Raw genomic sequence first — 71,747 nt, 5'->3', positions numbered from 1 at the left:
AAACATTCCCCCCTCAGTCGATACACGATGTCAGTAGCTTATGATTAATCACAGGATTTTCAACAAGAGGAAGAAACTGACAGAAATATGAGAAGGCATCGGCCTTGACTTTCAGACCATACACCACCCAGTAGAAGCGTATGTAGTCATTAATAAAAGTCATGAAGTTGAGATGTTCACCGAAAGAGGGAGCTCGCATAGGACCACAAATATCACTGTGCACTAGCTACAATGGGCGAGTAGCACGGACAATGCCATCTTTTGGAAAGGACTGATGATGCATCTTTCCTAATATACATCCCTTGCATACATGCTTGTGGACGAGCTACATAGGTGGCAGCTCATGAACTATAACTTGACAATGTAACCACATAAGAGATTGAAATTTTAAGTGACCAAATCGGGCATCCCAAAGGTCAGTGTCACTGAATCTGTGGCGTGGAAACAGTCAAGGCATCAAGGCATCTACATGAGGATCAATACTTCTTTCATACATGTCAAGCCTATATAGGCCATTGCGCAATGTACCAGACAAGAGAAGTACTTCTAAATCAGTTTTTTCATGAATGGAACAATAATTATTACAAAATTTAAATCTTCAAGCCAGCTTTGGCAAGTGTTGAGATAGAAATGAGATTCTTGGTGGATTTCAAGAACATACAAGGTGTCAACAGCAAGAGTATAAGGATCCCTAGAGCACGAAGTCAGTTCTACATTGCTAATGCCTTTCATGACATATGATGCATTATTAGCACAAAAACTGTTCCACCTGACATAACATCTCGCAAGGTAGAAAATAGCTACATGAAGTAATGCTTAGTGGCACCGGAATCAAAGTGCCAGTCAACATCTGACAAGGACAGACAAGAGGCAGGCACATCATTGCATGTTACGGTTAGTGCATAGTCATCATGTGCAAAATTTGCTTCCTTTGCATTGTCACTTGTAGTTGTAGCAAGTCCTTGCTACTTCTTCTTCTTCTCTCTCTCCTTCCGCTAAAACATGATCAGGTTTCCAATGATACTTGCATGTCTTCTTCTTAGTTGGCTCCTCTTTGGACTTAGGGTTATCTGACTGGGCTGCTGCTTTGCCTTTAGGCTTAGCACAAGGTGGAGCCCTAGATTTGCCTTTGCCGTGTTGGGAGGCAGTAAATGCCTGATCAAAAGCAAGCATATTGTTCCGATTGGAACAAGACTTCCCTTCCTAAAATAGGAGAGCCACCAACTCATCAAAGGTATACAACTCTGAATTACTCTTTATTAGGAGGCGAAGTGTGGTAGCTAATCCCTTATATGATTTAGGCAGGCCATTGAGAACAGTAGAGACAAGAGAACTATCCGGAAATAACCTCCTCAATATTGATCAGTTATTCCCACAGATCCTTGACATCCATAGATTCACCCTCTGTCAAATGTTCCAAGTTAATAATTTTTTGAAGATAGGCAGCTGGGGCTTCATTGTAGATCTAATATAGAGAGGCAAGGATATCCCATGTACTCTTAGCAGAGGAACATGATCGGATGTGAGGAATAACTTGTCGTTTATAGGAGGGAGTAATAAGTGCATGCACCTGTTCGTCTTTGGCATCCCCTATAAGTTGTTCCAGTGTAGGAGAATAGGTGCAGGTTGTACACTGCCATTAGAACTAGATTCAGTGGTTCCAATAGCAGATTTAGAGGATGTGTTGATAGTAGATGGGGGCCCATCAGGCTGGATGTTACCACTAGATACATATACCCACAAGTTCTTTGCCACTAGCACATGATGCATCATATATAGCCAGATGGGATAGTTGGCTCCATCCAACTTGTCCTCAGATAGCATGCACATGATGCATCATATATAGCCAGATGGGATAGTTGGTTCCATCCAACTTTTCCTCAGTGGTGGATAGCATGCCGAACAATTCATTGCTGTTTTTGGACATGTTGCACACAACAAAGGAATATACAAGCTGAAGTGTATCTAATAGAATCTACTAGGGAGTTAAAGTACTTCGAATGTCTGTAGAGGAATGTGGAAACTTACCAAAAGCAGGTTGTGGAATCGGCGCATGTGGAGTCGGATGGGGAAGTAGTAGGTTAGAATCAGCTGACTAGAAGCTGACGTGGAATTAGCAAGACAGAAGTAGACGTGGAAGCAACAGGTCTAATGTTGACGTGGAGACAATAGGCCCGACGTTGCCATAGAGATAGATCCAAAGTTGACATGTATATTCCTATGCAAACTCAAGGTTGTGGAATCGGCACATGCGGAGTCGGATGGGAAAGCAATAGGTTAGAATCAACTGACCGGAAGTTGACATGGAATTAGCAAGATAGAAGTAGACATGGAAGCAGCAGGTATGATGTTGACATGGAGACAGTAGACCCAATGCTACCATAGAGATAGATCTGAGGTATCAGCAAGACGGAAGCTGACATAGAATCAGCAGGTTTAATGATGCTAACGTGGAGTTAGTAGTTCCAAAGGTGATGTGGCATCAGCAGATCCGAAGCTGATGTGGGTCAGCAGGTCTAATACTGACGTGGAGTTAGTAGTTTCGAAGGTGATGTGGCATCTAGCAGATTCAAAGCTGACGTGGAGTCAGCAGGTCTGATGTGCTAATGTTGTGCCAGCAGTTCCGAATGCTGATGTGGTGATAGCAGATTGAAGTCAATATACATGTAATTTGACTCTCCTAAAAGTAAACCCGGCCAGAAAAGTAAACCTAGCAAATTGCTAAATTCAGAATGCGAAGCGTTGATTGCTAAATATAGGAAATCATAGACAGAAAAACAGACTTCTGAATGTAGAGCAAAGTGTTGAATATGCTGAAAGCTGAAAGCTGAAAGCCATGCACTAAAAGCGGAGAGCGAAGCATTGAATGCTGAAAACTAAAAGCTAGACATTAAATGTAGAAAATCGAAGGATTAAGCTATAGATAAGGCAACACTACTTGACATAGTTAAATGAGCTAACAAAGCAAAATCAACTCATGCAAAAGTCAGCATTTCCTGCATATCTTGCAAGAAATCCCTTGATGCATCAAGCTCACTATCCTTAAGATCGGCATCAATAGGTGCCCTGGGTTGATACCCATACATAAGTATACACGGACTAAAACCAATAGCCGTATATTTAAAATAGGCAAATTCCATCATTGGAAGATATTTTTTCCAATATGATGATTTTCTAGAGACATATGCACGAAGCATATACTCTAAAATCTGATTCATACGTTCTGTTTTTCCCATCAAACTGCGAATGATCAGAGCAATTCACATTCAAAGTAACTTCCTCGTTGTAAACTATTCGAAATAAAGTAGGAAAACATGGCATTATAACAGGAGAAACCAGGGATTCATCGATGCCCCGACATACTTACATCTGCACATGGAATAATCGACGTCCTGAGTTACCCATATCAACATAAAGAGTCATCAGTGTCTCGATGAATCACATATGTCCATCCATAAACCATCAGGTTGACTGTACAAATCACCTAAAGTACGGAACTAGAGAAAGAAATGCCAACAAAGGAAAAATCCAAATTTCCTTAATCCGAACACAACAAGATAAACTCAAACTCTAAAGAAAGAGATTTCAACAAATGAAAATACCGACGAGATTACACTCATCAATACATGCAGGCTATAGATAAAAGAAGTTTATCTAGAGAATGCCCACAGTATAACTTCTAGTGAATTTAAAAAATGAGATTGTCTTTGAATATTGAGGTCAACATGCTAAGTGATGTAAGCAAAGCAACAATCTTGAGCCCAAATTATCCCATAAGATAATATATGTGAGGGATCACTAGCGTCCCATACCACCCATATATACCTTGATAATATATGTGAGGGATCACTAGCGTCCCATACCACCCATACATACCTTAACAATTTGAAAACTCCCTAGTATGTTTTATAGGAAATATGAATAAAATCCTGTATAAAAGGAAGAAAATGGCCTTATCCCAGACTTTCACATACTAAAACCTGTCTCTATATTCCTGAGACTACATCAAGGAATAACTCCTTCCGAGTGTATCATTAGAAAAGAAATTGAATTATTGATAACTACCCAAAACACAATAAAGCTAGGGTAGAAAAATAACTAACCTAGATATATAAGCAACTAGGTATCCAAGTTGAAATATGTATAAGAGTACAAGCAATATACTCCAAAATTATGTGCAAAAAACGAAGGCAAATGCTACCTTCAAAGCACATGATATTATCCAAAAGATCAAAAGATCCTTATAAAACCATGGATAAAAGCATAGAAGCTCCTCAAATCCATAAAAACCATAGTTAATCATAAAAATCAATGCATACCATCTAATGGACATTAATCATGCCAAAAGAAGCATTAAAATTGGTGACGAACTCATCAATCCAAAGTATATGAACGTGGTATCGTTCAAACAGAACACCAAAGTAAGCAAGTGAAACACATGTGTGTAGCACTCAATAAAAAAACCCTAAACACAAGTGATCTAGGCAGAACCTGATGAGTCCAAATAAAACTTGGAAAACATCTAATAAAATCCACCAAAACAAACCGATCAACTAACCCATGATAGAATTTGTCTTAGGCTTAAGAAATTAAGCACAAACCACACTTAAACAAGTGCAAAATAAATTATCATGGAAAAGTGTCAAAGGTGAAACACACTTTGAACACAAATTATAGCCATCAAAAGAAATTAAGGAACATGTCCAAAAAGAATAACTAGACAATGGTAAAAAATCATGAAAACATCATTTAGAATTAATCCAAACAGAAATAACTACTAATACGAGGTATAATCGAATAAATAATATATGAATAACCCGCATCTATCTAATGTTAGTACGAGAAAACGTACTTCAATATTAAATAACCCTAAAAAATATTAAATTCTCGAGAAAAAAGAATTATCATGAATTTTTCCTAATTTTTTCTAATTTTATAGGGCCTTAAAATATGATAATTTTGAATTCCACCAAACCTATATTTTTAAAGAAAATTTTTAGCAATTTAATTTGCCAAAATACCATTTATAATTTTAAAATATCAATTTTTAGGATTTTTAAAAATAATTTCTAGAAAATTCCTAATTTTTCCTGAGAATCCCATCGTTCACGAAATTTCCAATTCTGGCAAGGGATGGTTTTTCGTCACCATAGTAGCAGGATGTACAAATGTAGATGCTTTTAGCTTGACAATTCTCAAATCCAATGAAAATTTATAATTTTTATGGATTTTTTAAATTTTTGGGTCAAAAAATATATTTTAAAAGAATTTGAATGGTCACGGGCGCCCGAATGGACACACCACATGCCAAACACCAACCCCACATTTTCTAAAAATTTAAAATAATCTTTGTCTAGTTTTCCACTAATTTTCATGAATTTTTTGAAATATTTAATTTACCCCGAACGTATTTAGAATACGAACGGGGGCTTTTTACAAGCTTTTTTTTAAAAACAATTTCAAAAGCTCTTTTTTTTGTAATAAACAACTCATAAAAAAACAATATTAATAAGCTTAATCAAAAAGCTTATGTAAAATTTTTAGGGGGGGGGACGTTTTTCCGCCAGCGGGCTACTGCGCACCCCTCCCCCCCCAAGCGTGTGCGCTAGAAGTCAAGAGAGGGAGAGATGGAGTTCTCTCCCTTCTCCCCTCTCTCCTCTCCTTCTATTTCATTCTCTCTCCTCCCCCTCCTTCTCTGTCAGAGAGGAGGATTAAAACTTGATTAAATTTTTGATTTAACTAAACCACTCCTAATCATAATTATCAATTAATTATGATTAAAGCTTAATCAAAATTTTTTAAATCCCTTTTAAAAAAAATTCACACGACGGGAGGAAAATAGCCAAGAAAAATCAAAATTGAGAGGTGGAGAGGGTCCCACGCACACGGCAGAGCATTTCATGCATCAACATGCTGTCCCCTACTGCATTTTAGCAAAAAATCGACAGAAATTTGATCGCATACCCGCGGAAAAACCTGCAAAAAATGTATAGAAAATAGATTTTTAACCATAAAAATGGTCGAAAAATTCCTTAAAAATTAGGAAATTTTTTTCTAAAATTTCTAGAAATTTAGGGAATCCATTCTACCAAAATTATCCATAATAAAATATGTGGTATTTTTTTAAAATCGTTAATGCTTATTTTAAACCACAAAAAATTAAGGAAAAATAACATTAAACTCACGGAATTCCCCCGCAACGTTGATTCATCCATTAAATTGTAGTAACACATGTTCCAATCGCCATATTGACAATCCACGTGCAAATCATCAACACAAATCAATAAAATAATATTTTTATTAGTAAATATTAAAATTTACTTCAAAAAAAAGTACTAAAATTTACAAAGAAAAATCAACAACAATTAACTAGAGATTGCTCTGATACCACTGTTAAAACCCTAAGATCTCTCTAGATAATTGTTATGCATAATCATGCATAAATCATTCATAAACTCATCCACCCGACCACCCCCGAGCCCAAGGGATGCACACATGAATTATAAATGAAATACATCATACCTTTACCTTGATGTCCCATACCATCAAGAGGTATAACTCCAATCCAATAGCATGTAGCTATAGTGTGAAATGGTAGGTGAGTAGATATGGACCTCTACACAAGAGACCATAGCATAAGCCTCCAAGCCCCCAAGCCCCATGTCCCTATTATAAAGGAGGGCCCTCAAGTGACTCTTGACTCTCCATTTTCCATGTGTGACCCTTGGATTCCTGACCCTAACCTTAACCCTTAAGGTTAGTCCTAACCCATGCTCCACTAGAGCTTGTTCCCATGCTCCCATGCTCACAAGCCTAGTGTGGGTTAGCCTCCTAGTATATGCACACATAATGTGCATATAACAGTTGGGACGGATGAGGGGGTGGAGGTTGGTGGGGAGGGGATGAGGGTGCAGGTGGATTGATGGGGGGATGCCATGGATCAGCTCCTCCGTTCGTTTGCCATCATCATTGTCGTCATTGTCATCAAAGTTGTTCTTGGGCACTTTAAGTAGAAGAAGGCGCGTGCATCTTTAGCTTCCTCAGGGGAGAAGTTGAGGGGGGAAGGCCACGTGGGAATCATCAAAATGGATGATCCCAGTGGCATGGATGACTTGGAGTTGAGGTGGCAGCAGTGGTAGAGGATGAGGAGGCCCTGGGTGGGGGAGGGTGGGAGCTCATATTGACATAAAGACTTGTAAGTCCAGTATATGGTCTCCCACCCTTGGTGCTCTAGGAAATGGAGGGCTTGGGTGGTTTTGGTCGAAGGGTAAGGGTAGGGGCAGAGACCCTCGAGAACTGCAAGGTCGAGTATGTCGTTTGTTGGTGGTGGCGTGCCCACACGTGATAAGGTTTGCCTGGTTAATAAGGTTGATGGAAAGAGGGTGGATGAGGAGGTCAAAGAGGGTGGTGGGTTGGGAGAAGGAGATCTGGGATTGGAAGAAGAGGGTGACAAGGAAAGAGATGGAGTCGGATGGGATTTTGGTGATGATGTAGGAAAGGGTGGCGGGTGAGATGGGGTCGTCGATAAAGGTGTTGTGTTGAACGAGGTTAAATCGGAGGGCGCAATGGTGGAGATCGAGAATTTGGGTGGGGTTTTGTGGAGGGGTAGCAAGGTAGGGGAGATCCCTGGTGGAGTCCATCAATTTGTCGACTTTGCATTTGACCACGAAGGGTACTAGCCCAGAGTGAGAGTGGCATGAGCCTTTGCGACTTGCAAACAGCTAAAGGTCCTTCTGACGAAGGCAGTCCTCGTCCACGTCTCTGTATTGGCTAAAGGAGAGGCACATGCAGTTGCCTTCATCCTCAGCATGGGCAACATGTTTCTTGAGTTGGTCGGCTTCAATTTGGGCGAGGGTGAGGGCTTGGTTGGTGCGCTGCTCAACCGCTTGGGCGGCTTGTAGTTGGTGTTGTATGGTGGTGAGGGTGGTGGCGAGGGTTGCCTCTTTGTCCTCTAAAGCCACATGGAGTTGCTGGTTAGTGAGTGTAGATTCATGGAGCGTTTCCTATGTCTACCTGCTTGTTGATTGGCCTTGGCAATAAGCATTTGTTGTAATCTGTCATCATCGATGTCAGCAACTCCCGAGCGAGGTTGGAAAAACCCTATGCAAAATCTAGGACTGCACCATGAGTCGAGCGGATGCCCTCGGAGTAGGCCACTTGGGAACGGACGTGTCCTGCATGTGCCCAGCACAATGTGTCCACTGTATTCCGTTGGGAGGAGGTGGGAGAGAGGATGGACCTGCTTCAAAAAAGGGAGCGGGTGGAGATGAGACATTAGGGGGGTTTCATAAAGGTTTGCCTGAAAGAACTGGTTAGTGCCTCGCAGATCCTGATCTTCATGTTCTCTTTAGCGGGCTTTGGCGTCTTGGTTCTCCTTGAGTTGGGTCTCGAGCCTAGCAATAGCTTGTTAGTAGGCAAGCTCCTATTCTTGGGTGTCGGGGTTATAGCATTTGGGGGGTGGAGAGGTTAGAGAGGGTCGGGGTGCTGGCAAAGGTGTGGGAATGGGGGCAGCACCCTGGAGTCGAATAGGCTGGGGGAGTTCTAGCCAACCCGCAACATGGTATAGCACTTTGGTGAGGAGGGAGGTGGCAGCAGTGAGTTTGCCTTGGTGGTTGGCACAAACTATGTGGAGCTCTTTGTGGATGTATTCTGCCTAGTTAACCTACACACCTTGATGTACGCGAGCGAGGGTGGACAGTTGGCATTTGTTGAAGCGATCAGTCTAGCGGGGCAGGTGGCTGGTGAGGAGGAATGAAGGCATAATAAGCTCTTGGGGTAGGAAATGTTATGCTATTCTACCCCATCCTTGTTGGTGGGCCCCGGTATGTACCTCGGACATGGCGCATCACATTGACCAGCCGGACATAGGGCTGCTCCATGTGCGGGAGATGTAGCACCTCCTGAACGAGGTCAAGACTAAGGTGGATGGTCTGTGGGTGGCCCTCGTTGTCGAGTACTTGCCCTGTAGCCTGGTTTGCATCATAGGCTTCAATGAAGTACATGCAGTTTAGTAGGTCCAGGGCCCTAGGGTTGAAGAGAAGGCAAACCGTTGAGCCTTATTTGCTCTAGGCGGGCCACTATGTTGGATCGGTGATTGCGCTGCATCAAGGTGGTGTGTAATACAACAGTTTGTGCTCGACCTTGTGGTTATTTTTCATGAGGTTGTGAACTATGTGGCCGTTGGGGTGCTTCTTGTACTCCTTGAAACAGCCACCGGCGGGGCATGTCGCTTCTTCATTTGGGGTGAATGAGGGAGAACTTCGTAGGAGGAATCAGAGTGGGTGGGGGCTACCATGGCGCTGAGGATAAAAAGTTGGTAGGGAAGTGTGAAAGCTCGGGATAAAAAATTGCAATAGTTTGGCTGGGGGAGAGAGAGAAAAGTGAGTGAAAAGAAGGTGTTGGGCCCTTTTTATAGATTTCTAGGAAAGGAATGGCCGTGGCTTCAGGAAGTTATGAGCATGGCTAAGGAGTGTACGGCCGTGGCTTCATGAGGGAACGACCGTGTCCTCAAGAGGGAACAGTCGTGTCATAAGAGGGTATGGCCGTGGCTAAACAGGTGACAAAGCAATGACCTTGGCTTAGCATTTTACAAGGGAACAAGTGTGGCTTCGTGAGGGAACAACCGTGTCTTAGGAGTGTACGACCATTGCTAAACCAAGTGAACGATTGTCTTCATGAAGGAATGGCCGTGTCTGCAGAGAGAGACTTTTTTTTAGCACCTTGTAAATAGGTTTTGTACCCTAGGGCTATATGGTCGTCACCTAGTGCGGGTTTTGTATTGACTCCTTGCCCAGTTGGCAAGAGTGAGGAGGCAGCTCCAATGAGGTTTTGGCGAGGTTGGTAGCTCCATCGGGAGCTTGGAGACTTCATTGGAGGGAGCTGCTGGGTAAAGGGGGATCGTAGAAGCAAGGGATTAAGTGGGGGTGCACTAAGGGAGTCGGATGATAAGGGGTGGTGGAGTAGCCGAAGTTGAAGGCACATCACTGTCGAGGATAGTGTGATGGATGGTGGTTGTATAGGCATGGCATCCTCCTGAATTTTTATTTTCCCTTTGTCCCGCGTGGTAGTAGTGGAGGCTATCTTGGGCCACCATTGGCGGGATCCAGATTTGCTGGCTGCCCTCATAGAAGTGTTGAGCTTGTAGGAGAGGCTTAGGGATCCACCTATAGTAATAGGTGGATAGGGTGTGAGGGCGAGATTGGTGGTGGTGATGGTTGGGCCTTGTGGAAGGTCTGGGCCTAAGGTTCTCCTGTATCTTATGGGCTTGTGGCTGTAGAATTTGAGGTTGACAAGAGGTACAAGGAGTTGTCTTTGTTGGGGCGGGAGTTGGGGGAAGTGAATCTTTGGGGAATCCACAAAGTTGTAGCACTTGCATAATAGCCTTGGGCTGCAAGGAGCTTCTTGGCACCCAGGTGTAAGAGCTCTTGGGTTTTATGTATCGAGGCTGAAGTTGTACCTAGGGTTGGTTAGTCTTGTTAGTGGGGTTCGCAGTGGTAATGGCTCCTTTGATATGGGCTTGAGCTACAACAGAGCTTGGTGTAGATGAGGTTCGGTGAGGCAGTTAGGTATTCACTATGGGGAAAGGCCTCTTTTTGGGTGGCATGGTTTTATGTTGGTCGAGAGCAAAGTGATGGTGGAAAGTAGAATGGAGTGGTTTACTTAGGGTGGGTTATGGGGTGACAAGGGTTCTTCATCTGTCACATCAAGATGGTAACTTGGCCTGAGGCCAATTGTTGCAGGGTTGTCGTCCTTGCATCCCAATCAATTGACACCGATTGTGGCCGATCCATCCACACCCTAGAAGGATCTCTTCGCTCATTGTTCCTGCACGCGTCACATAAAACTTCACTTCCAAGGGGTTATTTCTAATGTGAAACAGAGTTGTAATTGTGCCTAAACATTGGACTGATTGTAAAGCAACATTAGTGACCGTGGCTAGGGTGTTCACCAATAGTGGCCTCCCAAGAGAGTGCCATGTGTCATAGGACATCAGATTCTGATTAGCCCCTATATCAACAAGAGCCAATTTTGGTGTGAAAATTGTCATGGTGTTCATTCCCAACCACAACCGCGCTAGTTTCACTTCCTAGTCGTCTTCTTCGAGATCCACTACTTGGGCCATGTTCACCACGATGTTTTTGCCCCTAAGTTTTACCCGCCACTCTTTTGATTCGCGTTGGGTCATTTCTTCCATTTCCTTGTGCTATTTCTTTTGTTGTTTTTTGGCATGAATAACCCATAATGTAGTTTTAGTGAGTGGGCCATAGTAGCGTTTTAGTTTGCTATCGTTGAAATATACCACCATCTCGATGCCGTCAAGTGCTTCTATGCACACTGCACATTGCAGGGTTATTTTAGTGACTAGAAAAGGTCCTAAGCCTTTGAATTTAAGTTTCTTTTTGTGGTTTTTCGTGTTGTAGAGGAGGACATCACTCATTTCCTTGTCCTTGAGTTGGTTGTCAAACCACTATTTACACCTTAGCTTTTCCACAATCATACTGTACACAGCTAGAAGGCGTGTTTCATCCAACCTTTCCAGTTCGAAAAGGCAACAGCTTAGGAGATTGTCCGTGAGTTTCTCTTGTACCGCAACTCTTAAGCTAGGTACTAAGAACTCAATAGGTATGACCAATTCTATGACATAGAACAAACTGAAGGGTGTTGTGTTTGTGGCTATCCTGTATGCTGTGCGATATGCCTAAAGTGCAGTCGAGGCAACTTTTGTTCCCAATCATTTCGGCTAGCCTCAACTGTTTTGGTGAGGATGGCACAAAGGACTTTATTTGTGCTTTTGGCTTGGCCATTGGCTTGGGGATAGTAGGGGGAGGATTTCTTGTGGGTGACTATGAAATTTTGTAACAAGAATTATATTACTTCATTGATGAACTGTGTGTCATTGTCACTCACCAGCTCAAGAGGGCACCCAAAGCGAGTGATCATTGATTCATGAAGGAATTTTGTTGTGGATCTCACGTCAGGCGCGCGTAGCCCTATCAAAGATACTTGGGGATGTACTTAACTAAGATATAGAATCATCAAGAGACACTGATGCTTGGGTGATGTACAGACATCAAGAAACATTGATGCTTGGGGGATGTACTTAACTAAAGATATACAGACATCAAGAGACATTGATGCTCGGGTGTTGTACTTAACTAAAGATATATAGAGATGCCTGGGGGATGTACTTAACTAAACATATACAGACATCAAGAGATACTGATGCTCGGGTGATGCACTACAGTGACATCGAGAGACATTACTATGACCATACACACAGAGAAGGGGTCAACATGACCTCACGTAGGCCTATACCACACATTTCTTCAACCCCCAACAACAACAGATAGAGCTGTGAGTACTTACCTAGGCCTACCCATGCGCTAACTAGCTATACAGCATATGTGACACACTCAGTAGAATAATGCTAGTGATTGATCCCAGGAAGTCTCAACACCTCTCATACCGCCCCGCGACGTCATTAGAGGTCATGCAGCCTCCCTCCATAGAGCTAGATGCCCTCACCGTCAGAGATCCATACCTTCCACCCATCAACCTTAGATGTCAGCTCCAGATTCGGAACATCCTCCAAGGCCATAGGGAGGCACTGCCCCCACGAGAGGTGGACATCTTAATACTCTATCGCCATCAACATTTGAGCTCTCGGTGTCTATTATTACATCGGACACATATAGACCTACGTAGTATGTAGGCATTTTCTTGTGTTAAAACATCGAGTTTCTATACACATCGATCACATGTTACATCTTTTTGGCCTCATAGACCCATTGGGTCTTTAGTAGCTGTGGAGAGCTCAATGAACTCTTTTCTTTCTCTCTCACTTGTGCCATAGGCAAGGATGACATAGACGTAAGAGTCTTTTGAGTCTAGTGTCTCTCCACTTGCATGTACATCTGCGTCCCTCTCTCTCTCTCTCTCTCTCTCTCTCTCTCTCTCTGCAATGAGAGACATGTGTACATAGGTCTATGTGGGAGGCTTGCACTCTATGGTCTATATGTGGGAGGTGTGCACGATGAAGGGTGGCTCCGAGTAGGTGTGCTTAAGGAGGGGGGGGGAGAGAGAGAGCTCATGAGAGAGAGACATAGCAATGTTTGAGTAGCACTAGATGTCCCAAGGTGTTTCCTAAACCTTAGGTAGTGTAAGGCCATTACGTAATGCCCGAGCATTAATTGGGAACATGCTTGTTTAGCTAAATTAATAAGCAAAGGTGCGTGTCCGGACAACCTTTGCCTCTGTCCACCTATGTATCGCAGAATTTGAACCGAAAGTTTTTCTACTTCTTTTCTTCTCCTGCTCCTCTCTCTCTCTCTCTCTCTCTCTCTCTCTCTCTCTCTGTGTGTGTGTGTGTGTGTGTGTGTGTGTGTTTGCGCGCGGCGCAAACACAAGGTGATCAGCGAACGGCAGCTGCCAAAATATCTCTCTATGATTCTCAGGCTTCTTGTGGCAGCAACCCTAGGCGGCCACTGCATTTGTGCAATTATCATTGATTTTTTCTGGGTTTCTTTTTTGGTGTAGGTGGGTGGAGCTATGGGTTCATCTGCACCTGGCGGCCGAGACGGAGACTGGAGATGCGATGGGTGTGGGAACAGGAACTATGCATTCAGGTCCTTCTGTAACCGCTGCAAGCAGCCAAGGCTTCTTGTGGACTCGAAGACCCCCTCCGACTCCAAGTGGCTGTCCCGCATTGGCGACTGGATCTGCGCTGGTTTTCCTTTGCCCTTCCTTTTAGTTTTAGAATTTCGGCATGCCCTTCTTTTTTGTTACAATGTACTTTTGTTATTTTCTATCCTTAATTTAAATTTAAAATTTGAGGTTAAATTTAATCACGAATTTTAAAAGTGGGGTTTCACTGCTTTGGAGAACATGAAGCATATGACTCCTCTTTTTTTTGTTGAGTCATGTATTACATTGGTGTGTGTGTCTGAACTCACATCCCCTTGGTGGCACGACAGCCACCTGAGCTAGAGCCCGTCGACACTTGCATGACCCCTCTAAAACCACATGTGTTTATTCATCATAAGTAGAATAAGTGGAGCCACCCATGTATGTGCATGTGCAGAACTACATGGTTTGGAAAAGAAAGTATAATTCAGAGTACATGGGCTCAAAAATTTTATCATTAAAAAACAATGCTCTTTCCTTTCAATATTGACCTTTGGACTCTATGTAGGGTGTGGATTGAATCCATGGTCTCACTTTTACTCTTTTGTTATACTTAGTAAGATGCTCACTCCAACTTATGTACTTCTATCTTGTATGAAATGCTCATGCCATGTCACCTTGATTTTGGGCATGCTCCGTCTAATAGCACTGCAAAGTCCTATGCCTTGCCTCAAGCACAATGAGAGATGATATTAGTCTATAGAATTATATCAAGTTTTGAACTACTTAAAATATGACCTATATGTACACCAACTAAGGCTATGTACTGCCATCTTGTGTAGCAACAAATACGCTTATGTGCAGGAGGCTTTATGCCATGCTTATATGCTATGCAGCGATACTCCTTGATGCAGGCTCTATATGTTCAAGCTTTGTTAAGGACCAACTGTATTGTGTTTTTAGACATGTTTTGTACTCTGGTATTTCTTTTGTGCTCCTTTTGGGTCGTGTGTGTGATGTGTGTGTGGGTTTGGGTGTGTGGATATGGTTATTGGCAATCGGGTGTGTGGATGTGCGTATCGGGTGCGTGGATGTGCATATCGGGTGCGTTTGATGGGACACAAAAGGCTGCAGCAACAACAACTATGCTTCAAGGGATAAATGCAACAAATGTGGTACAGCCAAAGAGGTTTCAGCCCTGCCAGCAATGGCACTGCCTGGGGCAGCCATGGCAGCGCCGACATTTGCTCCTAATGCACTAGGACCTGCTGGAGGGTTAGGTTTAGGTATGAATGCAGGATCAACAATGCTTTTGCATCACGCCCAACCAAATTGGCCTTTCAGTGGCACTATGCTGGGTGGCAGCTTGGCCAATAATGGAAGCTGGCGCCCTGGGGACTGGCTTTGCATATGCGGCTATCATAACTATTCGTCCCGTTCTACGGTATTGGCACGGATCCCTTAATTGCTTAATTCTTTTTAAGTATGTATGGAAGTTAGTACACGATCACCTGACCTTTTGGTCGAATTGACTTTCACTTTTTCGTACCTTGTTTTGGCAGTGCAAGCAGTGCCAGGCACCAATGCCACCTGGAGGCTCGATTTCTGCCATGTCACCAATGCCACCTGGGGTCTCAATTTCTCCAAGTACTCTTCCGTTACTGCAGGCTGTTTCTGCCCTCCCAGGTATTTTTTTTGTTCAGGCAGAAGTGGGTTATTTCAGTCTCTTATTTTGAAAAGCATGGCACTATATTATGGCATTTTGCTGGTTCTAGGTGCAGGCATGAAACGTCCAGCGCCTGATGAGATGGGAAATGATTTCAAACGCCTTCACACCGGTGGGGAATATGCTGCTGCTCCTTTCCAGGTAAGAGGAAGACCCAACTGCTTATAGAGATCAGGATGTAGATTGAAGTGGTGCATGGGGCTAATATTGAAGTTCTATTTTCACAGAACCAACCCCCCAATTTTGGCACCTTGCCGGGTCCTGGATCTTCTTTAGGATTTGCGGGAGCTGGAAATGCGCCCCCCCCTAGTTGGCCATTGCAGCCACCTCCTCACACGCCAGGATTTACACTTGTTCCTGCAATCGTAGGAAAAGGGTAATTTTATGTGCTTTTCAAGAGTTCACCTTGCTTGTTTCTCATCTTTCAAACAAATGCTTATGGATTAGTTGTTTGGGGTGATGTTCCATCCTAGACATACATTTGATCACAACAGAGTGGTACTTAACAGGCCTTGTTATGTCATAGGAAAAGGGTAATTTTATGTGCTTTTCAAAGAGTTCACCTTGCTTTGTTTCTCATGTTTCAAAGACTTGTTTGGAGTGGTACTTAACAGGCCTTGTTATGTCACGGCTGAAACTAGAATTCTCAAGGATTTTTTCTTGAAGAAGCAAAAATTTGCACCCAAATGAGAAGTGTCCTTTGAACCCACAGAAGATGACAAAATAGGTTTTGCTATACAAGTGCTGCAAGAAGACTGCCAGCTCATGATGGTGAGCTTAGTGGCAGCTCATTCAGGCATGCTGGTGAGTTGTGTGAGAGTGACTCATCAACAGGATTAATGTCAGATGCATGGTGTGATGCTAGCAGGGAACTACTTGGATAAGGGTTCAGTAGAGAGTTGGCCAATTGTGAGCCCTACTTGATACAGGGAAAAAGTTCCAGAGTGACAGATTTAGGGATGCAGCTAAATTAGGTTGATGTGTTTATGGGATTCCAAGTCCTTGAAAGTTGACCAACGTGTAACTGTTGTACAATCACTTGTACTGGCTGTACCAGCTCTTGTACTTGCAGATGTACCTGCTGGCTGCTGTTTGTATTTTTTTTTCCCCTGGGAAAAAGAAAATTAGTTGCCGAGAAAAACAGCCAAAATGGCTAAGTACAAACTCGTCCTCAGATGGGGAACGAGAGTCAAGATGTACTCAAAGGGGAGGATGCTTTTCTCCTCAGGCTGGCCACTCTAGGAGGAGAAGGCTATCTCATACAATGGGGAGGGGAAACAACGCAGGTGGTCTATAATGCCAAGTGGGGTCGCCACCACTAATTGTAAGAAAGGGAAAGGGATCGTGCCGCCAAATCTTTAGGAAGGCCTCCCAGTGCTTTGATATGCGGTTTGAGCCACCGTGAAGCTGCCCCCATTGACCACGGATCTGCTGCCAGACCTGTGGAGACAAAGATGTTGAGACTCCTTGGGATGGCCACACCTTTGACATAATGCTGGTCTACCCCAAATGGCCAACGAGGTGCCAACTACCAAGCTCCGATGTGCCAGCTGCCACATGAAAAGAGTGATTTTCCGCGGCCGGAAACTATCCCATAGCCGCTTCTAGGAATTTGAGAGAGAGTGCAGCGGGAGGCTTTGGGATTGCGAGTGTCTTGCTGCTGTTGGAGTGCCCTCGACCTTTTTTCATCTGAATCCTATGGCCAGCCGTGCAGAGTAAGCAAAAAAGGGGCTGCTAGGCGTCTCCTCACTATCCTCAGGATCTTGCTATGTCCACTCTCTTGGGTCGCACTGGAGACTCGTGAGAGGTCGGCCCTCCCAAACCAGTCTCTCTATCTAGCCACCTTGGTCGGTGGAGGGTCGATGAAGCCCAATAGAAAAGGTGAGTAAGGTGGAGCTCTCGTCTATGCCATTAACTGCCAGGGGTATATCGTGCATGGTGAACACTCCTAGCCATTGTGGGTGAGGAGGACTTTGGTTGGGACACACAGAAAGATAATGCATTGGCAAATTATTTGTCTCCAAATGTGACATGATTATGAGTATTCTTGCTTATATGGATTTGGACTTTATCCACGGTTTGGGATCTAACCTCTGGTGGATTTATGGATTCTATATTGGAGACATGGTTGTGTCTTGATTTTTATCTTTTACTCACTGGTATTTGATATAAGCTTATGATGAAGCTTTGGAGATACGGTTGGCTTTTAGGCCCTAATCTTGTATATCAGCTGGCTTTTGTGTCCGTATTTGGTATATCCTCTTTGGCAATACAATTGGCTCTTGTGCTTGTATCTGTTGGAATATGTCATCTCCAGAGGGTCTATATCACTTTTTTTTTCATGCTTGTACTGGTCATTTTATGAGACCTTGCATTGGCATATTTAGCAGATATTATTTTTCTACCATTTTTTAGGCATTTTATGCTATTGGATAGTTGTCGACTTGCTACAGCTGGCCGACCCCTTCCCCTGAGTTTTCATCTCATTCTTGCATATCTGTTGGAGGTCATTAGCTGTAGCAACAGTCTCTTATGCTTGTAAGCACCTAAGGGCTTCCCTCGTGCTCATTTTCAGCAATAATCAATTGTTTCCAGCCTTCTACAGTTTGTGCTTTGGGCCTACAACCTGTGATGCTCTTTCTTTCATGGTATAAGAGCCAAACACTGATCTACAGGTAAGAAATTGCTGCGTTTTTCTGATTGGAGTAGAGGCTTCATCATTGTGCTGCATTTTCTGCATCTGTACTGTTGAACTGCTGCGTTTTTGCTGTTGGAGGCTGAAGCTCTCTTCTTGGTGCTAAGGACGGGGTCCTTGAGAGTTTTGCTTTGTCTATTTCTCTTTTCCCACCCTCCCTCCCTCCCTTTCTTCTTCCTCTCTTGCTGAGCACAGCTTGAGAGGAGGCTATTTGCTGTTTTTTATATAGCCCTCCTTCTTCAGAGAAGGTTTCTTGGCAGAGGACATGGCTTCAGGAGATTTCTCTAGTCCTGCTCCTTCTCTCGTTGATACTCCAGCTCCTTCATTGCTTGGATCCCCTGCTCCCTCTCCCCAGGTGGTTCCTCTTTCCAATCTTTCTTCTTTGAGTTTCTCTCATCCAGTTCTTGCTCCCACCCCTACCTATATACCATCCTACAATCCTCCCCAAGTCAGTGACTCCATGAAGCTTACAGCAACCAACTATCATACATGGTCTTTCTACACTTAGTCATTGTTGGAAGGAGCTGGTGTGTGAATGGCTATCTCCACACCTCACTTGGTGGACCCTGCTTTGAGAAGCATATTGGATGCTTGGGCTCATCTTATTATCATCCATTACATGACTCCAATTGTACAAGCACAATTTGTCTCTACCCGGAGTAATGCTCATCAGATGCGGATAGAGATCCGGAGGAAGTATGGGAGAGTTTCGACAATGAAGATTGCCAAATTGGAGTTAGATCTAGAGAAGCTTACAATCAATGAGTCAGATAACTTGATTGAGAAGATTGGAGAGTTCACCCGTATGAAGCTGCAGCTTGAGGAGTACGGGAGCACCATCAACAATCCCATCCATAAACTTCTTGGTAAATTGCCTCCCCCCTTTTGAGGAAGTCGTGAGTTATCTCCATGACAAGTGCGTGCTTCACGGAAAAGGTAAGTTGGAGTTTGCTTTTGTTGCCTCTCTCAAGGGCAAAGGCAAAGGTGGAAAAGGGGCCTCCAACAACAACAACAACAACAACAACAACAACAACAACAACAAAGGCAAAGGCTGTTAGAATACGCAGCGGAGATGATGACCAGATCTGGGAACACAAGAGCAAAAAACGCATGCAGAAAAACAGCACAAGAGAGATAGATGTAGGCGGTGTAACTCTGCTCTGATATACACAAGAAGATCCCGAATATGATACAATGAGTGGTATGGGGGTGAATATGCCCCCACATGTGCAGTCGGCCTGCTGTAGGCAGCCGACTGTTGCTGAATCTCCACGACCAGCTAAAAACAGCCAGTCGGCCAGTGTGTCAGCAGTTGGCCAACTCAGTAAGGGAGTCCTGGACCAGTGCCTTTAGTCGATCAGCAACTGGGCCCTCCCGCCACCTCAGGGCTGCCTTCCAAGCCATAGAAAAATGGAAAAAAAAAGGAAAAAATACGGAGAGTGGGGAAAAATGATAAAACACCTCATAAGGGCGGGCACACCCACAACAAAGGCCCTGGTGTATAAAACTGGACAGGAGATGACTTCTAACACCCCCTCTCAGGTCCTGGTTGTGAAACCAACCATAGGGAGCTGGGGTGCCGCCTGAGCAAATCCTGAGAGAGCGACTTCGTGAAGAGGTCCACCCTACTGTCCTCCGTCGAACAGAACTCTAGCAGGATGTCATCAGCAACGATCTGTTCACGAACAAAGTGCCTCTAGATGACCATGGGTTCCTCCAGTGGAAGCCCAAACCTGCAATGCAACCTATGCATCCTCACCACCTCATAAGCAGCATCACAAGCAGCTCGGTACTCTGCCTTTGTCCACGACAAGGCAAAAGATGATTGTCTCTTACTGCTCCAAAAACCTGCTCCTGGGCCTGGGCCCGGGCCCTGAAGTAGATCTCCTCGTGTCCGGATCTCCTCCCCAGACCGAGTCACTCCAACCGTGAAGCCGGACTCCATCCAACAATCCCCCTCATGTGTACAAGAGTCCCTAATCCTTCGCATGCTACATAAACCACAGGAAACGCAATTCTGCCTCCCAAAGAGACATCTGCAACCATGAGCTCAGTTGCCTCATCAGGAAGCTCCCGTCCAATCTGGTGTCCATCAACCAGATCAATGAACCATACAGCTTCTGAGTCACAGAGACATCACACTGCTCACAAGGATCAACACCTGTTACGGTGCACAAACAAGTCCTGGAAACCTGATGAAACCTGTCAACCACCCCCTTTGAATCCGGAACCACAAAGCGTGGAGAAACCACCTCCTTCTGCAAGTAAGCACCTGCCACCTGCCTGGCTTTCCGAAAGGTCCCCGTGGAAAGAACATCCTCAACTACTGGAAGTTCTATGTCCCGAACACTACGAGACATCAGAGCATAAGTGACCTGTTCAGCTTCCTCTGACTGACGAACACAAGAACTACCAACATCAGTACTGGAAAGTTCCTGCCAACTGCTGCCATCTACTGGCAAGCTATCCACCACCTGGTCTCGGAAAGCCCGCACTTGCAGCGTATCTACACTTAAGTGGCCATTACCAGACTGCCACTCATCACAAACCTGAGGACCTGGGAGAGAGAGTGCTGAAAGCCTGTAAACTCCATTCTCCACTCCACCTTCCCAAACCACTTGGCCTGTTGCTTTGTCCCGGAGAGCAACAAAATGCTCATCAAACTCCACCCGTACGCCAGTCTTGCAAACCTGATGCACTGACTACAGATGAAAACCAAGTGCCGGAACATACAACACCTGGGAGGATTGCTTCCCCCCTCTGCCATCGGGAACTATCTCCATCCTGCCCTCACTGTGAACTGGGATAGTGGACGTATCCCAAGTAAGAATATGACCAACAAGCCTGCAGAGATCCTGTAAACCAGAATGGGAAGGAGTCATGTGCCTGGAAGCACCACTATCGAGAATCCACTCCCGAGTATCCGTTGCGTAGAGTCCTCCAATCTCCTCCCTGCCTGAAGAAAATGAAACATTGGTGTCCATCACCTCCAGGTGCACAAAAGCCGGAGTCTTCATGATTGCTGTTGAGGAATCTTCACCCTTCTTGGTCTTCCGCTTGGGACACTGCCTCCAATAGTGGCCTTTCTCGCCACAATCATTACAGGTCCTCTCTGCCTTTAGTTTCTCGCGGTCAGCGTCGGACTTCTTCTCAGAAGACTTCTCCGATGAAGCCTTCCCTTTGCCCGAGTTACGGCCTTTCGACCGTTGGCTAGTTAAGGCCTCCGAACCTCCACCCTGAGGAGGGTTCGTGAATCATTCCTCCTGGTCCAGGACCATGGGTACAAGCTCCTCCCACGTGATGGTGCTGAGCCTGCCACCACTGGTAATCAAAGATGAGTAAAATGCTGAGTACGAAGAGGGCAAATGTGACAGCAACGTGATGGCCATGTCCTCTGATGATATTTGCCTGAAGAACTTCCTGCTGAAGAGCCTGCAACTTGTTAATATGCTCCCGCATCGTCGACGACTTTGCAGGGTTCATAACCGCATCTGTACTTCCAAGGAAATCCTCTTCATGGGCGATACCCTGTTGTAAAGTGAGGCCAAATGCTTCCATATACCTCTGGCCAGCGCCATATGCTTTACATGATTGATTACCTGTGGTGTGCAGTTGAGGAAAATAAACGAACGGACCTTGGCGTTGACACGATCCCACATCTGTGTCTGGGCCTCCCGGTCCTTTCGGGTTGATGGTAACTCCCCTTCCTCAACTTCCGGCCGTGGAACCCCAACAATGACGAAATCGGCGAGGTCGTAAGACTCCAGAACAGATTCCATCATCACTTTCCATATGCCGTAGTTGCTCCTGTCTAACTGACGGTTCACCGGGAACGTGGGGAGTGTCGGGATCTTCACATGTCTCTCGGCCATCTCAAACAGATCTGCCATTGCGGGGATGTACTCTGAAAAGGGTGGGTGGGTGGGAACAAAGAAGAACTAAAACCTGCAAGTGGCTGTCCAGCAAATCAGCCCGCCGTCCTCTTGCTTCTCCTCTTCCTTAACAGTCCAAAACAGTCCACCAATCAGCCACAAAACAGTCCCCCTCTTGCTCACACAAATCCGAAGACCTATCTAGAGCCTAGGCTCTTATACCATGTCAGAATACGCAGCGGAGATGATGACCAGATCTGGGAACACAAGAGCAAAAAACGCATGCAGAAAAACAGCACAAGAGAGAGAGAGATGTAGGCGTGTAACTCTGCTCTGATATACACAAGAAGATCCCGAATATGATACAATGAGTGGTATGGGGGTGGGGGCCTATTTATATGCCCCCACATGTGCACTCGGCCTGCTGTAGGCAGCCGACTGTTGCTGAATCTCCACGACCAGCTAAAAACAGCGAGTCGGCCAGTGTGTTAGCAGTCGGCCAACTCAGTAAGGGAGTCGTGGACCAGTGCCTTCAGTCGGCCAGCAAACTGGGCCCTCCCGCCACCTCAGGGCTGCTTCCCAAGCCATAGAAAAATGGGAAAAAAATAGGAAAAAATACGGAGAGTGGGGAAAAATGATAAAACATCTCATAAGGGCGGGCACACCCACAACAAAGGCCCTGGTGTATAAAATTGGACAGGAGATGACTTCTAACAAAGGCAAGGGTAAACAGGTTCAAAGGAGTCCAAGGACAAAAGCAATGAATGTGATTACTATTGTGGCAGGACAGGTCATATTGAGGCTCGTTGCTTTGCTCGTCGTGTGATGACTCTGGAGGAGCCAAAGCCAAGTATAAAGCCCAAGAAGCATCTGACAAGGACAACACCAAAGACAAGGGCAAGGACAAAGTTTCAGAGGAGGGATCTGCCAAAGTTGCATACATGGCAGTCAACAGATTCATCTACTAATGTTTCTTTGGGTTCCTTTTTGCCACCTTACATGATGTTTTACATGTTCCACGGATTTCCAAAAGAGTGTTTTCTGTATACAAAGCTTCTCAGAAGGGACTTGGTGTGTACTTTGATGATGAGGTCATTAAAGTGATCGACAGGAAATCGGTTGTCGCCAATGGAGTCCATGAAGGGGGTCTCTACAAGATCATCAACTTTGCTTCCCAAATCCCTTGCACTGACTCACATATTCATCAGCTTTTCTCCCCCTTGATGGCTTTGTTTTTTGAGGCATATACTTCTCTGTGGCATTCTTGCTTCGGTCATGTACCCATTGCTGCCTCACCTAAGTTCCATTCTCAATAAGTTGTCAGCGGACTACCTCAGCTTAGGTCTTTTTCACACAATCGCTCATCTTGCATGATGGGCAAGCATCATCGAGATGCATTTTCAGAGGAGGCCACTCATCGAGCAACCCGAAGACTGGAGCTTATACATGCAGATCTTGTTGGACCCATGGAGGTTGAGTCTCTAGGAGGGGCTCGATATTTTCTTCTTCTTGTGGATGATTTGACTCGCAAAGTCTGGGTATGTTTTCAGGTTCGCAAGTCAAATGCTTTTGCTAGTTTCAAGACTTGGCGCGATGGTGGAAAGTCATTCTGGCGATACAGTTTCTTTTGTCGAGATTGATAATGGTGGCGAGTTTATACCGTTTGATAACTTCCTTGCGTCAAAGTGCATTCATCGATAGACCAGAGTTCTTTACAGTCCCCAGCAGAATGGAGTCGTGGAACGGAAGAACCGGACCGTAAAAGAGATTGGTCGTTCTTTGTTGCATTATGGAGGTCTCCCGCTTGCTTTTTGGAGTGAAGTTGTGGCTACCTCAGTTTATCTCATTAGCCGCTCTCTCACAAAAGCGGTTGAGGGGATGACCCCGGACGAGCCTTTTACAAGACACAAGCCTTTTGTTTCTCATCTACGTGTTTTCGGTTGTGGTGCTTATGTGCATGTCCCAGATCAGAAGAGGACCACACTTGCATCAAAGTGAAGGAGGATGATCTTCACAGGCTACAGTCTGAGATCCAAAGGGTACTGCTTCTGGGATCTATAGGTCGATGACATCATCATTTTTTGTGATGTTCGGTTTGATGAGAGCTTGTTTGGCATCGAATCCTCTCCACCTGATATATCTACAGATTTTCTAGATGGTCCATTCCTAGCGGATGTTAGTGATCTTATACCTCTTCCACATCCTCCTCCTCCTCCTCCAACTTTGGTGCCAGGTGCTACTTTACAGTCACCAGTTCTGTTGCACCAGCTTCTGTAGCTCCCAGTCCCTCTACGAGTCTTGCTTTGACTCTAGAATCACCCCCACCAGTGCTTACTTCATCACCTCTCCCAGGAGCATCGTATGAGTCATCTACTACAAGATGTACAACTCGATAACCAGATCTCTACCACCACCCTTGGACCTCGCTGTTCATCGCGGGCTTCCACATCTCATCACACATTGAATTATGCCCTCATGAGTTCTCTCTAGGAGATTGATGAACTTGAGAGTCCAGAGGAGGCTCTTTCACAGCCGCAGTGGCGGCAAGCCATGGAAGCAAAGATGTCCTATATTGAGAGGAATCACACTCAGTCTTTGGTGCCACGGCCTTTACATTGTTGTGTGATTGGTGTGAAATGGATTTTCAAAGTCAAGTTTCATGCAAATAGTTCTTTAGATAAGTACAAAGTCTGCCTTGTTGCTCGAGGATATGCTCAAAAGGCAGGTGAAGACTTTGATGAGACATTTACTCCTACAGCCAGGTATACTATCATCATGATTGTTTTGGCGCTGGTTGCACACTTCAGATGGCCCATGTTTCAGATAGATGTCAAATCCGCTTTTCTGAATGGAGATTTAGAAGAGGAAGTTTATGTTGAGCAGCCTCCTGGTTTTGTGATTCAGGGATAGGACACCCATGTGCATCTTCTAAAAAAGGCTCTTATGGTCTCAAGCAGGCCTTGCGTGCGTGGTATAAAAAGATTGATGCCTTCTTGTTAGCTCTTGGCTTTGAGAGGGCATATGTTGACAATAATCTCTATGTGCTTCTTTCTGATGGGGATATTTGTGTCATTGTTTTGTATGTTGATGGCCTCATGCTTTTTGGCTTAGATACTGAGTTGGCCGGCTTGGTAGAAAGATGACTGTATCTTCATTTCTCAGCAGAACTATGTGAAGAAGCTGCTCTCACTCTATGGGTTGTCAGATTGTACACCTCTCTTGTCCCATGCATCCCAATGCCAAGTTATCCAAGGAGGATGATACACCCTTGGTGGATTCCACAGAGTACCGGCAGATTGTTGACTCATTGCTTTACCTTGCCAACACCTGTTCAGATATCTCCAATGCTATGAGTGTTGTCAGCCAGTTCTCATTAGCCGCTCGAAGGTCTCTGTAACTTGGTTGAACACAATGCTAATCAATACACTTAAATACACTAAGATTTGATGGACACTTGTTCAAATACAAGAAGTAAATTGCTGAATTGACAAGAGACATACAATGCTAATCAATACACTTAAATACACTAAGATTTGATGGACACTTGTTCAAATACAAGAAGTAAATTGCTGAATTGACAAGAGACACACAATGAGCCGGAATGGCCGACCCCTCTCTCAAATAAAGGATATTGATCTTGGGAGAATCAAGTACATAGTGTCATGGGCATTTCTGACCAGATTTCCATACCAATGCACATGAATACAGTATTGCAAACAAGTGGTTGTCGATGTAGACTTGCAATCCACACTATCCTCTCAAGTGCCCATGTTCCCTACCATCTGCTCTCTATTGTTCCACCAACACATGGTAGCAACAATCTGCAAGAGAGCACGTAGGACAAGAGAACACTACATAGGGTATGTGATCTTGTAATCCGGTTCCTCCCTCTTGCTACTTGCTCCCATATTTAAGCATAAAAGCTTACCAATAGCAAGTAGAGTCGATGACAGCGGAAGTCTTCGCGATGGAAGTCCTTGGAGTGTTGAGATCTTTGATTTGTCGCCTTTCTTCGCGACAAAAGTCTTCAAGAGGATGAAGGGAACCTTGGGAAAGCTTCCCCTATGGTTCAACTTGAGAAAGGAAGATTGAAATTAGGGTTTTCAGCAAAAAGACCAGAAATTACAGAAAAAATAAGAGCTGTTTTGCTGAATTTCAGTCATTGGGAGTGAGTAGGAGAGTGATTAGCACTTGGAAACACTCTTGGAAGCTTGGAAAACACCCTAGCAAGTTGGGTATGGCTATGAAGAGCTTGGAAATGGAAAGAAATGGTGGAAAAACAGAGTTTTCAGTCTTCAAAAATCTTCATGAAGAGAAAACACAAATTTTATCTTAATAAGTAAGTGAATTGGGGTCCAATCAGGTGAAGGGACATGGGGAGATGCCCATTTATGAGTAAAAAGGGAAGATTAGGTCCTGGACATTGAGTCTTGTCCGCCTCGGGACTTCAGTGAGAGTGTGAACTTGGAAGCGGTCATAATTTATAAGTGACTTTTGGGCGCCCAAACTTTAATGAAGTGGGAACGCACTCACTTATAAATATTGGCTAAGTCCTAAGGGCTATTTGAGCCTAGATTGGGTAATACTTACCACTTGTTCACATGCCACACAACCATGTCAGCAGACAGTGTCACACGCACGGTTCACGGGCGGGCGTCCCCTTACCCGGAACTACACATTGGTCAAGCAAGCATGAAAACAGCATGCAATTTCAATTGCAAGCATGCACATAAAGATGCTATGCAATGCAGCATTGGTATGGACAATCCCCGTTCATGAGACTATACCAAAATAGACGTGCTCCAGGCAAGTACACGAGGTACCAGACCCAATGGAACACCAATCCACCAAGCATTTCCGGGCATGTACACGGAGGTTTTAGTCCCAACGGAAAGCCAAGTCTACAGTATCACATGAGTGGCGTCAATCCCCGGCATAAACAACTGCCATGGACACCAGTCCAATGTACATACATGATAAGAAAGCACGGGTGGACCAATTGGGTGGCCAAATGGGGACATCCCCCCCGGCTTCTAAACAGTTGTCCGCAACTGAAAAGCATCCAAATATGTCTGAAGCACATGCGGGCAATCTTTGAAGAACTCTTCATCTACCCATTTAGCATCAATGGGAAGATAGGTCCTAAACTTCACAAGGTAACGCCTCACAACTTTGCCTGCAGCAAGCTTGCGTTCCTTGTGATACACAATTTGCTCTGGGTGCAAGATCTCCTCAAGCTCATTCTATTCTGGTGGATCCTCAATGACCATTTCACTGGGCTCCCGCCCTACATACTTGCGAAGGAGACTCACATGAAAAGCATTGTGTGTGTGCCAATGACTAGGTAATGCCAATTTGAAAGCCACTTCATTGATCTTCTCGATCACTCGAAAAGGCCCATAGTACTTGGTTGCAAGCTCAGGATATGCACCCTCTTTGCCAGGCCTCTTTGCAAGTCTTGCTTTCTCAAATTTTAATAATACCCAATCATTCTCTTTAACATCCAATTGCCTTCTATGCTTATCGGCAGCCTTTTTATGCTTGTCTTGTGACCTTGCAATGGCTGTCCGCACCTGAGCAAAAGCAATATCCAAGTCTCTTACATACTCATCAGCTGCAAATATCTCATCCTTTGTGCGAAGGATGGGTGGCAAAACCACCTTACCATAAACAATCTCAAACGGGGCCTTTCCCGTAGATGCATGCACTGTGTTGTTGTATGCAAATTCCACAAAGCGGTAAGTACATTCCCCCAAGAAGACTTCTGATCCGCCACATAACATTTCAAGAGATCCAACACGGCTGAATTTGCAGTGAAACCGATCCCGTCAAGTGGGAAAGACTCCGTTGGACACCCACACGCTTAATAGCACAACTTTAAAACCACAAATTTGAAATGGACAACTTAATACAACTTGAATTTGAAAATGAAATGAAATGGAAAGATGGACACCAGCACTGGGGCCGGAACGGGCCGACCCCCCCTCAATATATGATATATTTATTGGGAGTATTTAATGAATACAATGCTCCATGGGTTCCAAGAACCAGATAATGTCCATGTACATATGAAAACAGTACCAAACAAATAGACTCGAAGTCGTATTTCGAAGTAGATGCTCGAAGCAAAACGACCACTAGCGTGGTCCAGTCTCTACGGTCCTGTGCTTTCACTGGACTCCGCGGAGAGCGCCTCACTGGTGTTCCGAGACCACGCACAAACAGGCGCTCTCGTACTAACGCCTGGCTCTCCCGATCTCAGCACCTTTGGACCGAGGTTCTCCAATAGAGCTTGGACAACCCGGCACCGAACGTTTTCTAGACCGCAGTATTACCATCCACCGAATGCTTGCACTTCTTTAGGTAGTCGAGTCAGGTCACCAACCTGATGCTTTGATACCAATGTTACATGCACTGAGGTTGATCGTGTTAACGCACAACACGGCCTTCTTTATACCTTTATGTGGTGAGATCTTTAGCATCCATTCATAGAGTAGAGAGAGAGAGAAGAGAATAGAAGAAAAAGTAGACGACACAGTAATGGGTCCAAATTACTCATTGACCCCCCCCCCCCCCCCCACCCCCCCGACAAGGAGTATTTGCTTATATTACTTCTTTTGAGAACTGTTGTACAATGCTTGAGAACAAGCCATAGGAGGACCGTACGTCGGCTGAGTGTCCACCAATCCAAGTGCACTGCAGAAGACTCTTCGGGTCCACTATGCAAGTCCAGGATAGCTGTGGGACTGCACATATGCTGGCTGAATGTGGAAGAGAAGCTTTGATGTTTGCCTGGAGAGGAAGGAGAATATTTGCTGACTTGATACTTGAAATCTGCTTGTAGACTTTGCTGATGTTGAATGAATTCTACTGAATATCAGGCGCTTGCTTATATATGCACACATGATGCTGGTCAGCCAGAGCATGCTGTTAGCCAGGTCCTGTTTAGACATAAAATGCTAGGGCTTTGCTTCTACTGCGGCCCAGCTTGCTGGTCGAATGCTGACATGCTGCTGTAAGTCCCTTTGGTGGCCAATAGGGACATGTTAGTTCCCTTATGTTGTCGGCTAGCTCTGCTTGGATGTAAACAGCCATGCTTCTGATGCCAACCTACTGCTAAGGCTGACTGCTACATGCACTTATTTGATGAATTCTCCAAGTGGGTTAAGAAGAGACTGATCTCTATGATCGGAGATTGACCTACGTAGCTCGTGCTTGACTGTCCGTGGATTGAGGACTCACAATGGGGTCATAGCCTTCCACAAATATTCCTAAAAAAGGTATTACTTCTATATAACCTTAGGTAATTCCTTAATTAAACAATCCATTGGTATTCCTATGGGTACTAACTGTGGCGTTTTTCTTCCCAACTATTATCTTTTTACATATGAATTTGAATTTATGGAACGCCTAGTTTCCGTTGATACGTGTCCTGTCTTTCTCCACAATCTTTGTCAAGTGAGACGTTTTGTTGATGACCTTTCTGTTCCCAATATTCCTGATTTCCAAGACTTTATGTATTTGAACCCTACCTCTCTAGGTGGAAGAATTTATCCCAAAGAGTTTTGTGAACTTAACTGTACTGCAAATAATGACCATTGTTCTTTTTTGGACCTTAAGATTTCTCAATCTTGTGTTGGTTTAGACGTAGATATATATGATAAACGTTTACAACGTGAGTATTCCAACTTAAATATCATAAGAATGCCTCACTTCACTTCTAACATTTCTAAAATAACTAAATATGGTGTTGTCTCTTCTCAGTTATTCAGATTCTCTCGTTTTTAATCAAACAAGTTTGCTTTTATTACGCAAGTTTGCCAACTCATCAGTTTGCTTGTGCAAAAGGATTATTGCTTTAAAAAGGTTTTAAGCAAAGTTTGTTGCTTTTTGAATCGAAGTAGATATATCTTTGAGATTTTTGCTTTTGGAATGTTTAGGATTATAAGTAATAAGTTTCACAAAAATGGGGAGCCTAAAAATCCATTTTTTGCTTAGATCATTTTAGCTCTTAGTTGTTATTTATCATTGCTTCTAGTCTTGCTTAATCATTGCTTTAATAGGGAAGTGATTTGTTTTTGCTAGTCTAGTTGTAAGTGCTAGCCTTCGTCATGGCTGAGTCTGCCCTTCATCTCCGGAGAAGTGATAGAAACTTAGCTCGTTAGTCTTTGTATAAAAATTGTGTTCTCTTGGTTAGGATAATTTTTTATATATGTAAACTTGCACGTACTTTGGTGCGCTGATAACGTGAGTAGGGATGTTGTAGCACCTAGTCCATGCTATCATCTATGTATGATGAAGTTGATAATCTTATACTTCATGATTGGACAATCTTTGAGGTAAAGTTTGTACTTTTTGTATTCTTGTCTTTACTTATTTTGTTTTAGTGAATTAGTCATTTAAAGTTTGTTTTTGCTAATTAGTTATTAAAAATTTATTTAGCTTGTTTGTTAGAAATTCTTTTGTTGTGGTTCAATAAAGAATTTGTTTGTGTGTATGTGGGCGTGGGTGATTTAGTTATGTATTTGTCTATGTTTGCAAGTTATTATTACTACTATTATTATTATTTTTTCTCGGGTGTCTCTATTAAGCTTTTAATTTTTTTAAAAACAAAATATAAAATTTTGTTTATTTTTTGTTCATGATTGGACAATCTTTGAGGTAAAGTTTGCACTTTTTGTATTCTTGTCTTTACTTATTTTGTTTTAGTGAATTAGTCATTTAAAGTTTGTTTTTGCTAATTAGTTATTAAAAATTTATTTAGCTTGTTTGTTAGAAATTCTTTTGTTGTGGTTCAATAAAGAATTTGTTTGTGTGTATGTGGGCGTGGGTGATTTAGTTATGTATTTGTCTATGTTTGCAAGTTATTATTACTACTATTATTATTATTTTTTCTCGGGTGTCTCTATTAAGCTTTTATTTTTTTTAAAAAAAAAATATAAAATTTTGTTTATTTTTTGTGATTCTCTTCTTTCTTTTAAAATTATTCGTAAGTTCAAATTCATTTGGCCTTATGACGGTATATATATATATGTTACTTCTGTACAAATGTTGTACTAATGATGACACTGTGTACCCCAGTGCAGGGTGCACGTGACACCACCCATCTAGCTTTCTTATCTTTCAACTCATTTTGACTTGAAAGCCATTTCAAGCTTTCATGGTCCGTACGGACCATGAAAGTAGCACCATATAAATAATGTCACCACTTTTTAAGAGCATGAACTATTGCAAGTAACTCTCGCTCATAGGCCGAGTAGTTATGCTGGGCATGATCAAGCTTCTTGCTTTGAAATGCAAATGGGCGTCCCCCTTGCATTAAAACCGCTCCAATGGCTTCCCCATTAGTGTTTGTTTCTACAACAAACGGCTCATTAGGGTCCACTATACTCGAGGTAGGTGTAGCTGTGATTGCAACCTTTGAGTTTCTCAAAACTACTTCGTTGCGGATACTCCTAACGCATAGTTTTGGCTTTAGGTTTCAGTTGATCTGTCAATGGGATTACAATCTTCGCTTGGTAAAGCCTTGACAAACCTAGAAAATTTGTAGTTCTTCTGAGTTTTTTGGCTTAGGTCTTTTGAGAATAGCATCCACTCTCTGACGATCCATTCGCATTTCCTCAGCGGATATAATATGGCTTAGATAATGAATCTCCTTAGCAAAGAATTCGCATTTGCTTTCTTTTCAAATAACCTATTCTTTCTAAGTAATTCTAACACTAAGCGTAAATGCTCTACGTGTTCCTTTCTCTACTTACTGTAATTAAGTATGTCGTCTAGAAAAACTACTACGAATTTTCCTAAGTATGGATGTAAAACGTTGTCCATTAGTGTCATAAATGTTGCTGGCGCGTAAGTCAAACCGAACGGCATGACTAAAAACTTATAATGCCCAAATCGAGTCCTAAACGTGGTCTTGGGAACATCTTGTTTCTTGATCCTGACCTGGTGGTAGCTTGATCTAAGGTCAATTTTAGAGAAATAACGTGCACCATTGAGTTGGTCAAACAACTCGTCGATGCGGGGCATTGGATACTTGTTCTTAATCGTAATCTGATTTAAGAGCACAATAATCTATGCACATACGTATAGAACTATCCTTCTTTTTTACCAAAAGAATGGGTGAAGCTTGTCACCATTTGGTCCTTTCGAATCAATGCTATTTATATGAGCTTATGATGCTGGTCGGCTGGCTACAAAGCTGGCCGACTTTAGCATTAATTGCTACATGACTTGCTCATGTGATAATTGCTGAAATAATGTGATAAAAATGTTAAAATAATGCTAATAAATATGGTAAAAATATGCTAATAATGTTGAATAATGTTCTAAGGTTTCTGCAATGGTTTACATGCATATGGGGATGAAGGCTGTGCAAATGTAGACCGTGATCTGATGCAAACCCTAAGGCTTCTACTAACTCTACATGCATGAATGATTCTCTCCAAGTGGGTTAAGGGACTTGATTGACTGACTGACACTCTAAGGCTAAGGAATGACCTACGTAGCTCATGCCTGACATATCTTGGACTGAGGATTACAATGGGGCCATGGCATATGACATTTTCATATCCTAAAGGGTCCTACTGCTGTACAATGATGATGAGCCATCTTGTCACCATGCACTACGGTGCAGAGTGCATGTGACACAAGCCCACACAGAGAACGGAACCAAGGTGAGAACACGGATTTTCCACAGAAGAAAGCTGAAGCATTCACTGGCACAGTTTGGCCTGAAAGATGGCTACAGGGCATGAGCAGCATGGGAATTTAATCATAAAAGTGACTTACAATGTTGATAAGTTAGTGTGTTCACATATCATTAAAGACGAGCTGGACTTATTATTATTTTGGGCATGTACAAGTGGACAGAAGGAGGTGCCTAGCTTAAACTTGGGAAGCAAGCTGGGAAAAGCATAAAAAAGGATATTTTGATCACACACACAACTACTTTTGGCAGAAAGGAAAAGCACAAACCAAAATAGAGCTAGTTGACTGTATTAAAAAGTAGGCAGGCAGGGCTGTTTTTCCAAACATGCACATGCATCTTCTGGGAGTCTACAGCCACTTTCTATCTCCTCTCTTTGCGCTGGTTATCAGTAGTCATTCCCTGGTGGTTTTCTTGCGCTGGATGTACATTGGACTGCAGCTGAAGCTTTTTCTCTTGTTTTGGGCTGGTCGATTGCAGCAGTGGTTCTGTTGCTCTCCTCTTTTCCGACTGGTTGCACACAGCGCAACAGCTGCCTGGAGTCTCTCTCTCTCTCTCTCTCTCTCTCTCTGGGCGCTGGCTGTACATAACAGCAGCAGTACGACAGCCGTACAACACTACATAAGTTGCCGTACAACATCCTCACAATCAGCCCCGTGCGTGGTCTATTAGCTGGTGTTCTTCTTAGCATCCTGGCCGGCAAAAGGGTGGTGTTTGGACTGAATTTGTGACTGTTTTGGGACAGTTTTGGACAGATTTTGGTGGTGTTTGTGTCTTGGCTGTGGAGATTTGGGCAAGAGCCTTGTTGATGCTTTGTGGAAATCCGGTGCAAGTCTGCACCGGCACCTTGGTTTCTTGTAAAGGCTTCTAAATGAATAAAGAAGTTCCTATGAGGGGCCGGCCGTTTCGGCTTAATGCCGTGTCTGTATATTATTTGTGGTTCTTCTGCTTTGTTTCAAAGCTCTGTTTGGTATTAGAAGTGTTTATCCATTACTGATTGCTCCATGTCCCCAGATCGGTTACAAAGCCCATGGCGAAGAACTAGGTTTTATGAAACCTTTTCTCGCATAATTGGCCAATTGGCACTCCACGTCATGTGCTTCGGAGTGGCTAAGTCTATAAACAGGCTTACTCATAGGCTTGGAACTTGGTAGGACATCAATGGAATTGTCTACCGCCCTATGTGGTGGGACACCATCTAGCAAATCTTTAGGAAAAACATCCCGATACTCTTGCAATAAAGAATTTAAAGTATCTACGTACTTACCATTTGTTATTGTCTTGTTTTCAGCCTTGGGATTTTTCAAATTTTTCTCACATATAGACAAAACAGGGTTCAAAAAACAAGGGTCTCGTCCAAGGCCATTTAAATATACTGTTTCATCTATGGAAACATTATTCACTTCCGTTTCATCTACGGAAACAAAATTATGCAAAAGGTTACAAATGTATACTTGTTGAATCTTGTCGAGCTCGTAGGCACGACATAACTCCATGGACAATATCCAATATCAAAGGTGTAGTTGGCGTATCATGCTCACCACACAAAGTAATGCATCTATCCTCATGCATGAACTCTAGGCTGTTATCTTGGTAACTACGATGCAGTGTAGGGTCCAGGTCATACAACCACTTTGTGCCTAGATGGTCATCTGTCACAAAGTGTGTGGGGGCAAGGGGCCATTTTATATGGCCCCCTAGAGCCAGTCGACATGCTGAAAAGAGAGCCGTCAGCAGCAGAAAGTCATCCGACTTGGTTTCCCTCCGGTCGACCAGCTATATGCAGTCGGCCAGCACACAGGGAAAGTCGGAGAGCAGTAGAACCAGTCGGCCAGTGTTTGGACCAACCAATAGCCACTGGACAGCCTCCCACACATGGAAAAAATAGGGAGAAATATGGAGAGTGGGGAAAAGTGAGAACACCTAAATCGGGCGGGCACACCCACAACAGAGGCCCTGGTGTAAATATACAGACAGGAGATGACTGCTAACACCCCCTCTCAGCTCCTGGATGTGGAACCAACCCCAGGGAGTTGGAAAACTGCTGGAGCATAGCCTGAGGTAGAGACTTCGTGAAGAGGTCCGTCGCATTGTTCTCCGTGGAACAATAAAGAAGCAAGATGTCACCAGCCAAGATCTTCTCACGAACAAAGTGATATTGTATCTCTATGTGCTTGGTCCGGGCACGGAAGACCGGGTTCCGAGCAATAGCTATACAGCTCTGGTTATCGCATTGGATGACAGTGGGCTCCTTCTGTGGAGACCCAATCTCGCCAAGCAACCTCTGCAACGACACAATCTCGCAAGCAGCACCACAAGCAGCCCGGTACTCTACCTCTGTCGATGACAAGGCAATAGTTGGCTGCTTCTTACTGCTCCACGAAACTGCTCTTGAGCAGAGGGAAAAACTGTAGCCTGATGTGGATCTCCTCCTCAATCTGAGTCACTCCATCCATCAATCTCCCTCCTGTGTAAAAGAGTCCAAGATCCTTCGTACCTGCTATACCGCAAGATCCGCAATCCTACGTCCCAATGAGACTTCAACGGTGTCTGCATGAATGAGCTCAACAGCCCCACAGAAAAGCTCAAGGCCAATTTGGTGTTCAACAACCAGATCAATGAACCAACTAGCTTCTAGTACAAAGAGGCATCAACTGGCTCACAAGGATCATTCACTGTTAGCTTCGTGTTCGGGTCCATCGGTGACGTGATAGGCTTGCAGTTCTCCATCCCAAAGGCCTCAAGCATTCATGAACATACCGCTGTTGAGAGACAAAAAACCCCCTCTGGGTTTGCCAGATCTCCAATCCCAAGAAGAAGTGGAGTAACCCTAAGTCGGTCATCTCAAACTCCTTTGACAAGGCAGCCTTGGTCACTCTAATGTGCTCCACATGACCGCCGGTGAGAATTTGATCATCCACATAAAGGATGATTAACGTAACCATGCCGCGTTCTCGAAAGAGATACAGGTCGGGATCTGCAACCGATCTCTGAAATCCAGTTCGGAGAAAGAAGGAATCAATTTTCTGATTCCAAGCCCAGGGAGCTTGTTTAAGACCATACAAGGCCTTCCTTAACTTGTAAACCATCCCTTCTAATCGTGGAACCACAAAGCCTAGAGGCTGCCCAACATACACCTCGTCCTGCAAGTCACCATTAAGGAACGCAGATTTGACATCCATCTATACACAGGCCACCGTTGAGAAGAAGCAAGGGCAAGAATGGTCCGAATCGTGGTTATCCTCGCTGTCGGTGCAAAGGTATCCTCATAGTCGATGCTTGGCCGTTGAGCATAACCCTTGGCCACAAGTCTGGCTCTGTGTTTGTCCACCGACCCATCTGACGCATATTTGGTCTTAAAGACCCACTTGACACCAATGACTGATTGTTTTGACGGCCTTGGTACCAACTCCCAAGTGTTGTTCTTCTCGATGGCATCTAGTTCCACCTGCGTGGCTTTCCTCCAAGTATCCCGTGCAAGGGTTTCTTGATGGAAGTGGGCTCTTTGTCCCACATGATATGAGACATCAAAGTATAGATTACCTGTAAAAGCTCCGCTGAATGACTTTTATCACGAACTCTGTGTGATCTTCGAGGTCCGTCCTCTGTGGTCCATTCGGAGGGAAGCTCCATGACACCTGACTCCCGAAGGGTGTCTACTAACCACCTGGGTACTCGAAAAGAACGCGGAGCCTCCTGTTGTTGTAGGGGCTCAACTCCAGCTGCAGGCTCAACCTCCTGAACTGACTGAGGTTGTCCAGGTGGAACAATAGATTGGGAATCATCATCAAAATCCTCTGGATCTCCAAGAAGTGGCGGCTCATCGACAGTGGAAACTAGAACATGCTCATCAAAGACCACATCTTTGCTGACAACAATCTCGTTCCTCTCTAGATCAAATAACCTGTATCCCTTGGAAAGAGAGTTATATCCCACAAATATAAGCTTTTGGGACTTGAAGTCGAGCTTCCCTCTCTGCTTCTTCGGAATGTGAACATACGCATCGCTCCCAAACACACGGAAATGGGAGACATCAGGTTTCCTGCCAAAACATGCCTCAAAGGGAGTCATATTAGGTACTGAAGTCGTCGGAGACCGGTTGAGGATATGGACAGCCGTAGCCACAACCTCTCCCCAAAGTGGACGAGGAAGATCATGATGCTCCAGCATTGTCCTTGCCATCTCCACCACAGTCCTGTTCTTTCGTTCTACTACTCCATTCTCTGATGGCGAACCTGTATTGGCCAATTTCCTCTTGATGCCATGTTCCGCACGAAATCTCACAAAAGCATTAGAAGAAAATTCACCTCCTTTGTTAGCTCGGAGAGTCTTCACCTGCAATCCAGACTCTTTCTCCACCATCACATGCCACTCCTTGAACAACTGAGCAAAGGCTTGGTCCTTCTGAGAAAGGAAATAGATCTGGAACAATCATCAACAAGCAGCATGAAGTACAGAGAACCTCCCAAAGATGCTGTCTGCAAAGGTCCACACAAGTCAGTGTGTACCAACTCCAATGGTTTCGAAGCCCGCTTGGAAGCCTTCTTCGGAAAGGATTCCCTGTGTTGCTTACCACGTATGCAAGAACTGCAGCGTCCTTGCTTGCTGCCAACATTTGGCAAGCCAACCACCATTTGGTTCCGGAAAGCTCGCCGCAGCACATCCACATTTAAGTGGCCAAACCGAAAGTGCCACAAGTCACCAACTTGAGAACCTGTCAAAGAGGAGAGTGCAGAGAGTTTGTAGATACCATTCTCCACGTTGCCTTCCCAAAAAACGTGGCCAGTCTCACGGTCCCGTAGAGCAACAGAATGCTCCTCAAACTCCACCCGGAAGCCAGTCTTGCATACCTCATGCACTGACAATAGATGAAAACCAAGTGTTGGGACGTAAAGAACACCAGAGGAATGCTTACCCCCCTTGCCGTCGGGAATAATCTCCATCCAGCCCCCACTGAGTATTGGAATTGTGGAATTGTTGCCAATGAAAATGCGACCTGATTGCCGTTTCAGATCTAGAAAGAAGTCACGGGAAGGAGTCATGTGCCTAGAAGCAACACTGTCGAGAATCCACTCCCGAGTATCCTTTGCGGTGAAGCCAACTGCCTCCTCGCTCGAAGAAGATGAAGCATCCGAGTCCATCATCTCTAAGTGCACAAAGGCTGGAGTCTTTGCAGTTGAAGTTGAAGAATCAACACTCTTCCCAGTCCGCGTAGGACACTTCCTCCAATAGTGGCCTTTCTCGCCACAATCATTGCAGGTCCTCTCGGCCTTCAGCTTCTTCTAAGAAGACTTCTCCGATGAAGCCTTCCCTTTGCCCTTGTTGTTGTTCTGGCCTTTCGACCGTTGGCCAGTTAATTCCTCGGAACCTCTGCCCTGTGGAGGGTTCGTGAATCTTTCCTCCTGATCCAAGACCATGGGCATAAGCTCCTCCCATGTGATGGTGCTGAGCCTGCCACTGGTAGTCAACGAAGAGTAAAATGCTGAGTACTGAGAGGGCAAACGTGACAGCAACGGTATGGCCATATCCTACGATGATATCTCTTTCCCAGCCTGGAGAACTTCTTGCTGAAGAGCCTGCAGCTTGTTGATGTGCTCGTGCATTGTCAACGACTTTGCAGGATTCATCACCCGCATCTGAACTTCCAAGGAGATCCTCTTCATTGTCAACGACTTTGCAGGATTCATCACCCGCATCTGAACTTCCAAGGAGATCCTCTTCATGGGCGATACCCTGCTGTAAAGAGAAGCCAAATGCTGCCATATACCTTTGGCTAGCGCCATATGCTTGATATGATTGATCACCTGTGGTGTGCAATTGAGGAAAATGAAAGAACGGACTCTGGCATTGACACGATCCCATAACTGTGCCTGTGCCTCGCGCTCCTTCCGAATCGAGGGTAACTCCCTTCCTCTAACTCCGGCCGTGGAACCCCTACAACAATGAAATCAGCAAGGTCGTAAGACTCCAAAACAGATTCCATCATTACCTTCCATATGCCGTAGTTGTTCCCGTCCAATTGACGGTCCACTGGGAACGTGGGGAGTGTCGGGATCTTCACATGAAACACAACATGCATGGGCGCTGTTCGTATGGTAGAATGTCCTCTCTCTAAACTTTGCGGATCAGTGAGGTAACACCTACACTATATGAACTTGTGGAGAGGATTTACCATCCTTATTGGCATTGCTAGAACTATCTCCAGTTCTAGCACCCAACTTGGGACAAGCGGCCTTGCTATGTCCCGCCTCAAAGCAGTGAAACTACATATTCTCTTTCTTTGCTTTCTCGTATTGTTGCTGTTTTCGGAGTTTCGTAGGAGTTGAAGTTTTTGACTTTCAAGAACCTTTTGCTACAACGAGGTTAACCATAATCCGTACCATTCTTTCATGGTTTTTTAGACCAATGTTTCCCTTACTCACCTTGACCATGTCCCTTGTCACCCTGAAAGAATTTTCTTTTAAATTTTGTACTCCCACTCCCGACTGCCATCTACCTAGGACCATATTTTGACCTATGAGATATATCATCAAATATTTGAGCGTATTTTATTAACTCGTTGAAATCCTTAGGCTCCTTAGGTTGTACATAACTCTCGTAAGCTGGGTCAAGATCTCGCATGAACCCGAAGAGAGTTTGGAAGGCATCGATTTCCTTTAACTTCAGCACTATTCTCGATGGTTCGAGATATATTGGGTGAGTGAAATGCCACGCATAGAGCATTTGTCTCACGCATGCCAAGACATGTGAAGCTCATTAACCTACCCAAGGACGAGGACGTCTGGCGCTATCGGCTAAACTCATCCACCATTTATGTGCTTTGTCTATCAAGGATAAGCTTGCCTCGATGGGCCTCACACTCCCTAGCGTATGCTTCAGGTAATGTAATTTTGACCACTTTTGTAAGAAAATGTTGATTGCGTCTTTGTTGTTGCGTTCCTTTTCCTCTCTCCCAAAGCTCAGCACAATGAGATCCTTGAAGATCCCAACAGACACTACGGACTGCTTGGCAAATTCTATGTATTGCCGCCCTATGGAAGTCCCAACCTCCTGTTGAGAAGAAGTAAACTGTAGTGTTCTCTGCATAGGTGCACGAGACGCAACACTAGCAATAGGAGTTGCCAGACGTGAGTCTAAACGTTGGTGCAAACTCCCAAGGATGGTCAAAATTTCATATTGATTTTGTTCTAAGGTTTGTGTCCCGGCAAAAAGCTGCAAAATGGACTCGTGTGAGATCTCCTGCTCCACGACGTCAGCCTCGAATCGAGCATCAAGATTTGCACCACCGAACTCGTCCTCATTAAGGAGGTCGTTATCTGTGCCCGGGTCCAACAGTGTATCAGCGGTCTCTATGGATCGGTCGACTATCAGTGGGGTGTGCTGAGTCTTTGTGGACGGAACCATGGGGTTATCTACGAACAAATTTGCAGAGTTGTGTGTGGAAGAATTTTATAAATTAAAGATAAGAAGCTGAGAGTGGGTCACATGCGGAGAGAGAAAGAATCATTGCAAGCTCTGATACCAATGTGACGGTGCCGATAGAAAGCCAACATAGCCACCAAGATGGGGGAGGAGAGGAGGGCTCTTGTTCACCACCCCAGCCTTAGAGGAGGTTTGAGAAGCATCCACACTGCCAGGCTTATGTAGTGGCCTGCGTGCCCACACTTGTCTGACCGTCCGCAATCCTCCGACTCGGGCGCCTCACTCCTAAACCTTGGACATCCTTGCCGATTGCACTCTAGCGATTGGGCTCCATGTTCGGTTGAGCCCAATGAAGCTGGTTTCAAGTTATGTGACATGGTATTATTGTAAGTGCTCTTGAATACTTAATCCTTGTATGCTGTACAAGGAGAATTGTGTATTGCTTGCCTTTTTTCAGAGAAAACACTGGCTGAATAGCCTGGTTTATATGGTTTTCATATGGATTTGATCTTTGGCACATATATATGCTTTTCTTGTCTTCCAAGTTTCTCTCCATTTCTCTCACCTCCTTCCCTTTTCTTCTCACCTCCCTCTTCCCTTCCAACTTGTTTCTTTCCTCCTCTCTTCCTCTCCTTTTCTTGCCCAAAATTTGAAAATACCAAAAAACCTACTCACAAAATCATGAATTTCATACCCACGAGCCCCAAAAAAATGTATCTTCATCTTTCTGTTGGCTATGTCATAAATTTTGCATGTGTATATAATTAGTGTCATTTCGAAACCTTTGCGTTTTGTCCAAAACTGACTAAACAAAACCTTCGAAACGACGAAACGGACAAAACGTTTGATGTTACTATGGTCTACATTGACACAAACATTCTGTTCGGTAACTGTTTTTATTGATATTCTTGTAATGGAAATTTGGCACTAGGTGCCTGTTAAGCTCGTACAACAAAATGCTCCGTAATAATACAATGTTATTGAGGGGGCGGTTGGCCCATTCCGGCCCAGTGCTGGTGTCGTCATCTTTTCAGTTTTGTACCTTTTCTTTGTACTGTACCATTCATCACTTTGTTTATTGGTACTCTAGTTAAAGGGTTACAAGATTGTGCTTGCAGCTTAACCCTATCCAGGGGAATTTCACCTGCGTGCTACTCAAGCCACTCAGTAGGAGTCCAAGCCACTCAGCAACCATGCCTCACTACTAACCACGGTGGATTTATTGGGAGATTGTCGAGTCTCACACAAGGCTACCTGTGTCTCAAGTAACTCCTAGCCTCACACTTGGCAAGGAGGTCTTCAAATCAGCACACCACCAGGCTCCTCTGGCAACTGATACGTCTGGCAACCAAATTAAGGTCAGCTCAGCACCAAGCCTCGAATCATCACCAAAGATGAGGGAGCAGCCTGTAACTCATCAAATAAAACTTTCCAGCAGTAAAAGTGATCAAACAACCTGTTTAACTGGTTTTCTGGTGACATGAACTCTCACAACAACAAATGAGGGCTTTTGCATAGGTGATACATGCTGTCCGTACAGTCCGATTTTCAACTACAGGTTGTACAGCAGTGCTGGGGGCTGGACAGCAGCTGAATGAGACGCCTAGCTCTTCGGAGAGATTGAACAGGGTAGTAGGTAGGTAGGGGGTTCATGCAGGAGAGGTTGGTCAAGTGGTTGGCCAGACCACCATAGGAGCCCAACCTTGCTAATAAAATGCATGGGCACCCGAGACTACCCAAAAGAGGGTGCTTGGACCAAAGGGTCCCCAATTGCCATAATTAACAGTGCCCATGTGTCTCAAGTATAAAATTTGTTGAAGTCCCCAACAAGGTTTTTGAGCTGAGTTTTGGCACAACTTTGGAGTCTTGCAAAAGGACAACCGTCCGTCATCAAGAAAAAGGGGTTAGGACCAAATGGTGACATCTTCCGCTGCTTCTAAACAATTGACCTTCTCAGGTGCGCCTCAAAACACAAGGCATAAAGTAATCACTTTGCACCATAGCAAAACACTTTCGTTGGTAACAAGACATTTTGTTGGCATTCTTCCTCTAGAAGAAAGCATAAAATGTCACAGCTTTCATTAGTCCCTCCCAACATAGGACTGGTCTACACATGAAAGCAACCATAAAATTATCAAGTCAGATATGCTGTTTATACCATGTATTTGCAGCCATATCTCATCAAGATTGCAACACTTGCAAAACATTATGGTTTCCAACCATCGCATACTACTTAGTTTGTTTTCCAACATGGGATTTTGCAACCCATGCATTGCTTGCAGCACAACAACATACCTTCATGTGGCAAAACCAAATGATCTTTATCTTTTAACCCCAAACTATTTCTCAAGCGTCTTGCTTGACTCAAGTCATCACTTATAAGAGTAACGATGTACTCATAACTCTCTTTTAACAATGTAATATTCAGCGTGTAAACTGAATATCTATGAGCCTAGGCATGGTAAGCATGTGTCTTCACATGTGTTTGTTTGCCCAAGTGTGTTGTACTTAACATTCAGCCATTCATGAACCAGGGCAACAGCTCCTCATCAAATTCTTTTGGTTACCAAATTGACAGCCATACATCTGTGCAACCCACATGTACCAGCATGACTATGTTTTGTTACTTGTACAAAATACTATGCATCCACACGGCTGAATCATAGCCTTCTCAAGGTAAGGCAAATGCTAATGTACTGCACCAAGGACAATAGGGTCTCTCTCTCACTACCTCGCATTAACAAGTCCTTGAAACAATTGACGACTTAAAATACCATTCACTTAGCATAACATGAGAGAAGACGCACACACTGGAGTTGGAACACCCCTTAGGAGTCCTTATATTTTTTTATAGATACAAGTCTGAGGGTACCAAGCACCAAATTACAGGAAAACCAATTAAATAGCTCCAAACCCAGCCACAAGGCAGCCAAGCCACTTAGCAAGGGAATGACTCCACGGTTACCTGCCACTCAAGTCACTCGGTAGGAGTAGAGGCACCATCGCCCAAGCCACTCAGCAAGGGGAGACCCCTGCTTGCTACTCAAGCTACTCAGCAGGAGTATAGGCACGCTACCCACGCCTCACTCCTAACCAAGGCGGATCTCTTAGGAGGTTGCTGAGTCTCACACAAGACTACCGATGTGGATCTCTCAAGCCACTCCGAGTCTCACACTCGGCAAGGTGGTCTTCAAGTCAACAAACCACCAGGCTTCTTTGACAATTGATACACCTTCAGGCTTCGTGGCAACCAAATTAGGGTTCAGTTGAGCACTGAGCCTCAAATCAGCACCAAAGATGAGGGGGCAACCTTCAACTTATCAAATACAGGCTTCCAGTAGTAAAAGTGATAAAACAACCTGTTTAATTGATTTTATGGCCACCAAACTATCAAAACAAGAAATTAGGGCTTCTTCGAAGGTGGTACATGGCATTCATACAACATGGCAACTTGCCGTACATGACCGTATAGCCTGTCCATACAGCTAGTAGAAGTGTAGGTATAGGTCTTACATCAATGCTGGGAGTTGGACGTCAGCTGAATGAGACACCTAGCTCTTGGGAGAGAGAGATTGGAGGCGGGTAGGTGGATCATGCAAGAGAGATTGGCCAAGCGAAGCCTACACGCGCTAATAGTATGATTGGGCATCTCAAACTAGCCCAAAAGAGGATATGCTTGGACCAAAAGGAGCGTAGAGGGTGCCCAACTGCCATAAATGCCTTGTGCCCACATAAATGTGTTCGCACATTAATAAGTATGTGAATACACTAGTTATAGAGTTTGTTCAAGTCCCCAACAAGGTTTTAGCTAAGCTCTAATTTGGAGTTTCGCAAGAAGGGACTTACATAGGACCCGTCTAAGAGGCTAAGGGCTAGCAAGGATGAGGTCTAGATTGGCCTTGGGTTAATTAAAAGGCAACTAGTGGTAAAAACATCTATAAGTTTAGCAATAGAGATGGGCACAGTGAGGGGTAGGGACTCATAGGACCCGCCAAGGAGGCTAAGGTCTAGGAAGGATGAGGTCTAAGGTAACTAGTGGATAAAAACAGCTATAAGTTTAGTAATAGAGATGGGGGCTAGTAATAGCTAGGTTTGTAGTACCTTTGGCTCACTTGTGATTATTACCAGGTATCCTTGTAGTAGAGAGTTCTACCAAGGTGTGATGGACTTTAGGGCCATGAGTTGCCCTAGGTGGGCAAGCAGTCTAGTGGTATGGGATGCTAGGGCATGCTTCTAGGCAGAGCTTACTCACGGCAATTTTGACCTAAAGCTCAAGGGTGGTATCAGAAGGGGACCTATGGCTAGGGAGAGAGTTGCTAGCCAAATTCTTGCGGTGATCAATCTCGGGTTGATGTTGGTTATCCTAACCCTAATAACAGGTATGGGCCTCTAACAATCGTTATTATCTTCTTTCCATTTTATCATTGTATTGGATCATTGCTTCATTTGTGAATGGATATTTCACACAGTACACATTTTTCCAATTTTTGTTGTCCTCATCTTATATTTTCTTGTCACTTAAAGATCCGGTTCTTCATGTGTTTTTAACATCATGCTCACACCTTCTCATGATCATTATGATATTGAGGAAAACTTATTTCCCTTATTCTTCATCTAAGGGAGCCATGTTAAACTTCTCTTTCTATTACTTAGTACTTTTGTAACAAATGAGCCTTTCTGTTACAAAGTCTACTATGATGACATATTCTTATGAGTGAAGCTACACCTAGACTTGAGTGTTGTTGACATCGTTGGGGATGTCATAGCATGTAGCTTATGCTATGCATGATAGAATTGATGATTTGGTGGATAGGTGTGACATGGTTGTTATCACCTGCCTTTTGTTGTTTTTCTCTACTGCCTACAGGGTGTTTAGTTGCTTTAACTGATTCCATTATTATTTTTTGCTCATAAATTGAAACCCTTCTGAAAGGAGTAGCAGGACTTCCCTTATCTTCTCATATTTAGAGTGGTCGGATGCCAAATATTGTGTTATGCTTACAGTGCAAAGCAATGGCGGTCTGGAGACTGGATGTGTGCTGGCTGCAATAATCACAACTTTGCATCACGTGCTACTTGCAATCGGTAAAGTCTTTTTACATTTAGATCAGTGTTTCAACAGTAGGATGATGGAACAATGCCAGTCTGTTTCCTGTATTGGCAAACACTATTGCATCATTGATTGTCATGCTGTTTATGTTGCTGTATCTTGTTCGTTCTTGGAGGTGGCTCCCTTCTCCAGCATAAGCTAATTTTATGTCTATTTACCTACTTGTTTAAGGTGCGGTGGAAAAAGGGAATCAATGTCTCAAGTATTATCTGTTGCTTGAAGCTGCAGTAGTCTTCTTGCTGTGTATCAGCCAGCTGGAATGCTTGGTATTTTATTGATTTTCAGAATGGCATTTGCAGCTGCCTAGATTTAAGTCAGTTGTGCAGTACGTCTCTGCTGAAAGAACAAAATGATCTCTCTCTCTCTCTCTCTCTCTCTCTCTCAAATGGTTGTTTCAGTGTTGGGTAGCGGTCACTTTTTGATGAGCTGCAAGTAAAGTGGTGGTGATGGAGCACACTTTATTGTCTTATGGTTGTACCTGGATTTTCTCAAGGCATGGCCTTAGAGCCATTTTAAGATGGAGCTTGGAAAGTTTGCAGATGGTATTCCTTAAAATCTGCAAGAGTTAACCGTTTTGAAATTGTGGGCATCCTGGTGGTCTCTGTTACTCTAAAATAGTATTAGGTGTCTAAAGTTGCTACTTGTCACTTCTTTGGAAGCAAATAATCTGAGCAAAAACCCTGAAAAGCTGCAATGCTTGTGCATGTGATACATCCTGGGAAGCATGGGAAAAGTTATAAGGAGGGCGGCTAGCTGCACATCTGTCTGCCCTCCCAGGCACTGTATGGGGTTTGCTCTTAAAGACGTTGAAGGGAGGCAAAGCTGCATGGCATAGGCTCCTCTTCTGCTCTCCAGAGGCCTCTAGTCAAAATCTTGGGTTGTCGGTTGGAGGAAAGAACTGATCTCTTGGAGTGTGTCCTCCACAGTTGTGGCAGGGTGCCGCTGGGTGAAATAAGGACTTGGATATCGCCAACAATGGGGTCATAAATGGCGCCCTTCTGTGACAGTTGTGCTGCCAACGATCACCGAAACGTTTTGAGGTAAATCTGTGATCTAGCAAAAGTAAAAGAAACGTCCTACTAATTAACTAGTTCGAGTTGTGATGCCATTTTTTTTCAGGAAAAGCAACTTCCATAAAGTATGAAAATTTTTACAGAAAGGGAGATTTCAGATCGGGGGGGGGGTGGGGGGGGGGAGGGGGGGGGGAATCTCAACCGATCTGGTGGCTTGTGCTGACAATAAGGTCCCTTAGTGGTAGTGAAAAAGATGCCATGATCCTACTTTCTCACGAACTGGCCACGCTTTCTCTGCAGGCCTCGAGGATCCGTGGATCCTGGCCCAAGTGGCCATGAGTGTGGATAATATCACACCAAATCCTGCAGCCCTCAAGGATCCTTGGATCTTAGCCCAAGTGGCTATGAGTGTGTGGATAATGTCACACCAAATCTGCAACGGTATGTATCATAAACCAAAGTGCCTTCCATGGCCTTAGTGCATCTAGCCGTCCAAATGTCCTAGGCTCTAATGCTAGCAATGATCTCCCATGTGGTGTCCAACCTTTGTGTTGGTGATATGTAGCCCGACTCCGACAGGTCTTGAAGATGGCATTGGTGACCCACTTCCTAGCTAATCCTCATGACCATATCTTTGTCGTTCCCCTCAAACTTGAGTTGAGGGCCCAACTGCGTCAACCATGCAATAGCACCAAAAATAAATGTAGGCGTTCTTCCTCATCCTTCCAAAAAGGTGTGATATTGCGATCAAAATCTTATGTGCGTCCTTGCACTCCCATAAGCAATGGTAGACTTATCTTTGAAGCTCTTGCACATCTTGGGCAAGCTAGGCTAACACCAACGACCGATCTCCAGTGGTTGTTGGCAAGATCACCATGTAGAGAAAACCAAATAAAAAAGGGAATCTTTGTACAAGTGCCACAACCTCCGCCAAAAAGCTCTCTGAATGCCAAGGGTGATCTCATAAGTCTCCCATTGAGGTCTAAAGAGTAGGAACTCTCTGGATGTGTCCCAGAACCGTGTCTGGCGTAACTAAAGGCGGGCATGCTTTTCATGGGGTTAAAAGCATTCCTCCACTCTCATGAACCGGGTCCTAGTGCAAGTATTTGATATGGTACCCATCATATAACCAGAGGTTCCAAGAATCTGTAATCATCCCTTGAGGGGTAGCAACATAGAAATGCTTCCTTGTTTTTCCCACCACTCTCACTGGCTGGACCATCGGACTTTTATGATATCTTGCCCAAGACACCTCTCCAAGAACCATCTATCTTGAAGTTACCTGTACTACTTAGGTGTTGGTCGTAGTTGTGGGGGCATACTAGGCTCTTTTTATTTGTCTCTAGAGTCCTTCACACAAGAAAGTGGTATTGGTTGTCAATTTTGAGAAAGGCACATAATGATTTCTTCGATGAGTGAGTGGCTCAAGAGTTATGATGTATCTCCCCTTAAGATATGTTCATTGTTGGCTTTTTGGTTGCTTATTGTGTGTCTTAGAAGTAGATATTATGATGCTTTCAACAATCTACGATTTCTTGCTCTTCTTAACAAAGGAAGACTATCAAAGTTGTCGAGAAAGGCGAGTTTAATTCTAGCTAACTAGGTGTAAAGTTGGCCAATTTCCTTGAAGACCTATCTTCAATGATCAGTTGATGCTAAAAAAAAACAAAGCATCTAGGGACTCTTTGCCTTATGGGTAGTTCACAACCCACCCAATCCAAGAGGTTACAAGTTTAAATCATGGTTGAGAATCTCTATATGTTGTTTCACTATCTAGAATTTGTTTTCTAATGCATTTTAGTGATTAAGTTGAGCTCGCGCACACATTTATCAACTTTTGTAGTTATAAATAAGATTAAAGAATTCTCATCAAGGGTCATTTCCATCGCGGTAGGGACCTTGGTAAGTGGCTTTGTAGGGGCCACAATGGGCGTAGGTGGTGGTCAACTTTTGGACAATGCATGTGTCCGTGTATAAGAAATAAAGGGTTGGACATCATGAGCAACACAATGATGAGGTACTTAAAACATTGCATGTATGTGCACTCAAGTTCATAACTGATGCGTGTACATGTGTGTAAATGGTTGCATGTGTGTAGAGTTGATGCATGCACGTGTGTGTGCTTGCATATGTTGTGTATACATGAATACATGTGCTTGTGTATGTGCATGCGTGCATGTGTGCATGGCTTGACACTAAAAAGTGTCATTTTTTAATCCCATCATACAAAAAGATTAGATGTCGCTTTCGTTGTTTCAAAAAAGAGGGCTCGAACCTCCTTTGTGAAGTCATTAAATATGATTATCAAGATGTGTGGCACTCTTCATGCATGAGATACGTATAGAGGATACTTCACGAGGAGACGAAGTAAAAGAGAAAACAAATCCATACTACTAATGAGAGATGGAAAACATCAAGCAAAAAAGTTATGCAAATGGAGCATATCAGTGCAAACCTTTAGAAACCCACCATTCTATATGTTTTGTCCCTTGGTCTTGGTGCGCATCCATGGAGTAGCTCAGCAAAGTGTTGATGTCAAATTTTGATTATGGGATGACATTAATAATTTGTAATTGGAGGGTTTTAGCGATGTTAGCAACTTGATCTTGTATTAGCTTGGTACTTGGGATGGTCTAAGAGTATTAATTGATAACGTCCTTAGGTGAATACTTTCTAGTAATCGCAAATAAAAAATACAAGAATGTGGTGAAGACTAAGGTATATAAGCCAATGATGTGTCCAAGGGTGGAAATTTTGTCCACTTAAATTAACACTACATAAAAGTCAATTTCTCTACATTCTAAAAGACTTTACATCCTTAAGCTTTTGTCAACTTAAATTACCACTACATAAAAGTCAATTTCTCTACATTCTAAAGGACTTTACATCCTTAAGCTAACATTGAAAAATAATCTCCTTTTCTTCCTTTGTTTGTTGATGTGTGTTACTCTCTATTTTCATCTACCATGGAATTTGAGAGTTCTCAAGCTCTCTACATTGAAGCACATGCATAGAGCTTATCTTTGGTAATAATGCTTTACCTTTTCCTTTAAACCTAAATAATGAGCTATTCATTGTTTAGATTGTGTATGATTTATGATTTGTGTCTATTTAGTTTTGTGTTTATCAAATTCATCTTTGCTTATGTTTAATCTTGAGGATCAAGGCCACCTCATGCTAGCTCACGATAACTAGTTACCGTCTTCATGAATGGTTCAAACAATGCTTTTTGTACCTCCATGTAAACATAAACTTCATTTTCTCATACTTGGAAGAGCTTAATGCCATAGCTATACTAAACCTACTAATTCTTCTACTTGGATATTTGTGATGTCATGGGTGCTTGAGTTGTTGTCTCCACATTATCATGAAGATTTGAGATTTAGTCAAGCCCCACATTTTATCTGATGCTATAATTGTAAGTTAGTTTTTACAGCTAAGTTGTATCACCTTACAATCAAATGTAATTGTTGATGTATGTTGTGAAGATCCATAAGCTCTTCTTTTAAGGTAGTTTTTGAAAAGAATCTGTTTGGTAATTAAACTTTTGCTAAGTTGGATGACACAAGTTATGCTTTTGGTTAACTTAGAAACCTCATTTTTGCAAATACTTGTGTGGTATTCTCTTGGAAATTCTAGCTTCCATGGGACTTGTGGATGTTATAGCTTTCATGTGAGTTTAAATTTTGATGTGTTTTGTTCAAGTTTTTTGAATTTTTTAATATCTGGGGTGTATGTGAGTAAGAGAATCTTGTGACTTCTCTTAAGTGGAGGAGAAAACCTTGGGTTGAAATCACAAGATTAGGATGGAGTGAAACATGGATATGGAAAGGGAGTGGAGCTAGGGAGATAAAAGAAGCATGCACAGAAGAGGAAGTGGAAATAGGCAAAGGAGGGTGGGGCTAAAGAGTAGCCTTGTGAGAGTCGAACAGTAGAAAAATCTTCATTACATCCTTTCATGTTCCTTGGAGAATAAAAGAGGAGAGTGAAGTAAAGAAAGTTGGACCCCCCATTCTTGGATGAAAAAACACAACATTTACTACACACCATTTCACCAAGGAGGCATACCCTTTGGAGGGTAAGAAGGAAGATAATGGAGTAGGGAAGATTAGATCTTCCGTGCTTAGGTAGTTAAATGCTCAAACAAGATACAAGTGCAATGCCAATGCATGTGGTGGTTGTGGAGTGAACCATAGACGATTTTCCATTGTGAGCATGAAATTTAGTTGCTTCACAAGCATCATAAGGTTGCTTGCACCATTAAATTTACTCATTCTAGACACAAAAAAGGTGTCAGAAGCAAGATAGGAAGAAGTGGAGTACTTGGTGTTGACAAGAGCGCAAGCACATCAACAAGAAGACTCTACAGAGACCAAGAAGAGAAGAATCTTAGACAAGAGATAAAGAGAAAGTTACAAAGGCAACACAAGAGGAGGAAGAGACGCGACAAAAGGTCACTGGTACAGAAAGAAGTAGGGACTAACATCCAATCTAAAGAATTGGAGGAGGCAACAACTTCAAATTTCAGCAAGGGAGCATACTTGAAGTCAGACATTGGAAAGAAGATGTACGTCAAGGCCCAAAAGGAGAACCTTAAGGTGTTAGAGTCATAAGAGATGGGATAGGAACCATGAAGTGTGGAGTTGGGAAGGGGTGGTTGACTTTCTCAATAATGCGACAAGACATTTTCCCTTGTGGGAACCTTCACACACTAATAGGGTTTTAAGAAAGTTAATAAGAGCATTGGTGCCCTCCTTTTATCAATAATGAGCTTATCGATGAATATTCTTTTGGGGATATTATGTTCGGAATTTATGGTAATTACTATAGCAATGGATGGAAAGGTATGAAACCCTAATAGATGGAGAAGTAGACATGATGTCTTGTTATAGGGAATTGGAAGTAACTTTTGTACAAGACAAACCAAATTTGTGGGTGAGTGACTTTTCCAATGCAACCTTGCTAACAATGAAGTATTACAATTTCTTGTATAGAGGTTGAATGTAAGTGACATCTTACAAGATTTTTACCACGATTGGGGGTTGACCACCATCATGGAAAAGTTAGTTTGTTCTCAAATTAGCAAATCAAAAAAGGGTCTCCACTCTCTTGGATTAAGGAGGAATGTGTTAATTTGGATTTTGGGTCTAACGTACCCGGTCCCATTGGTAGTTTTGCTAATGAAAAAGATTCCCGCATTTGATGTGTAATACTAGGAAGGCCACGGCTTAGGATGGTATCGGTAATCCATAATTAGAGAGAAGAAATTGTAATTGTAAAAAAAAGAAAAGGTAATAACGATTGATCCATAATTGGTTGTTAAAGCCAATGGGACTTGGACACTTTTTGTTGTGATAGACAAAAAAAAACCCAATGAGAGCTCTTGGAGTAGTGACATAGAAATACATAGTGATGAGCATATTAATTGGATGTATGAGCTAGCACAGTGATTGATGCTCTAGGCATCTATTACCATGGGGTAGCTAAAGCCAAAGTAAAGGAGGCAATTCAAAACAGGGTTATGGCAGTGAAGCCACAAGGGAAAAGAATAGTCAATAGGCTAGGGTTTTCATGGTCTTAGTGGAATTGGATGAGAACACTGTAGCCATGAAAGAGCAAAGAGTGGATCCAATCGAACAAGATTGAGCCATAGTGTTGGGACATACAAAGTTGGATCAGCTTAAAGCACAAAGGGTGACGATTCACAATCGTCAAAAGTTACCAAGGATGGAATCTACAAAACCATGTAACAGTTTCAATTTCCCTAGAGATCATGTTGGAGATTGAGCCCATAGTTTGAGAGGAAGTCGATCGTAATGATCAAAGCATTAGCATGATGAGATCCACCTAAGAGAGAGAAAGGTTGTCCACCAGAAAGGGGGAATCCTTAAAAGCCAAAGATCGTAAAAAATATGTGCAAAAAGTTTTGCTAGAGGCCCATAGACCAAGAGACGGTGCTAAAAGTATTCAATGTTGGGTACCTAAGAACAAATGGTATCGAGGTACCTTGCCAAGCCAACAACCACCACCAATGAAATTGAGGAGTCTAAGGACAAGATAATGCACCAAGATCTATCAAGTATAAAGTAGAGTTGGGTGTGAAAGACATGATAAATGAGGCAAAAGGAGGTAGTCTTTGATGGAATAGAATCTCAAGAGGATAAAGCAAATGATGAAGAGTTTATGCCAATGAGATCACAACAAGTAATAGCCCCATAATTTATCTCCACAAACCCCCCCAAAGCCATATACTTGTAGGAGCATTACATCAAGGAGACGTCACATCAGGAGTGCAAAACAAGAATTATGAATTCTAGTAGGGTTGCTGAGTGCCAACTAACTTGCCTTATCTATGATGCCATGCTCTCCCGAGTTCTCCAAGTGCTCAAAATCTCCCATGTCAAATTGTAATGTTATTACTTATGGAGGCACATGCTACAAGTTTGGATTCGATCATGCTTACAAGGATTATCTAAACATAGTGATATTTGCCCCAATGGCATAAGCGTTAGTAGCCACTTTGACAAGCCTTAACTTCTTGAGTGTATAAGAAGAACTTATTCATACATTCCCCCTTAATGCCATCACAAGGCTCCAAGCCAAGATGAGGGCAGTAGTAGCCAAGGGAATATTGAAGCTGCTCCAATAAGCAAAAAGGTCAAGCTTCAGTCTTAAAGCAAGAAGCTAAACCATGCAGAAGTGTAAGGAACAATCGATTGTCAAGGTTGATGACTTAGGCTGACCATTGCAAGTGGTTGGGAGACGAGAGATCCAAAGCTGCCTCCCTTGTAGTAAAATAGCGAGCAATCTCCTGCTTAGACCATCTCTTCCCAAAGAAAAGAATTTATTGAAAACTACGGTGGATCAAAAGCTAAATACTTCATGGTGATGATGGAAGCATGATTAGGGATATGAGATTAGCAGGATAAATAATGAGGCGGAATGACAGTAGACAAAAACACACATATCTTCCTTTGTATTAGATGCACCTTTATATAGGCAGAAGGTTCAAGCGGTGTACATCATCGATTAGATTTTCGGGTCGCAAATTCTCTTCCACAATCTTCTCCATGAAATTAGCTCCTTGATTCTCTCAATTAGAGTAGATGCTCACGAGCTTCACCTTTTATGCTTGGTGAAAGTGTTTTACTAAATGACTTCTATAATTGCTAAAACAACCTTAGGAAATGTAGCACATGTTTGGGCACTATTTCGAACACCCTCCCATGAACCAAACATGGGTAAAGTTGGAAAAGGTTAAGATGAACTAAACTTAAATGCCCTCACACAATCTAAGGTAGGTAAAAAGCTCGAGATACGATGGTTATGATGACCAAGATGAGTTTGCCATACACAAAGAAGGCTATCTCACTAAGCTAGATGCCCATATAAAAGATGGTACATCAAATAAAAACTTTTGGAAAATGCATAATCATAGTCATCAAAGCAAAGGTTGGCCTCATGGGTGGCCTTCAATGGAGAGTCTTCTTCTTTCTTCTCTTCGACAAGATAGCCTTTTTGGGCCTTTTTCTTTGCAAAACAAAACTCCTCAAGATGTCCTTGTCTGCCACAAAAAGTGCACTTGAGGGTTTCTTGGTTTGAGGAGTGGCTTTTGAGGATGAGGCTTGCCCTTTGGTAAAATAAGCACCATCAACATGGTACTCACTCTTCTTTAGAATCCTCTTCTCTTCTTTCAAGAGAGAAGCTTCAATGTAGATGAGGGATGGAGTTGGAAGATTTAAAAGAGTTATTACAAGGGTTGAATATTCATCAAGATGTGACACTTTTAATCAACACAACAATTTTATCATCATCCCTTATTTCCTTCTTGATTCGTATGAATTGTGTTAAGAGGCTTTTAAAATCATTAGTTTGGGCATGCATAGTAGTTGTGGGGTCCTTTTGAAGCCCAAAGAACTTCACTAGGAGATTAATCTTGGAGTGTTTACATGTAGCACCGAATAGCTTGTCTAGGGTTTCCCATGCATCCTGAGATGTATCACAAGTGTAAATGTGATGTACAAAAATGTCATCCATGTTACCCTATAATGCCTAGTGCCTTATCATTCTTTAAATCCCATTGTGTAGCAGTACTCCCTCTAGTGGTAATTCTTTCCTCTTTCCCTTAAACAATGTTCCACAAGCCCTTTTTCACGAGATTAAACTTCACCTTGGTTTACCAAGTGTGAAAGTTCTCCCCTCTAAACTTTTCTCTCACCTCACTAGGAGCCGTTAGCAAGGTCTTACCTATTGCAAGAGCAAGGGCAGTGTCTAATCCTTCACAAGTTTGGCTTTAAAAAAAACATGTGTTAAACTAAATAATTATGACCACTTAAAGTAATCTCCACAAGAAAGTTAATAACCTATATCTTCTTTCATATATCCTGTCCCATATAAATGAAGGTTTGATATGCAAGATAAGGACTGAAACCCATTTTAATGCCTTCTTTATAATGCCAGGGTTTCTTTGGATTCCATAAATTTTTAGAAGCTCTATTAATTTTTCTTCTAATGGGCAGCTTCTCTCTCCTAGAGGAGGTGCTCGGTGGAAATTTGGAGGGTTGGTTGTTTGAAGATAATGATGAGTTTTCACTCTCAAAGAAGACAGTGTTAAACGATTTCAGTCACACTCTTACTGCTAGTGGACATTACTTACAAGTCATGAAGAAAGAGAAGGTGAGTTCGGAATCAGCAAGTTCGGAATCAGATGGACTGTTCGGAATCAGCAAGTTCAGAATCAATAGTTCAAAATCAGTAGCTCAGAATCACTAGTTCAGAATCAGGAGGACGGAATTAGCTGGTTTGAATCAGCATGACAGAATCAGATTGTTGAGGAAGACTTGAAGAAAATCCTTGATAAAAACTCCTTGCCCAATATTTTGGCCGCTTGAGCGCACCGTGAGTGAGGAGCTGAACTTCGATGTGTGCTTGGATGTCAACGGCTGGAGGAGGTGTTGCCTTAGAGGATGTTGTGCTGATCGTTGATGGCATGTGATACTGAAGAGAAGCATAGCTGAAGAAGAACATTGAACAATAGATTTAAAAAACGACAATGGCACGGGGTGTAGTAGTTGAAGGCAACAATTTTGCTACTGTTTAGGTGACGACACACACAGAGTAGTGTAGTAGAAGCCGAACCTGGCTCTGATACCATTTATTGAAAACTATGGTGGATCAAAAGCTAAATACTTCATGGTGATAATGGAAGCATGATTAGGGATATGAGATTAGCATAATAAATAATAAGGCAGAATGACAGTAGACAAAAACACGCATATCTTTCTTTGTATTAGATGCGCCTTTATATAGGCAAAAGCTTCAAGTGGTGTACATCACTGATTAGATTTGTAGGTTGTAAATTCTCCTCCAAAATCTTCTCTACAAAATTAGCTCCTTGATTCTCTCAACAGTCAGAGTAGATGCTCAAGAGCTTCACCTTTTATGCTTGGTGAAAGTGTTTTACTAAATGATTCCTATAATTGCTAAAACAACCTTAGGAAATGTAGCACATGTTTGGGAACTATTTCTAACAAGAATCTTGTTGTGACTATGCAAAACATCCCAAGAAACTTGAAGAGTACCCTAACCCAGTGTGTGGAGAAGGAGCAAGCGGAACAAGCCCAAGAGCTTATAAAAGGAAGGTGTAGGCTCGATCTATCCTTGAGTAAGTGGCCACTAATCTTCCTTGAGTGTGACCTCGCCTCAGTGTATCCATACCCTATTCCATATCCAATCATGGAACGAGTGAAAGGCCCTGACTAAGCCCATGACCATTATCAAGGGAGCCTTAGAGTAAAAGGCCTTGAATAATTCCATGACCATTCTCTAAGGGAGCCTTAGAGTAAAAGGACTTGACTAAATCTGTGACGATTCTCAAGATGAGGCCGCAAAAAGAGCAAGCTTTGGAGCCTTTTCCTATGAAATTAATCCAATCGATCCCCACATTGTTAGATTTAGTGAAAGAGAACTCATAGTGGGAGGCAAAAGTCAGCTTTCAACAATGGCTCATCCTAATATTTTCTCTGAGATGAATGATTTCATTTCATCCCCTTCATCAGAGGCACTGCCTCTTAGGGAAGATTCAATGCACATTTTGTACATGATGGAAGGTACTACCCCACCTCTAAGTGAGTGCAAATGTCTCCCACAATAAATAGCAATCCTTACAACCCTCTTGTCCTTTTGATAGTGTGAGTCCCGATAAGTTCTCTTTATCAGGAAATTCTTAACTTTGGAGAGACATCCAACTAGATGAGTGGGAATTTAAGAGCCCATATAGAAAAGTACCTTTTGAAGAGAATGAAGATGAACCCCCCGTCATTTTAGTTCCAAATATTATTCCTAGGTTAAGGGTTAATTTTCTATGACATTATTCTATATAAAATCTAATTTCTAGAGAGATAAAGATGGATTCTAGATAAGTCTTCTCTCTCTAAATTTTATGCCATCCTTCTTTATTTATTCCAAGGTCGTGTCCTAATGTCTTGATCCAACAAATTTATGTAAATTAATGGCTCTTCTTGAATTAAATAATTTATCCCCTTATGATAATGTATTCTTTATGCATGTGCCACTAAGTGGATAAGAAGGGAAAATTTCACACGCATACCTTAGGTTAAATAACCTATCCTTATAAATTTTCTAGAAATAACCCTAAGGAATTTAAGAGGATCTTATTCTTAAAATTCACCAATCTTAAATTGGTAAAGCTGGGGGTCAAAAGATATAAAAAATATGCCTAATTCTCTTCTATGCATATTTTATCCTAAAATTGGCTTGATTAATATTTATAGCCTAAGAAATTCTCACTTTCAAGGTAGATTAATAGGGCAACTAAGATTCATCCTCCTACTTGGGTGTCAAGATCTCTTATACACTTAGAAGAATAAATCAATTAGCTCATAAATTATTTGAACAAAATCTTAGACTTTCAACAAATTAACAAGACAAGCATAGCATAAACAAATTTCAAGAAGGAAAGATAAACATCATCGTCAACACCAACTGGGTCAAATATTTCCCAACATACATATAGCTCCCTTCATGACATGAGTATTTTTAATATCGTATTACAAAATTAGCCTAGAGATAATAATAGATGATTCGTAAAAATGAGCTTTTCTTTTCCACTTTAACAAAAATAACAAGCACTAAGAGCTTGTTTACCACTATCACATGCACTAATAAGATAGCAACGTCATGCACAAGTGTGGATGAATAATATGTATGATCATTTGGCAAGGCTAACTAAAAATAATAATGTTCATGAGTGAGAAATACTCGCGCAGAGTAACAAAATCTATACGACACCTCAATTGGTGACCCTCGTATAGTGTGACACCTCAGTCGGTATCCTCGCACTACTTATAATCAGTGTAACACCTCAATCTTAGTATCCTCACACATGTATGACACCTCAGTGTCAGTATCCTCGCACATGTATGTGAATACCATGTTGGATTAACAAATATGCTCCTCCATTTGAGGACATTAATAAGTGTCATGCAAAGGAACTATAAAAGTTATACATTATGAGATACTTGCCACCCAAGGCCTTAGTTAGTAAGTTTTGGGCACCCAAGTGTGAATAAGGGCCATTTGTATATAAGGTATTTTCTCATAATGAATGGGCACAATCCCCCTTTGTACTATGAGAGATCTTGTCGCCTTGTCGAGTGTACTCTAGTGCATGTGCCTTGTCTTGAGTAGTGAGAGAGAGAGATTGCCTTGTCGAGTGTACTCTAGTGCATGTGCCTTGTCTTGAGTAGTGAGAGAGAGAGATTGCCTTGTGGTGGTGTGAGTGACTCTACGGTGATAACGTGAAGGTGGAGCTTGGAGAATTGGAGCTTCTCAAAGTGAGCTTGGATACCTCAAGGGACACAAGCTCGAAGAATTAGTAAGTACCCTACGGCGGTTATGATCTATTTCTCCTTTCAATGGTGAATGTTTAGAGTTCCTTCTTGAGAGGTGTGGTAGCCCATAACATTTTTGGCACTGCTGCTGGGAAACACCATTGTTTCTTTCGTTCTCGAGTTTTAGCTCCCACTATACATGTTTCATCATTGCCCTTGCATTCAAGTAGTGCATTGTGTAAAGAATGAATTGATAAGGTTTGAGAGGAAGTAAAGATTTGTTTTTGTTGTGTGGGTGAGTACTTGGTGACCTTAGAGGAAAACTACACTGTTTTTTCTTTTAAATTTTGATGTTTGTATCACCAAACTTGTTGGCGTGAACGAGCAGGGTGATACTCTGTTTTTTTTTCGAAAAAATCACAAAAATAAGGAGCCATTGGCTGTGCTTTGAACTTGAATTACACTCCTTATTATTACTAGCACAACCATTTTGGAGCATTTGGATAGGTAATTTACACCCAATATTCACTCTACCGATGCGGGAGTTAACACATGAAAGTGCAAGAAAACGGTCCAAAATTTGAAGTAACCATTGAACACATGAAAGTGTAGAAAATAGTTCACGATGTGAACCATTTTTGGTCTCACAACGTGAAACATTTCTTGCTATCTCACGGCGTGAACTACTACTTGCAGTCTCACGGCCTAAAAATTCAGATCGATAAAATTTTACAAAAATTCATTTGGGGTAGTGATTTGGCCTATCAAATCATATTCACATGCACTTGAGATTTGGCAAACTCATCAGAGAAGACCTTACTCCTGAGGATAGTGCATATCAAAAGAGTGTTGGTTCAAGCCATTCTGTGAGCACTCAATTGAGTGTTTCGGCTAAGAGAAATCTAACCACTATTGACACAAGTAGTGATGAAGAGCATGGAAGAAGGGCTACGATTCCATGGGATCGGAAAGGAAGAAAAACCATCTTCCCCTAAAAGATCTAGTGATATCTTTGACAAGTTTGAAGCACCTGAATCAACGTACCATACATCATCTTTATGTGCTGCTTCAACATTTTCAGACATGGCATTAACGACATGCTGCATAACAAAGAACCTTTCATTATCCTCATTGTTTCTGCTCGAGGATGCATAGTTGTTTTACTGCAATTTTCCATTTTGCATGTCAGCCTGGTTCTTATAACAATCTGCCTGCACATGTCCAGGCTTACCACAATAAAAGCATCCACATGTATCATTATACTGCCTTTGTCAATTTCCACGACCTCTTTGACTCCACCTCTGAATTGGCCTTTTTCACTTGCGTGTTGTTGTTGTTGTGAATTCTGGGAGTGTTGTTTGTTGCTACTGCTGGCCATAATTTTGATTACCTGTTTGGCCACCTCCTTGGCCGCGCGTCCACAGCCTCCTCTACCTCGTCCTCTTCCTGAACTTGTGTAGAAGGCTTGTTGCTATGAACTGTTTTTGTTTTGTGAAGACTGTTGGTCTTCACCCAAGCTCTTCTCTTCTATAATCAACATAGTTACCAAATTTGTGAAATTGGGAATGTTTTCTCGAGTCTGAATAGACATCTTGAATGCCTTGTATTATGGCCCACGACCACGTAGACAAACTTCCACCTTATCATCATCATCTACTGAAACGATAATAGATGCAAGGGATTCCACAATACCCTTGATCTTCAATGCATAGTCATTCACAGACATACTCTTTTTCTCCACAGTATGAAGTTCATTCTTCAACTGTATCTTTCGTGCCTTGGTATTCATTTCATAGAGTTTTACCAGGGTGTCCCACACCTCATTGGGGACTTGGCATCCTCTGTATGTGCCCAATCATGGTGTCCTGTATACTAATAGAGAGCCAATACAAAACTTTTCTGGCTCCTTGGTTCCAATCCTTGAAGTCTTTCACATCAGTAGTCGGATTGATCTCCGGTATCTCCAGTGCCTCTTCATGCTCACCTTCTATGTAGTCCCAGTAACCCTTTCCCATCAGGAAATTTGTCAACCTGAACCTCCAAGCATGGAAGTTGTTCTTATCAAGCTTCTCAGCAACAATCTAGTTTATGCTATCATTTGACATCTTGCCAGACACACAAATTTACCAGAAATAGCACTCTGGTTTGTCTTGCACAAACTGCTGTATTTTTTGCAGCAGCGGTACTGTACTACACTCAAATGTCACAACAACCAGTGACCTCAATGTGCATACATACACCCAATGGCAACTGTTTGACCTCCTTGTTGCAGCACACACAATGTCTGCACAACCAATCTGTCTTCCTGTGGTTCTTAAAACAGTGTTCTGCAGAGAATCGATGACTTACCCGTAGTGCTCGAAATCGCCTACTTTCTGAAAAAACAGAGGTCCTAACGTGTCCAAAATGTGTTTTTGGCCCAGAAAGTACAGTCTGATAGGACAATATAGTTGCCCTATAGATTTACTCTCCCGCGAAGAAAGCTCCTCAATCAGAGATCGTTTGCCGGTGCCTCCCGTAGAGCTCCCGACAAGGGTGTAGTCGCCAACACAAATAGGGAAGAGTAGATGAAGCTCTTACCCTCGTACCGCTTCCTGTGCTTCTCTTGCTTGCAGCTCAGCCCTTAGCATGAACCAGGCTCTGATACCATGAAAAGATGTAGGGGAGAAGAGAGCTTGAGCTCTTGCAAGCACACACACACTCACAAAACCCTAAAAGAGAACACACAAGGTGAGAGGCTGAAAATCTTCTTCTTCTTCACACAACACTCAACGCACCATATACAAAGATAAGAGTACAAACTATATGAAAAGGTATTCAACCAAATACATAATAGGGTTCTCTATAGTGTGAATGCAACTAAATAAGCTGGTGCTATAATTATGCCAGTCTCTAGAATGGCTGTCACACAGCCTGTCATCCCACTGGCCGCATATTACCCATGATCTCCAACCATGCCAGTGGTGTAAGTGTGGGGCCTATCCCCCAGGCGGGTCATCAGTGTCCACCGCCTCACTAGATGAGCTCGATATCTCAACAATCCAGACCATCCCAAATGAAGCCACACATCATTTCAAAGCTCATACAAAAGTTCTCAGGAGATGGGGACCCGATCCAACATGTTAAGATCTTTAAGTCCACATGCGAAACCTGTGGGGGGCCAGTGAGTGATGTAACCTTGATTTATGTCTTCTCACTGACCCTATAAGTAAAGGCTCATCAGTGGTTTCGAACCATGATTTATGTCTTCTCACTGACCCTATAAGTAAAGGCTCATCAATGGTTTCGAACCCCAAAGCCCAAAGCTAGAAGATAAGATCAATTTCACTCGGCTCAAGAATGTATTCGTGCCAAGCTTTGCCCGACGTGGTGAGACAGATGGAGCCCTGTGTGGCATAGTTACATAATATTAAGTAGAAAGAGAATGAGTCTATGCGAGACTATGTATCTCGGCTCAAGCACTTGAATTCAAGATGTAAACTATGGGAGAGGCTAACTAATGATCAGTTATTGTCCTTCTTTCGGAGAGGAGAGGAGTCCGAGATCACAAAATGCATGATTATCTAGTATTAGCATGACTGGCTACTCTGGATGCATGCTGTAAGTTGGCAATCAAATATGAAGACAATATGCTTGAATTGCCACAAGATGTCAAGGCAGCTTCAGCAGAGCAACAACTTTGCGAGTCTCGAGTCACCACACCAAGACACAAGATCTTGTAGAGAAAGCAAGTTGGGAATATGACCGTGGATGAACTCAGTAATGCCATACTGGACAAATTGAAGGTTAAGGATGAGAAGCATCAGGTCATGGGCATGCTCATTCATCTCTACCCTCGAAGAGATCTAGTATGGTGTTCTATGTACAGAATGAATCACAACACTACTGAATGCCCTTAATTAAGAGTAAGGCCATTACTCTATTCTGCTCATTGGCATGAAATTAGGGAACCATGAAACTTCTATGTGCAGGTATCCGAGATTCTAAACCACACCACAACTGTCGGCACCCAGAGCGCCACTAGCCTTGCCACAGCACCACCAGTGCAAATCACTGCGGGGTTGCAAGTTCAGACAAACTCATCCTATTTACTAAGAGGGATGTTCCGAGTACAAGATGGGTTGCCTCTGCCGTCACCTGTTCTACCATCACAACCACCATAGCTAAATTCAACCAAGTGTTTATTATTGAGGAGCCATCAGATGAGGGTGAAATGGTGTGTGAGGTAGAAATCAATAGTGAGTACTATGAGGAAGCCGCGGAGATTGCGCCAAAATTTTATGTCTTACAAAATAACACGCCAGTACCAGTGTTCCAAACCACGATGGTACAGTGGAAAGGTAAAGACATAAACTTGTAAGAAGAATGTGGTTCATGCGTATCAAACTCAGCCAATGGCAGCACTCAGCCAATGTCAACACCGCCTAATGACATGCTAGTACTTACTTGTACTAAGTGTGGGATTGATCATTTGATCAAAGACTACCCATATCACACAAGTGGTTTTGCTTCCACTTCTAACCAAGCTATCAGGACAATAAGTGTGCAGCCTGGAAACATCACGCCACTAAATGTCCTGTCACGAGCCCAAGCCCAACAAGGGGACAAAGGAAAGAACCTAGTAGGTGCCACCACTTCTAGAACTGGCAGGAGAAGGAGAGTGGAAAAAGTGGGTAAAGGTGACACCAGGGTAACAATCTACGATGGATCTAAAGAAGATACTATTGACACCGAATCCACCCAATCAAAGGAAGAGAGCGGTCAAGCACCAAAATCAGACGAGCTTGCCCAAGAGGCACAAAGAGAGAAACCAGCAATCCCTAAGGGGATTGATGAATATCCAAATACTGAAGAAGAGATAAGAAAGCTTGAAGAAGCTAAGGCCCTAATGGAAGAGTGTCAACGACTTCATGAAGCCAAATTAAGGGCTAACCGGGCTAGGGATACAATGTATCCAAGAAACAAGCCGATAAGGGAAGGAGAATTGGATGTGCCTACTCCAATTCCAAAAGAGTTCTGAAGGAGGATCTCAAGGAGACCTGATGGCAAGAACGTTTGAGGAGGCTGAGCAAGACGTGTCCATTCATTGGTTCCCTAGTAGTGAATATGAGACACACATGTGGAAGGAGCCCTCTCCATTAGGGCCAAAAACCGCTAGAAAAGGGCTGTTTGTTAATCTAAGGATTAAGAAATTGTCCAATTATGAATTGACACGTATACAAAAGTATGGCATTCTTGTCTCCTCTTAATGTCTTCTAAACGGTTCTATTTTAGTGGCGAACGGCTAAAACGGCTTGATTTAGACGTTTACGATGGCTAACATTAAAGTTTGGGTCCAAAATAGTGACATCTTGTTCCATTTTATATTTCAAAAAATCAAGCAGGAAGATACGAAATCTTCTTTCTTCAGGCTCTGAAAACAACGCTATTAATGACAAATCACCAAATTTTTTCAAACGTCTACTTTTCCACCTTCCCTCCATTTTGGTATGGCTCATTCCCTTTTCCACCTTCCCTCCATTTTGGTATGGCTCATTCCCTTTTCCACCTTCCCTTGTCAACCCATGCATCCCATGTGGAACTGCCAGTCAGCTCACATGTTACCACGTGGCACTCGAGCTGCGGCATGGCATACGTGATGCCACATTATCACCTCCCTCTTCCATGGTTCCATGCATGCATACATCCTTATTTTAAAATATTTATATAGTATTAAAATAATATTTTATTAATCTAACTACCTAATGCTTAATGCAATTTCATGCATGAAAAATTAATATAAAATTAAAGAATAAACCAAATCAAATAATAAAATTAAAATTTTCTTCCCTTAAGTCGGCGAGTCCATCATGTAACTCCTTGCTAATAGATTCAAACTTGTCCACCATAAATTGAAATCTTTGGTCCATTCTATCCAACATGCTTTACATGAAGAACATCATGGTGTTCATGGCCCTGCCATCCTTAGGTGTTTGTGAAGCATTATGGCTTATTCTCCTTTCTTTGTATTTTCAAAAGACTCACTATTTTTCTCTCATCTGTGAGCTTCTATGGCGTCCTCACGTCGTCCTTCTCATAATATAACTTCTTGTGATTTTCATAACACCAAAGAGGATGGTGTTTGGAAACCCATGTCTTTTTGTGTGAATGATTGGGTAACAATGCTTCCCTCTTGCAAAGGTGCCCACAGGGCGAAAAGAACCAAGCGAAATGAAGTGAAATCCCATTGGAAAGGTCGTGTTCTTGCCTTCAAAGTGACCGACAATGGCTCGCTTGCAAAAGTTCAACATGTCTACATGGCCAAAGACATGGTGTTGAACTTGGATGAACATCCAATTCTCCATTCTTACTGTAATTTAACAAAACTTTATCTATTTGATACAACATAATATTTCTCCTTCTGATATATTTGTTGTTTGTTTAATTTCAGTTATCTTTCCATCAACAGCTGTGGAGTGGCAGCCTGTTGAGAGCTTAAGTGGCACATTCAAAGCAATTCACAAGGGGATTGCAGATGTAATGTATGCAGACAAACCACCTTCATTTTACAAATCAGTGGATATATTTGTGTATTTTGCAGAATACAGGGTTCCATCAAGAGAAGGTGTTCATGGAGAATTATATGACATACCTATTCCCACCTTAATGTCACTCGAATGGGAAGTTCCTGATCCAAATACCATAACAAGCTTCAAATCCAAAATCAAAGATGATATTCTTAAAGCTATGTCTCCTGGAAGGATTTCAAGAAGGATAAAAATTCAATGGTTCTTGCCTATACATGTCTTTGTGGCATGTTTCAATACAATGGAATTGCAGAGGACAAGAACAATGTGGCTTAATAGAAGACTATCTACGACTGATCTGGACAGAAGGATAAAAATTCAATGGTTCTTGCCTATACATGTCTTTGTGGCATGTTTCAATACAATGGAATTGCAGAGGACAAGAACAATGTGGCTTAATAGAAGACTATCTACGACTGATCTAGACACTGTACTTGGAGAAGGATGGAGTACCAAGGAAACTTTTCATATTGGCGACAATATCAGTTGTAGAGTAAGCCCAAATTCTATGTCTATCTCATACCAACAATGTCATCAATCCCTAGTTTTGGGCTATGACTATAGGAGATGGAAAAGCAAGCTTGGTAGTTGGGCCCATCTGGATTCTGAAGAGAATTGTCCAAAGTTTGAATTTAACATCATAGTCCATCCATTCATTGATCCTAGGAACCTTATAGTAACATCAAACTGGAGACTACAACATGTAAGAGAGTCGCTTGAGTTTTTGGATGAAACATCACCTGAATATAGATTTAAAGTAGATGATATTGTTGTCAGTACAAGGATGGAGAGTGTAACCTCATGCATCACATGTCTTCCCCCAAAAAAAGTTGTATTTGAGCCACTTGCAAGGGCAAGTTTGTTAAGCTGAAAAGGATTTCTCCAATAATGTAATCAGTATATTCTGCTAAATTTCATCTTGACTTCTCACAAAAATGGTCAACATATTGTTGGCAACACAAAACAAGGTTTAACAGTTGAATATCAAATTGTTGATACTGAATTTAAGTACAAAATATAGTCCCAAAAAGGGTGTGTTCATATGGACAAAATGAACAAAATAAAAGCCAATTTGTGGAATCACTCAACAAAATCAACTTTTCTTTTGGCATGGGATAACCCTGGATCTTTAGAGAATCTTTCTCTCTTCTATTTGCTTTGATCAAATTTGGCTGATTGAGGTTCAAGTTTCGGTGTTTTGAGCTCTTGAGGTGTTGGAAAGGAAGACTTTGCAGTGGATTCCTCAACTGGTGGTAAGTTGGGCTCTTCTCTGAGATCTTTAGGTATTGGTGAGGGAGATTTGGTAGTGGGGTCTAGTTTTGGAGAAGGTTCTTTGGAGGTTGGCTTTGGAGACTTGGCAGTCTTCTTGGGGGACATGAAAAAGAAATTGAATGGAGAGCCAACATTTGCCCTCTTACTTTCTTTGTTGGATGAACGACGCTTCTGAATTTTAAATTTCAATGGTGAGTGAAACGGAAGACCTTTAGTAGCACTCTTCTCTTTGACAGGGGTCTTCTCTTTGATTGGGGTTTTCTCTTTGACAGGGGTCTTCTCTTTGATAGGAGTCTTCTCTCGAGCTGGTGAAGAGCTCTTCTCTTTAGCAGGAGGGCTAGGGCTAGCGCTCTTCTCTTTAGCAGGAGGGCTAGGGCTCTTCTCTTTAGTAGGAGGGCTAGGGGTTTTCTCTGTAGCCTGAGGGCTCTTCCCTTTAGAATGGGTCTTCTCTTTAGTAGTGCTCTTTTTCCCCTTGGAAGATCTGCTCTTTGTTTGAGTTTTCTTCTTAGTAGGGCTCTTCTTTCTTTCCTTCTTCTCTTTGGCAGAGGTCTTTTTCTTTTTGGATGAGCTATCCTTGACATGGCTTTTCTTCTCCTCCTTTTTTCTTTTCTTTGAAGTTGTATCCTTGGCTCCTTTCTTAGGTGGAAAGGGGGAATCAGGATCAACTGGATTGATAGATCTTTCCAAAACCATAGACACTGCCTTCTCCCTTACCCAACTTCCCCAAGAATTTGGATATTCATGCAACTAAGGCAAAAGAAAATGATAAAATTTCTTAATATGAGAAAGTCACTAAATGTATTGACCCAATCAATCAATGCTATCATTACATGAACTTACAATAAGTGTTGTCATTCTAAATCTTGACTCAAGATATCTCCAAGCATTAGCACATCCATCCACAAGATGTTGAGTCTTTGTGCAAAGGAACTTTTTGATTGTAGTATTGAGGGTCAACCAAACAATTGAAAACTTACAAAATATTGCTCTAGAACATAAACCATGGTAAAGTTGATTCTTACATTTTACTTCTCCCATGAATGGATGCTAAAGAATTCATAAAGATTACATCTCTATCCAATAGATTGAAGATAATAAGACTCCAATGGCCTCTGTGATAAGATGAATACTGCAATTAGTTGTGAATATTATAATGATGGACAAAAGATAATTGAGTGTGAGTCTTACACTTCAACATAAGGGTATACAATGTAATTGCATGTCAGCATATCAGTCATCAAGAAAACTTGCAAGATCCCCTTGCCTATTGAAAAGGCACTGTGTAACAAGGGGATCAAGAATGGTCACTTGCATAGCCATTGAGTCAGGAAGATCCCTCATAAGACATCTAGAGACATAAACAAAACATATCAATAAAATATGGAATCTGAGAAATTCATCAAGAAAGCAAAAGGAAATCCACACAAACCTCAGACAGATAAAGAGGACTGTGTCACATATCTCAATATTGTGATTCACAAGCATACTTGTGTCTTCAGGGGTAATGTCACAATAAACCTCGTCCTCTCCATGCATGGAGACATTTACTACCATTTGACCTGTTACATTCTGATAAAGTTCTGAATTGGATGCATGAAGAATTTCAGCTTGTTGAGAAAGAATGGCATCCTCTGTCATCTTCTCCTGCTCTCTCTCTTTCTCCACTTCTTCTTTGATATCGTGAGCTTTTCTTGTACTATAAGTATGCGAAACATCTTCAATAACAACTGATTGTTTGGGTTGTCTTGCTGGAGGAATATTTAGAATTTCAAAAGCCCTCATATCTTGACTTGGAATGGGTTCCAAAGCTTTGTCAAACTTGTATCTAAGTCTGGACACAAGCACAAAATCTTTGCTCATGAGAGTGATCCTATGAGCAAATGCAACAGCAATGTATCCATCATTCATAAAGTCGATCAAAAAATCCTCAGCAGCCTCTTGAAGACACATAAGGGCCTGTGACTCCCATCGGACTTTATCAAGATATGTGTTTTTCATTTTGCCAATTAACCTTTCTGATATGTCCCTGATAACCCGCATAAATGGCAGTCGAGGGATGAGAAGATTAGTAGATTTCTATGCCGCTCTGATCTCTCTTAGTGACTTCACCTGATAGTTTAATCTCTTTCTTGCTGTTGCCCTAGCACGAGGCTTTGGAGGAGGCTTTTCTTGTTTTTCATCGACAACTGGCTTTTTGGAAGATCCTGGTTTGTCTTGAGCTTTTTCAATCTCCGAAGGGACGTAGACTTTCCTTGCAGTCTGTTTTGTCCTCGCCATTGAAGTTTAAGAAAAAGAAGAGAACCCGATCGGGGTGATTTGTGAGTTGAGATAAAAAACTAACACTGGCCCGAACTAAGCGATGGGGCGGATCCAAATTGGTTGGATTAGCTCTATCGCTTGATCGGGCTATACCCAGAACTAAGCAATTTTTGTGATCCGAGAGAGTTGAATAGGCTCTTACGCTTGATTTAGGCATATGCGGAACTAAGCGATAATATATTGAGGCTCTATCACTTAATTAAGGGGTAGCCGAAACTAAGCGATGAATAGCTTCCAAAAGGATTGGAATAGCTCAATCGCTTGATTCCGGATATGTCCGGAACAAAGTGAAAATGGAGATTCGAGAGTTTTGGATAGGCTCTATTGCTTGATTCGGGGTATGGCCAAGTGATAGGGGAGGATCCGGAACCAAGCGGCGATGAAGAATATCCGATTTGTTTGGATGAGCGTTATCGCTTGATTCGGGAAATTTTAAGTCGAGGGAGAAGAATCCGGGACTTAGCGATGAGAAGGATCCGAGATGTTCGGATGAGATCTATCGCTTGATACGGGTGAGTAGGGTAAAAGAAGATTTCGGGAGTTTCGGAGGAGCAATTTCGCTTGATACCGTGTCGGTGAAAAAGAGAAATGTTTTCATGAAAATTTAATTTTTATACCTCGAATCCGTCCGTACATAGGACCGTTGGATACACGTGTCATGCAATCATTTTGCCACGTGGCACGAACGGTCACTATTTAAGTATTTTTGCCACGCTCCACGTGCTCCATCGGATATTCTCAAAAATCCTCTCTCGTTTTTTTTTGAACCTTCAAGTTGCCAAGGCCCGCACCAAGCGATAGAAGCATTCCTAAACTTTTGGACCACTTATTTTCGCTTAGTTCGGGCTCTGCCATATAGTGACTTCCAAGCTCTATTTTGCAAAACTCTCTCTCTCTCTTTTTTTTATCGAACCTTCAAATTGCCAAGGCCTGCACCAAGCGATAGAAGCATTCCAAAACTTTTGGACCACTTATTTTTGCTTAGTACGGGCTCTACCATATAGTGACTTCCAAGCCTTCTTCAGAATTGTTCCAGCATTTTTCTCAAATATCACAATGAGTAAAAGTGTTGAGGGACGACATGAACTTGTTGAAGAAAGCCCAAGTGAAAGACTCTTGAATGCTATTTTGCAAGATGGTCATGACATGAAGGTATACGCAGATGCAGTGGAGATATTCAATCCAAGGTTTGTTCTTTCAGATGTTTTGATGAAGCTTAAGGACATTCTTGAAGAGGAGTACAAACAATTTGAAATGTCAATTGAAGGTCATTGTTTTCATATCGGAGACAATGATTTTTGCCACCTTACCGATTTTACTCAGCTGTCAGTGGAGAAAGCCAAAGTTACAAAGAGGTTCAGTAGATTTTCAAATAAAATCTCTTTCACATGCCCTTCATCCATTTCTTGTCCAATTCATAAGAAGCTTTTGTTGCCATATACATAGGCAGTGATGTGTGTGAACACACTTAGGACCGTCGAGGCACTTTTTCCCTCTTTAGGAGGTTTTTTCCCCCGGCTTGTATATACGCCCATCATTCTAGGGCTAACTTATCTTTTGTATATTGACACAATCTAATACACTTTGTGTTGTGTGCAATCTTGCTCCTTCTTCTCCAAGCTTTGTGTGCTTTCCTGCAAACCTAATTCCAACAATTGGTATCAGAGCAGGCATCGGCTCCTAGGGCTACGCCGCCAGCACCCTCCGACTCATGTTCTTGGATTGAGGTGAGTTTTCACGAGCGTTCTCAAAATTTGCATCTGAGGTCGTTTTCGGGCTCTGTTTTTGCATTTCAAGTTCTACACAGGTGTTTTGTCATTTTCTGCAGAAATTTCGACAGTGCAGTTTTTTGCAAAACAGGCATACGTGTTCTATTGTGGACCGTGCTACATAGCACAAGTTGTCTTCTGTTCAGTCTTTGCTTCATTACAGGTAGCTTTTGCATCAGTTTCAGTCAGTGGCCATGGCTGATAACAGCAATGATGTATTTCGCATGTTGTCTGCTGAAGACAAACTGGATGGAGACAGCAACTACCTACTTTGGGCATACATGATGCAGCATGTTTTGGTTGCAAAAGGAGTGTGGAACATTGTGCAGGGTACGGATTTACGTCCAGGTTCTGCGGATATAGGATCTGTTTGAGGATGTTGCAGGTTCTAGCAGCTCTACTGTTGTTGCTGTTTTACCCACTGCTGAACAAGCTCGTTGGGATGGTAAAGATGCGCAAGCTCATGCCTTGATTGCACTTTTTGTCAAACGTAACATCACCCCACATATTCGTTCAGCTAAAACAGTAAAACAGGCTTGGGATATTCTAGCTGGTTTGTATGCAGGTCGTAATGAGGCAAAAATCGCTTACCTGCGTAAAGAGCTAGAATTGAAGATTATACAAGAAGATGATGACATGAATGTTTTTCTTGCTGAGATTAAAGATCTCAAAGAATAGTTGATTTTTGCAGGTGAGATTATTCCTGATCATTCTCTTGTGCAGACTGTTCTTGATGCTTTACCTGAGACATATCAGACTTTTGCTTCCACGTGGAGACTTCTTAATGAGGACAGACCTGATGCTGTCAAGTATGATACTTTAGTCAACAAGCTCTTGCAAGAAGCGTAGTCTAGGCAAAATAGGGCCAGGCAGCGTGCAGTTGATCAAGCATTTATTGCTGCCCAACAGCAGCAGGTGGTAAGGCAACCCCTTCCACTGTTTCTTCTCCTATTAGTAGGTCTGCAACTTCTTCTCCTTCCACAGGTAACAACAATAAGTCTGAGAAGGCTCTTGATAAAGGCAAGAAAAATACCAGGTGTGCAACTATTGTAAGGCAAATGATTGTCATTAAGAATTGCCCTAAGCTAAAGGCTAAAGAGGCAAAGAAGAAAGAGTCAAATGCAGCCACAATAGCGGATGCTTCTACAAATGTAGATTCTGCAAATGTTGTGCAGGATACAGAATGGGCGTTTAGCGTGTATTACCAGTATGACCCATCTGTACATGATGCATGTTTGGCAGTTTCTGTTGACTCTCATGTTTGGTATTTTGACGGTGCTACAAAGCACATTACCTCACATCGTGATATGTTCACTTGTCTTGAGGCTGTCTCTAATGGGAATACTGTCACATGTGCCAATAATGCTTCTTACCTAGTGAAGGGCGTTGGTAAAATTATGCTTACTGTTGCAAATGGCAGCGCTTTCACACTTTTAGATGCTTTGTATGTGCCACGGATAAAGAAGAATCTATTGTCTGTCTCTACGCTTGCTAGACTTGGATTTGTAGTCAAATTTGTGGATGACAGATGTACTGTTCATGATTTGACTTCTGGTGATATGATTATTGCATCTGGCACCTTGTTTCGTGGGCTGTATAGGCTCAATTCTTATGACAAGTGTGTGGAAGATTCAACAAATGCAGTTTCTGATGATGAAAAGGCAGTTTCAGATGTAAAACTATGGCATGCTCGTTTTGGTCATCTGAACTTTGCTAGTTTGCTGCGTTTGCAGAAATTTGATATGGTTGCTTCATTGTCCCCTCTTGAGGCACCATTGAAACATGTTTGTGAAGGCTGTA

At 42.7% G+C, this 71,747-nt stretch overlaps 1 protein-coding gene across 2 annotated transcripts; it reads left to right on the top strand.

Annotated features, from left to right (window-relative positions):
• Window positions 1-13,266: 13,266 nt before the first annotated feature.
• Window positions 13,267-45,745, top strand: LOC147619791 (zinc finger (Ran-binding) family protein). Of its 2 annotated transcripts, none has more exons than XM_086825627.1 (8): window positions 13,267-13,407; window positions 13,537-13,726; window positions 14,751-15,067; window positions 15,186-15,309; window positions 15,399-15,490; window positions 15,577-15,725; window positions 45,051-45,131; window positions 45,328-45,745. In XM_086825627.1, the coding sequence occupies exons 2-8, from the start codon at window positions 13,549-13,551 to the stop codon at window positions 45,374-45,376; spliced, it is 990 nt and encodes a 329-aa protein (XP_086681753.1). In that variant the 5' UTR covers window positions 13,267-13,407; window positions 13,537-13,548; the 3' UTR covers window positions 45,377-45,745. The 2 variants fall into 2 exon arrangements, with proteins under 2 accessions (XP_086681753.1, XP_086681754.1); XM_086825628.1 differs by having other exon boundaries at window positions 13,271-13,407; window positions 15,405-15,490.
• Window positions 45,746-71,747: the final 26,002 nt, after the last annotated feature.

This window comes from Cibotium barometz, chromosome 32, assembly GCF_041138505.1.
Source record: "Cibotium barometz isolate CiBa-2024 chromosome 32, ASM4113850v1, whole genome shotgun sequence".
NCBI classification, from domain to species: Eukaryota; Viridiplantae; Streptophyta; class Polypodiopsida; order Cyatheales; family Cibotiaceae; genus Cibotium; species Cibotium barometz.
This window is presented reverse-complemented; position numbering and strand designations above follow the sequence as displayed.

Coding starts and splice junctions, on each gene's coding strand:
- LOC147619791 (XM_086825627.1), top strand. CDS start 13,549: ATGGGTTCATCTGCACCTGGCGGCCGAGACGGAGACTGGAGATGCGAT. Junction 15,068..15,185: donor ACTATTCGTCCCGTTCTACG/GTATTGGCACGG, acceptor TTGTTTTGGCAG/TGCAAGCAGTGCCAGGCACC. Junction 45,132..45,327: donor TCACGTGCTACTTGCAATCG/GTAAAGTCTTTT, acceptor TACTTGTTTAAG/GTGCGGTGGAAAAAGGGAAT.